Raw genomic sequence first — 72,089 nt, 5'->3', positions numbered from 1 at the left:
CCTAGGAGAATGGGAAATAGACCAACAGAGACAAGTCAACATCCAAGTTGTCTACATACCCTCAGCAGACAATGTGATGGCAGGTACTCTAAGCAGCACATGACTCTATCTTACGAATGAATGCTAAACAGGGATGTGTTCCTGGACCTGGTCCATTGATGGGGTATTCTGGATGTGGATTTTTTTGCCTCCCTCATGAACAGACGTTAAATGCTTCTTCAACAGATTGGCTTTCATTGACATGTTGTTATTGACACATTTGACTATTGATTGGTAATTTGGTTCTGGTTTCTCTCGACAGAAGTCTCTGAACAGGTGAACCATATCATGAGGAACATATCTGAGATTCAAGAGATTCAGGAAAACGTCACTATTATTTCATTTTGACTTCTCATCTAACTTTTTTTCACTTTGAAATGCACGTTCTGCCAAACCATTTGATTGTGGGTACTCAGGGTTACTTGTGACATGAGTAAAGTCCCATTCTTCAGCAAATCTTTTGAACTGTTGGCTTGTAAACTGCATGCCATTGTCAGAAATAACTTTGTGTGGGCTACCATGCACTGCAAAATGACACTTCTTCTTAATAATGACTGTACCAGATGCTAGGTTAGGAAGTTAGTCAATCTGGAACCAGTTGAAGTAAGAGTCTACTAACACCAAATGATGTTGACCATTCCAATCAAAGATATCAGTAGCTACTGTCAACCAAGGTAGTTCCAGAAGCTGGTTAAGCTGAACTGGTTCCTTCTGTTGATATGGCTTAGTACAATTGCACACTGAACAAGATAAAAGTGCTCTCTCAATGTCTTATGAAATAGAAGGCCAAAATACTAGTCCTCATGTCCTTCTTTTGGTAGAATCAATTCATGGGTGACCACGATGCATGCAAGATAGTAATGTACTCTTGTTGCAAGGACTTTGGAACAATTACTTTTGTACCTTTCATAATTATACCTTTGTCAGACAAAATCTCATCTCTGTATGGAAAATAAGGTTGTACTTCTTGAAGTAAACTAGATTGCTTTAACAGCCATCCATGATTGATAAAGTGGTTAAGCCTCTTTAAAACTGGATTTGTGGCTGTGTGATCTCGTGTGGAAGAAAAATTTCTCACTTCCATGACTTCAAAATCAAGGTTCTCATTCTCATGCTGTTCTGTGGTGTTTCTGGGCAATCTGGATAAGGTATTAACAAGATAAAAAAGTTTGCCTTTCTTGTAGACAAGATTGAAATTATACTCTTGCAATCTCAGCATCATATGTTGCAGTCTGGCTGGAGCTGAATGCATAGGCTTTCTTAAGATAGTGACTAAAGGTTGGTGGTCTTTTCTGATCTGGATAGGTCTACTATAAACATAATCATGGAACTTTGAACATGCAAATACAATTGCCAAAAGCTCTTTCTCTATCTGGGCATGCTGCAGCTCAGTTTGGGTAAACTTTCTTAGTGCATAGGTAGCAGGTTGACCCTCTTGTAGAATGACTGCACCAAGACCAAATTTCGAAGCATCACAGGAAACTGGCTTGTGAACATTATAGTATCTGAGAACTGGTGAACTAACAATTCTGTTTCAAGACTTCAAAGGCTCTTTGATGTTGCTCTAACCAAGACCAGGATGCATCTTTACTTGGTCTCTGAGTGATGCTGATAATTGGCTCAAGTCTGGAATAAACTTGCCTAGGTAGTTGACCATGCCAAGAAAATATTGCAGGGCTTGAACATTGTCTGGTGCTGGCATCTCAAGAATGGCTATTTGTTTTGAAGGGTCTGGTCATATGCCTGTACTAGTAAATAAATGACCAACATAAGTAGCTTCTTGTACCTTGAACTTGCATTTCTGTGGACTGAGCTTAAAGATTCACTTGATGTGCCCTTTCTAGAACTTTTCTGAGGTTTCTGTCATGTTCTGCATCATCACGACCTCTAACCAGTATGTTGTCTAGTATAATAGCACAAGGGTAACCAAAAAACAATTGCTCCATTGCTCGTTGAATGACTTCACTTGCAGAATTTATCCCAAATGGCATTCTCAAAAATCTGTACCTGCCAAACTGAGTACTGAACGTAGTGAGCAATGATGATTTTTTTGTCAAGTTGAATTTGCCAAAACGAGCTCTTTGCATCTAGGACAGAATAAAAATAGTGACATTTTGCATTAAGGCTGTGACTTTTTTGACTGTGTGCATTGGTTGATGAGGTATTTTAGCACTTTGTTCAAATCTCGTGGATCAATACATATTCTGATGTCATCTGAGCTATTCTTGTGAGCTACCAGCATGGAAGCTACCTGTTCAGTTGGAGTTTCAGCTGGACAAATCATACTCTGTTGCACCATTTTATCTAGCTTGGCTTTGACTCTGTCCTGCATGGCTATTGGATCTTTATGTGCTGGCCTGATAAGTGGACTGACCTTTGTGTCTAACTTCATGGAGTACACAGTGGGAAGTTTGCCTAGTTTGTATTCAAACAAATCAGCATAGGTGGAAAAAATCTACTGGGCAAAATTAGGGTAGTGATCTTTTAAGCTAACATGATGGACTTCCTTATTAAACAAAAGCAGTCCCATTTTCAAGCTGTCTCTGAGCTCTAATAATGACTAGATGTGCCTCTTGACCACTTAGAATAACAAGCTGTAGCTTCTTCCAGTAGGGTAACATGAAAGCACTACTGGGCCTTCAGTTTGAATTTCTTCACCATCTTAAGCAACAAGCTTTGCACACCTTACCAAATCAAGCCTTTCACCTTTACACACTCTAATAAATGTTTCTGCTGACATAACAATGCACTTGGAACCTGTGTCAGCTTTGAGCTCTATGGGTTTGCCATTTATCCAAACAGTACAAAATACGATGTAATGTGATCCTATCTCGCCTACATTCTCTACAGATGGGTTCGGAGCCGATCCTCGGCTGCGACTCGGCATGCTATACAATAGCACAAAGTCTCTTATTGGCTGAGTTACCTCATATCCCAGGATGCACCACTACTGCTTCCCCAGATCTCGTTTGCCACTTCTACAGCATAGACATGGTCTCGGACTTGGCTGAGCTAAGTGCCTCTTAGTGATTATTTTTCTGTCAAAATTTTCGCTAAACTTACCCAAAAGCTGTTTTAACAGCTACTTATTGTTGTGTGACTGAGTATTTTGAATTTTTGTGGTGAGATTGTATTTTCTTCGAGGATCCCGTTTAAGTTAGAGGGGCCTTGCCTAGCCCACACACCTTAGTTAGAGCTGTTTAACAGCTACTCATTGTGGAATTGTGCAGTTTAAAATTTTTTTTCTGTGGTAAATTGTATTTTTTTCTTGTTGGCAAGTGATCCCGTTTAACTTAGAGGGACCTTGCCCTAGTCTACGTGTTATTTTTCTGCTATTTTTCTGTCAGTAGTCAGTGTTGAAGTAGATAGCCATGTCAAAAGAACATAGGCCATCAGGATTTAAAAAAATGTTCGAAATGCAACTATAAAATGTCCATTATGGACGATCATTCCTTATGTGTATACTGTTTGGGGCCGAAGCACCTTCAGGAATCCTGTAGCGTTTGCCACGCTTTTTCCTCTCGCGTGCTCCAAGAGAGGAAAAATAAGTTGATTTTGAAAGGGCTTATTACCCCTTCCTTTGAGGAAGCCCTATCTTCTTCTTCTTCCCCTTCGAGGAAGAAAAAATCTTCGGCTCCGACCAGCCCATCGGATCCGGCAACAAAAAGGTCAAGGCAGGCTTCTCCGTTGGCTCCACGGACTTCGGAGCCGAGGGCGGAACGGTCTGCCTCGATGTCTCCAGCCTCGACTCCTCTGGCTTCAGAGCCAAGAGCTCGGGCATCGAGAGGCGAGTCATCTCCATCGGCTCCACTGCCTTCGGAGCCGATGAAGGTTGCCCGCTCAGACTCTTCCCCTTCGGTGCCGAAGACCACATCGGCTCCGAGGGAAATTGCGGTGGTGCTGGAATCTCCCTCGGCGCCAATACTTCTCGAAACCATTCGGAGCCGGTCCCCCAGTCTTTCAGAACCGGCGTAGAAGTCGACTCTGACCCGGTCGGTCTCTTCTCGGTCCTCGAGGATGTCTGATTCGGATGTAGACAGGGTGCTTCAAAGGCTTTTTCAGTCTCCGGTCTTTCAAAAGTTGGTCTCGGCTCCAGCCCAGTTGGCTCCGGAGCCGGTTTCCCACCCTGCCTTCTCGGTTCCTCCTCCAACAGCTTTGGCGCCGTTGGAGTCGGTGTTGGTGGAGCCGGTGGAAGTTGTCGGGTCGGTTCCGACCCTAACTCCAACCCCGCCCTTTGGGTCGGTGTTCGGTACGTGGACCTCCTCTGTCGGCCCCGGGGGGGACGCTTTGGGACCGATCCTTTCGGTTCCGAGCCTCCCTCTCGGCGCGTCGGAGGTGGGAGTTCCGACTGCTGTTGTGGCCTTGGGGGTTGAACCTTCCCAGGACTCTGGGGGTCCCGCCTTCAAGGCCATGAGGAGTGCCTTGGCCAAGTCCTCTCTGGCCACTTCCACCATTTCACCACCACCTTCCCTTGGCACAGAGACTGGTTCCTTTGCAATCCCCCTGTCTCATGACGGCAGAGCCCTGGGGCCTGATGTTACCTCCATTGGGGGTTCCCCTTCTTCCTGGAGGTCCCTCCGAAATGTCTTCGGAGGAACCCCCGAGGAAGAGACAGTGCAAGAGGAAGCACGTCGACTCCTCTGATGAGTCTCTCACCTCGGATACCAACCTCGGTGATGCGGAAGGGTCCCCCAAGTCGTCCTCGGATGATGTATCCTTTGCGGGCATCTTGGAAATCCTTAAGCAACGAGGAGACTGGCAGTCCAAACCCCCTTCTGCTGAGGAGTCGGTGTTCCTCAAGGCCTTAGGGGCTCAGCCCTCTGCCTCCTGGGTGTCTCCACCCTTCAATGAGCTCCTGGATTTGATCTCTTGAAGGGTATGGGAACACCCGGACTCTGTTGAACCGGTGCCAGCTCACCCCAATAAATTCCTGTCGGCACCCCCGGATAAGGATTGTCTTTCCAAAGGTGTGGCTGTAGATGCCTTGGTGGTGGCATCTGCCACCCAACAAGATGTGGCAGAGGCTTCAACGTCTGTCCATCCTCCTAAAAAGGAGTCTAGGAGCATGGATCGATATGGGAAGTGCACCGTTGCTTCAGCAACCTTTACATTAAGGTCTCTGAACTACTTGACGCATTTTACGAGACTGCAGAGGGATCTGGTCAAGGAGCTTTCGGATACCCTCTCCGGTAACTTACCTGAGCAGTTAGCCTAGACGGTTTACTCCCAGTTGGCTACCCTGTCCTCCCTATCCAACTCGTCCATGAGGCTCATTTCATATGCAGCCGAAGGAGCGAGCAGAGCGGCGGGCACAGGTGTTGCTCAACGGAGACAAGCCTGGCTATGCCTGTGTCACTTTGTGGAGGCCTTTAAGTCTTCCTTTGCTGACGCCCCCTTCGATGGGTTCTCCCTTTTTGGACCCAAGGTAAAGGACACTTTGACTCGCTGCGAGCAGGAGGGTAAGACTTTAACTGCCGTAGGAGCCCGGATTTCCACTCCCTTCAGACCTTATCCCAAGGCTCGAAGAGGAGGGAAAATGTGGTTCCGTAAGTCCCAAAAGCCTTACTCATCGCAGCAGAGTGATTCCCCTTCTAGAGGCAGAGGAAGGGGAAATTTTTCAGGGAAACACCATCCCAGAGGCGGCGGAGGACCCGCAACACTGGAGACTGCAAGTCCTTTCATGGCTCCTCCTCCTTCCAGCATCCCTGAAGGAGTGCCCGACTGTGCAGCTCCGGAGCCAGTCGGGGGTCGTTTTTCGAGGCACCTAAAGGCCTGGGAAAGTATCACTCAGGACCAATGGGTGCTCCGAATCATCGCCGGAGGTTACACCATTCTGTTCTCTCAACCCCCCCACCATCCCAAAGAATCCCGGACCCACCACCCAGTCAACGGGATCTGGCAGCCATCGAAATTTCAAAGCTGCTTCAAAAAGGAGTCATCCAATCTATCCCCGCAGATCAGGCTGGATCAGGGACTTACTCAAGATTCTTTTTGGTACCAAAAAAGACCGGGGACTTGAGGCCCATTTTGGATCTCAGCAGGTTAAACCAATCAGTAAAAAAGTCCAAATTCCGGATGGTCACCTTACAAACTATTCTCCCGCTTCTGGAGAAGGGTGTTTGGATGTGCTCCATAGATCTCAAAGACGCCTATTATCACATTCTGATAGATCAGGCATCGAGGAGACACTTGCGCTTCAGCCATTTCCAGTTCCGTGCACTGCCCTTTGGTCTCAACACAGCCCACAGGGTGTTCACCAAATGTTTGGCAGTGGTGACTGCTCACCTGAGAAGTGTAGGATTCCAGGTGTTTCCATACCTAGACGACTGGCTCCTAACTGCCACCTCAAGGCATCTACTCTTAAAAACTCTAGCAGCCACTATCTCCCTAGGCAACTCCTTAGGAATCACCTTCAATTGGACAAAATCCGTATTGCTGCCATCACAGCGTATTCTGTTTATTGGTGCAGAAATAGACTCAAGGCAGATGCGAGTCTATCTTCCTGCGGAAAGGATAGCAACATTGCAATCTCAGGTTCGGGCGTTACTCCTTAGACGTCGCGCTCCAGCGAGAATGGTCCTGCAGCTGTTAGGCTCCATGTCAGCCACCATTCTTCTCATCCCCTTGGCAAGGTTGCATATGAGGATACTCCAGTGGCTCCTCTCAGTCCAGTGGTCTTATCAAGACCTCCCCCTCAGTCACCACATATTGATCACAGAGACATGCAAACAGGATCTTCGTTGGTGGCTTCTTTCCTCCAACCTGAATCAGGGGCAACCCTTCGTTCCCCCATCCCCCTCAGCCACGTTGACTACGGACGCCTCCCAGACAGGGTGGGGGGGACATTATCTGGACAGGTCGGTCCAAGGCACGTGGCACTCCGACAAGAATCTTCTCCACATCAATATCCTGGAAATGATGGCGGTGCTTTTAACGTTGCAAGCACTGCACGATCACCTCCCCTGGGGGATGATTGCCATTCAGTCTGACAACATGCCGGTAGTCTGGTACTTGAACAAGCAAGGAGGGACCAGGTCTTACCCCCTTTGCAGAGAGGCCATGAAGGTATGAGATTGGGCAATTGCTACCAAACACTTTCTAGTGGCAACACACATTCCAGGGACATCCAACTTGATAGCTGACAGACTGAGCAGGACTATTCTCTCCCCTCACGAATGGTCCTTGAATCACAAAGTGGTAACACAGATTTTCACCAGATGGGGAGTTCCATGTTGCAATCTTTTCGCAACTCCCCTCAACGCAAAATGCCAGCAGTTCTTCTCTCTCATTCCAGTTCCGGGGGAGATGCCCAAGGATGCTCTGGTCCTACCTTGGCCCCCCGGTCTGCTATACGCTTTTCCACTGGTTCCCCTTCTCCCCAAGGTGATTCAGAAGGTGATTCGCTTGGGAAGCAAAATTATTCTAATTGCCCCATACTGGCCTCGTCAAGTTTGGTTCCCTGTTCTTCGCAAGTATGCATTGGATGGTCCCTGGTTCCTGGACCAAGTTCCGGACCTCATGACGCATCAATCAGGACAGCTCCATCAGTCCCTACAATCATTGAAGCTAGCAGCTTGGCTACTCCTCTTCCAACCATAGTTAGGAGCCATTCTTTCGACCCTGAAGTCTTGCATATTTTGTCCTCGTCCCACAAGACTTCTACAAAAAAGATGTATAGCAGTAAATGGAAGAGGTTTGCTATTTGGGCCCAACTCAGAGGATTAGACCCTATGACAGCTTCGGTGTCAGAGGTTCTGAAGTTTTTAACTTCCCTGTTCAACCAGGGTTGTTCGGTGTCTACCATCAAAGTTCAATTGGCAGCTATTTCCAATTTTCACGAGAACGTAGAACCACCTTTAATGAGCAATAAGTTGTGCAAAGCCTTTATTAAAGGAGCTTGGCTTCTACGGCTCCCTATATCTCATCCCGCACCACCGTGGGACCTTAACGTAGTGTTAGCTGCATTAACTGCACCTCCCTTTGAGCCAGCAGCAACCTGTGACTTGAAATTTCTTTCTTGGAAGACTGCCCTTCTAGTTGCTATCACATCAGCCAGGCGAGTTTCAGAACTTCAAGCCTTATGTGTCAAGCCACCATACCTGGTATTTCACAAGGATAGAGTATCTTTTAGACCAAACCCATCCTTTATACCAAAGGTTTGTTCTGACTTTTGTTTGCAACAATCACTGGAATTACCGTTTTTTTTTCCCTAAGTATACAAACAGAGCTGAGTATACCTTTCACAGCTTAGATGTGCACAGACAATTACGTTTCTATTTGGATAGGACACACCAAGCACGAAAATCAGATCGACTGTTTGTGTCTTTTTCGGACAACAAATTGGGTAAAGCAATCACGAAAGTCACTATTGCCAAGTGGATCAGAGACTGTATCAGTCATATTTATCGCATTTCAAATAAAGAGCTTACAGTTCCAGTGAAAGCTCATTCTACCAGGGCTATGGCCACTTCGACAGCCTTTCATTCCAAGCTCTCTATTAATGACATCTGTGCGGCTGCTACGTGGTCCTCTCTACACACCTTTATTTCTCACTACAAATTGGATGTGGCATCTAGGGGTCGAGCTTCCTTCGGTTCCACGGTTCTCCGGACCGTTTTCCAATGAGCCACCCAGGAATTAGGTGCTAGGGACGCTGTCCCATCTGTAGAGAATGTAGGTGAGATAGGATCACATTACATCTTTTAGTTATGTACTTACCATAACTTTAGATGTATGGGATCCATCTCGCCTACATTCCTAATAACCCACCCTCCTTCCCCCTGCCTTGGAGGCCAGAAGAGACCGGATGGTCCGAATACAACTGTTTCCTCTCTTGAAACACCTGGCAATCTTATAACAACAGTCTATGTGTGTGTGCATGTGTGCGGACAAACAAGATCTGGGGAAGCAGTAGTGGTGCATCCTGGGATATGAGGTAACTCAGCCAATAAGAGACTTCGTGCTATTGTATAGCATGCCGAGTCGGAGCCGAGGATCGGCTCCGAACCCATCTGTAGAGAATGTAGGTGAGATGGATCCCATACATCTAAAGTTATGGTAAGTACATAACTAAAAGTTCTTTGCCCTTAAATCTACTGCATTGACTGTTTCATGAAGCACTGACACACCATCAACATAAAGAGTAGGCTGCAACCCTATGTCATGGCTTTCTAATTGATCAAATTGTTTCTTAAAATGTTCCCTCTTAATAAAAGAATGTGGGCCTTTTGATTTACAAAATTTTTTGAAATGATTCCATTTATTACATTTGTGGCACTGCTGACCTACAGCAGTTGGCAATGAAACTAAGTTGGGGCCCATGCTTTGAGTTTGGTGACTCACTTTTTTGCTTCACTGAGTCTGTGTGAACTCTGGAATTTGCTAGAAAGTTCTGGGGTTTACCAGTGAGTGCTGCAAGAGCTACAGTTGCTGCCATGTGGTTGGGCCTGTTTCTTTTAACCATGTGCTGCATACTATCAACATGAGCTTCATCACTGTGCCTTCTAGACCTACAATCATTTGTAAGTATATTTGTGTGCTTTTCTCTAAGCTCATATATCTGACAAATCTCAATGGCCATCTTCAAAGTTAAATCACTGTCATGAAGCAAAATCTTTCTCACAGCATAATCTTTTATACCACACACACAAGTCTGTCCTTTATCAGCTCAGCCGTTAAATCACCATATCTGCACGTTTTAACCTTATTTCTCAGGTCAGTTATATATGCTGAAAAAGTTTCACCAGGCTTTTGATCCCTTGGGTTAAATAATTGCTTTTCCATTATAACATTTGTCTGGGGGTTACACATTTCTCTTAATGTACGTTTTAAGCACTTAGGGTCCTCCCTTGACTCAACCTGTACAACAATATGATGGTTTCCTGTATAGATAGCAGGTGCATATACAAACGAGTGTTCCCTTTCTATAGCTTCTGACCTAGCTAAATTAAGCAGAATAAATGACTTTGCATTGTCATCTTTATGAGAAAATGCAGCTTGTATGAAAATGTCATAAACTTGCGCAAACACTCTTCAGTTCTCAGCAATATTACTGTCAAACACAAGTGCACTGGGTTTTTGAAATCCATCTGCCATGCCCACAAAGTATACACAAGCACACTGAAAATATGGCTGTTGTAGATATGTACGAACGAACAGTTCTGTGAGCTTGTAACAACATTCAAATGCACAGTAAACACTTTGAAATACTGAACTTTGTGAAATATGCTCTGTAGTGGCTGTATTCTGCGAAATATGCCCTGTAATGGTTGTACTTTTGCGAAATAGCTTCACTGTAACACTGCACAAACATGCAAACACTTTATACATTTCTGATAATTCAGATATTTTTGCTTAATATGAAAAATACAAGCTTTGCAAAAATGCGGCTGTTTCCCTTTATTTTCTTCATTTTATGCAATTCGGACTTTATGTCAAGCATTTTCCATAATAATTTGAATATTTTTATCAATGCTGTACATAATGGTTTATGCAAATATCATTTAGAATATTATGTTACCCCATTTCATATTATGCAAAAACAAATAGTGTTGAGCAAGTTTTAATCCCTGAAATTCATTTCTGACCTATTTTGCGAAATATGCACATTTTAGGGATGATTCACTCCTGTATATTCCACCAGTTCCAAGCAGGTGCCTTAAGTTGTTTTAGCCGCACCTCCTCTAACTTCATGCCCTTTGGTTATGCCGTAAGTGATTCTATGTCCTTTAGACATGCCACTTCTGGCACCATGTTGCTCATCCTTTTCTAACACATAAGACAAGTGGAGGAGGGGGGTTCATTTAGATAATGCTTAAATCTCAACAGCTTAGTACAAAATGGCAGCCAGGCTCGCATGTGCTCAGTATTTATGCACTTGTGCAAGCCCTTGGATAACTTCTTAAAGGTACATATACACATTGATCTACACTTCATATCCTGTTCGTGTACAGGATAGAAGTTGAAGGGTGACCTAAACTAACATGGGGGTAAGGCACTGATGATGGTGTGGAGCAAATGTCAGATAATCTGTACTGAAACAAAATACATTTCTGATAGGATTATAGTATTGCTTGGGTGGGGCTCAGACATTCGGTATGCAGCCTATGACTTAGCTTTTAATCAGAAGCTAAGAATTCCAATGCAAGATGAAGGAGAATTGCATGAGTATCTCATAAAAGGATTTCTTATTAATGTCAGGAAAGACAGTTGCTCAGTCACTCAAAAGTAGCCATTGACAATGGTATGTAGCATTGATTGTTGAGTTGTTTTAAGCATGAATTTAAAAGTCACTCACTGATAACCTTAATAGAGGTTGCTTAAAGGAAAGTGCATTCTGAATTATTGCATAAAATGGGCTTAGTAGGACAGTTCAACATTCTACATTATTGGAAGATGTGAATGGTAGTCGTCATATATTTTCACACTAGCATCAAGTGGTCACGCGGGTTTCCTCCGGGTGCTCCGGTTTCCTCCCACATTCCAAAGACATGCATTAGGTAGATTGGATACTCTAAATTGGCTGTAGGTGCAACTGTGTGTATGAGTGAGTGATGTGGATGAATTACCATGGAAGAGTTAGTCACCTGGCATCTCAAACCTTGGCCTGAGGTGATTGTCACTGTTGAAGTGATACCCCGACCCCATCTGCCTAATGGGAAAAAGATGTTGAGGATGGATGGATGGATCAAATCTATAAGAAAAGTTAAACACAGATTCCTTCTTTAGTCTGTTATATGTAAAATGTATTAAAGCATCCTAAATAAAATATTTTAAACATGATGAAGTATTTGAGCACTGTGCCTCTAAAACAGAATTCTATGAGTGATAAAGTTTGAAGTACTATATTTAAAAAAAAATACTTCTAAATACACAAAAAAAGCAGAGAAAGAAAAATGCTCCAACTTTGCCAAAGTAAAAACATTTCTGTTTGCTCCACTGTGCTGCACCCTCGGAATTATTGTACACTTGGGAGATGTATGAGCTGGCATGGAAGTGGCCACTAAAACTTTTCAAATACATAAAACATTAGCTTCAATTCATGACACATATCTGTCTTGTGATTTTAACTGTGTACATTCAGCATAAAATAAATTTACCCATGGCTGATCAAATTGTCAACAGTATATTCCTTTTCTCAGTGCCACTGGAAACTGTAAGATTTGATGCTGAATGTGTATTGACCAGTTTTCTACTGCATTCTAATTAGCAATATGTATCTGCAGAAAAAATGTGAATATGTATCTGTGTAGATGGACAAAGAAATATGGTTTGTCAAGTGTGGCCAGCTATCCTTATTACATGCCTATTGTCAATGCAGTTTGTTCTTCAATACACATTGTACAACTCAAATTTCCAGCAGGATATGTTATTACCTGATACCTCAATGCACTAGTAGAATATCTTCTGAATTTCCAGAGTTTATGTTCATGGAGCACTGAAAATACTGTGATAGCAGTCAAAATAGCAAACAAAATTCTTATTGAATCCTAATCAAAAAATTTCACACATACGGCAGCACATGCATAAATGAGTGCATGCATGAATTCACACAAACGCACACGCGCGCACACACACACACACACATGTAAATATCTGTACTTGACATTTGGGGCACTTTTGATATTGACCTGTAAGTAATGAAATGAAGTAACACTGACTTAATAAATTTAGACATATACTTTCAGTCAGCAGATTAAAGATCTGCAGTTGATTACACTTCATTATTAGAATGCTGGCACTATGCATGCAATATATTTATGAATATTAATCAGGAAATTATTGTAATTCTGAGCATGTATGCAGTAATAAAAAACAAAACAGTTTGTAGCTGAATTAGTAATATTGTAGTTAACTATGACTTCAAAGTTGAATAATCACTGTATACTCATAGCTCTGGAAACAATTACTTGGCATAGGATTGTTTCTAGTTTTTGAAAAAAAAAATGCTAATATTTCATTTAATACATATATAAAATATCTGAATGCAGATCCCCTACTTTATTTCAGCATAAGTGTTTATGTACGATTGAATGTTGTTAATATTGAAGACAAAATACCAGCATTAGGATGTTTGAAATTACATAATGTCAAATGTACAAAAGATGGTGAAAGGAGCCGAGGAGCTAGAGTTTGTCATGCTTATAAGTGTTATGTTTTTCTATTTTTATGTCCATTTTACTACCTTTTCTCTCTGCTGTGTATTTTAGTGGAGCTTAAACACATGAGTCACATGATGTCTGCTCTCTGTCAGGGCTCTGATTAACACCTTCCGTCATGTTGGGCAGCCTAACACTGACTACCCACTCCTGCCTTCCAGTACTTGGGCCTGCTAGTTGAATTTGGCTTCCTAGGACTTATTTCCCATGCACTATTTCAAATCTGAGCCAAATAGAGGTAAAACTAGTAAGAATAGCTAATTGTAATGAAATTATATAATACAACACCCTAAAACAGCCTCAAAATAAACTATGAAGGCAGTTGATTAAAGATTAAGATAATGTTAATAAAACATATCAGATAAGCATTCAGTTTTAATGTTTTAAATTTAGTAAAATATGCCAGCCATTTGTTCAGTTTGTATTACAAGATCAATAGCCCCTAGAACCTTTTTAAGTCTAGACATTAATGCCCCAATTTTCCCAGTTATTAATGTCCAAGGACTTGACACAGGCTGACAGCAACCTCTCCTTCGACCACCACCTTGCCACTGTGGTCAGAAAGTCCTTTTATGTGGCACATCTCATTACCAAGGATTTTGCATCCAGGAAGAAAGAGGTCATCACCATTTCTCTCTACTCTTCCCTCATTAGACCAATCATAGAGTATAATGCTCCATTTAGCATGTACCTCACTAGACACCTGCAACAGCTGGAGAAGCAACAAAAGTACCTCACGAAAACAATCCTAGGCCTTAAACACATGTCCTGCATGGATAGACTCAAAAAACTCCAGCTATTCTCTGTCTCATATTGTCGACTAAGAAGCATTCTCTGCTTGACTTAGAAAGCCATGTCTGACCCAGCTCTGTTAGAAATGCTACATCTAAAGAAATCCCGATCCCTCCACACCACATGCTCCAGAGACCTCAACCTCATTACCACAATCAACAGAACATGCTGGAGGGACAGGTTCATAACCCCGAGACTGCTCATGCTCTGGAATAGACTTCCATATATGTCAAGCAGAGCACCTCACTGGCCCTCTTCAAGATAACTCTTGATGAGTGGATGGGAAATAGAAAGTTCACCCCAGGGATCACTCCAATGGCTCTACTTGATAGAGGCACTGGTAACTAAGGATGAGCGGCACAATGCTAGGGCACTTCTATGGGCTAGGCTTGTAAAGGCCCCAGGGCCATTAGCCTAGTACACACCTATGAACCTATGAACCTGTCCTGATCTTCACACTAAAACCCCTCATGACAATATCCTCATATTCATCTGAATAGAACAATTAGGGTTAGGATTAGTGCCCATTTCTTAAGTGGGGGAGGTTTGCTCCCCTGCACCACCTTAATAATGAATGCCTAACTTAACTCTATGCAGTATTTCAGATGGTGGCTGCTGGGGACAGCCTGTAGTATGTATTAGCAATGTCATTAAGTACAGAAGGCAAAAATCGAAGACAGGAAGAGAACATTGCTCTTGGTGAGTCCAAACTACAAAATAACTAGAGTAAGTTTAGAAGTGAATGTCACAGGAAATCTCAATACAAGAAAATTGATGAATAACTTGGAGTTCTCACTACTGAGCTGATCAGTATTACAGATTTTGTGAATTCTAAAATTAAATTATTGGTTAAAGCTTTATTTTATTTACTTATGTGTGTTTTTATGCATCATCTATCTATCTGTCCATCTATGTATCTCTGTATCTCTGTATCTATCTATCTATCTATCTATCTATCTATCTATCTATCTATCTATCTATCTATCTATCTGTTTATATATTTGTTATTTAATTTTTTGTTAACTGCGGTACAATGGTGATCCACATGCACAATTTTTAGGTCCATTGTCAAGAAATTAAAAGAAAAATCAAGAAAATAATGGGTTCCATTTAAAAGTCTGTAATAAAGGAAATATTTTTAAAAAATGTACTGGTTTGGTACTAGGATCATAAAATCAGAAAATTACTAGGCTAATGGCCGTGGGGCCTTTACAAGCCCATCCAAGAGTTTATCCTCCCAAAAAAGAAACTTCAGTCAGCACACATTGCCCCTGTCAGTGAGGGACACAGGTGGAACCCCTAGGACAAATGTGTGGTTTCCCATCCACTTATCAGGGTTGTGCTTGAAGATTATCAGAGATGTACTTTGTTTGACATGTATGGGAGACTATTTCAGAGATGGGGCATCCTCTGGGAAATAAACCTGTCTCTCCAGCAAGTTTTGTTAATGTCTCATATTAGATTTAAGCCTTTTGATTGGGTAATGCGTGAGGTGTTAGACTTACAGATATGGAGCATCTCTAGTAGAGCAGGGTCTGAGATTGCCTTGTATGCGAGACACAGATCACCTCTGAGCAATCTGTATGATACCAAGTAGAGTGACAGTGATTTGAGCCTGTCAACATAGGACAGGTGTTGGAGGCCATGGATTCTCTTTGTGAGGTATTCCTGTGGCCTTTCCAGTTGGTGCAGGTGTTAGGAGAGGTACATACCAAACAGGGAGTTGTACTCAATTATTGGCCTAATGAAGGAGGAGTACAGAGAGTTAATAACCTCCTTTTTTCTGGATGCAATCCCTTTACTTATGAGATGAACCAAGTAAAAGGCTTTTCTGACCACTGCTGCTACATAATGGTCAAATGTGAGATTATTGTCAACCTGTGTAGCCAGGTCTCTCAGCACAAGTTGTTAGGGGGTTACCGTTTATGTGGTAATCAGTAGGGGCTGTGTTTTTGCTGAATGGTATGATAAAACTTTTTTTTGCATTTAACTTAAGGCCATGACTTTGGCAACAATCATTTGTTCAGACAAACTGGTAAAAGGAAACTAAATAAGCAAAAATGCTTTGGTAGTACTGAGATATGGAAAAAAAAGCCGATGAATCTAATAAATACAAAACAAATTTATTGAGCCACAGAGCAAAAAAATCAAACACTTTCGTCTCCTCAGTTAGGAAACTTTATCAAAATAAGATATCTTTATTAGATTCATCGGCTTTTTTTTTCCATATCTCAGTACTACCAAAGCATTTTTACCAATCATTTGTTGCTGTGAGACCCACTTGAAGTATGTTAACATCATTTGGAGAGTCAATGACAGCACCCACCTGATAAGATAAGGATTTACACCAAATTGTGTTAGCTTTTCAATGATGCCTGAGTGGGGGACTGTGTCAAAGGCTTTGGCCATGTTAAGGTAAGCTTTATGCACTGACTTTCCCTCATCCAGTGCCTCGGTGACAGTCTCAAAAAAGTCAACCAGGTTCAACAGGCAAGATGTGCCCTTAACGAATCCAAACTGGGAGGGGTCAAGTGCTTGGAGATTGTGGATGTCCTTGTTTTTGAGGTGAATAATAATATGCTCCATGACCTTACAGATCAGGCTTGTCAGCTAATGGGTGATAGTTTCCAGGGTCAGTAGTGCCACCATCTTTGTGCAAAGGGATGACAATGGCAGTTCTCCACTCTGCTGGAATGAAGTCTGTATATAGGCTGTGGTTGAACAGGATGCTCAATGGCAAAGCTAGTTCTCACTGGAGCTATTTCAAAATACAGCCTGGAATACTATCAGGTCTCATGGAAGCTGCATTCTTTGCCTTGGATAGGGCCTTTAACACTTGATCTATAGAGATGTGAGGTGTGAGGCAAGTATTGGGGATTTTAAATTGGCCTTTGGGGGGACAGGGGGTGAAGTTTGCACTGAACCTATCTGTTAGCAGGTTGGCTAAGTCAACAGGATCAGTGTAAGTGATACCATTAAGAACTAATTCAGAACAACCCTGGGCTTTGTCATGGAGGTTTCTGACATAACTGAAAAAGGCTTTGGGGTTAGCCTTTGTTTTGGGGGCTAATTTTGATTCATAATCGGCTTTGGAGGTTTTCACTAGTGACGTAATTTCCTTGTTGAGGCCAAGGAGGGAGTTTTTCCAGTTGGGAATTTCCGCCTTTTTACCCTTCGACAACTGTTTCTTCCTTTTGTTGTAAAGCCTGTTGATAGAGGATATCTACCAGATAGGTTTGGGTTTCCTTGCGGAGGAGGTTTTATTTCTGTTGGGTATGGCTGAGTCCATGCAGTTGTACAGGTGCTTGTACACTGTACTGGCATACTGTTCAGCATATTTGCCTGCATCTTCTGAGAGGAGGGTGGTGATGTGAAGCTATTGATACACTCTCTTAGAAGGTTGTAGTCAGTTTTTTGAGAAGTTTTTTAGCATGGTTATGGCTGGGAAGGGGGGGGGGGGGTTAGATGGTCTAGACACTTCAAATGAGACAGAGCAATGGTCTGATCTCACCAGGGAAGAACTTACTATGGGGGTGGTGCAGCGGTCACGCATGTTGGTGAGAACCAAGTCTGGAATGCTATTTCCCCTTGTGTGGGATAAGAAAAGCTGGTCTAGTGCATTAGAATTAATGAAGTCAAGGCATGGAAATATTGAAGAATATGTTTTAAATACTTCTTCTTGTTAAACATTGAAAACATGTAGCCATCTGGACACATTGAAAGTTGTTAGACTGCTTTTGAAATTGTGTTAACTTAGCCTGGGGGTTTCTGTTTGCATTATAATCTGTGCTGGTCACATTTTTTAATCATTCTGCTCATCTTCCGAGTGGTTGGCTGCTGAGATTCACCTGCATAAATCAACTGACAAAAGCTGATTTAAGTATAGTTTTCTCTGCACTTATTTAAGATTAGAAATTTGTAGATAATTGTTATATATAATGTAATACAGGGAGATAATACTCCCTGTCTCTAGCTGCAGTTAGTCTCTCACCCACCCTCCCTGTTCTTGTTGTGTTATTAATCTTAGTGGCTTTGGAATTGCCTGCCCCTGCTGTAAATCTGTTTTTGGACTCTCCTACTGGGCCCATCTCATTTGCTCACTCATCTGAGTACAGTGAGATCTTATTTTGATTTCGGACACTCCTACCAGTCCCATCTCCTCTGCTGTGTACAGAGAGAGCATTTGGGAAGGACATCCCCTATAGCATTTTAATCTGCTCTGTTCCCTCCCTCTCCACAAAAAAAAAAAAAAAAAAAAAAAAAATTACTTCTAGTTTCTTGAGCTGCTCTTACATAACTGTCTTCTACCTTAATACCTTAATTTGCTGTTCTGTGTGCTTTTAAGTGTTCAAGTGCTCTTATTTGTTTTTTCATAAACTTATTTTTTGTCATTTTTTAGCTTATCTGCATTTATTTAAACTGTACTTGCGTTAATATTGCTACACACTCAAGTGTGCTAGCTTGTACTGCATTTAAAGTTGTTTTGCTACTGTCATTAGCTCATTCTTTCTAATACAAAAAGAACTTTTAAGAAAGCCAACCCACTTAACTAAAATAAAAAAAAAAAAAAAAAATATATATATATATATATATATATATATATATATATATATATATATATATATATATATACATGTGTGTATATAAAAATTCCAAGCTTGTTTTCTGCCTTTCCTGAAAGTAGTCTAATCCAGATAGAGATTTGCTGTATCCAGGACTGTTTGTAAGCTTCTGTGCCACGAGCCTTTCTGTGCTGGAGGGAAGCCTTCTAGCTTATCAGTGGGAGTGGTAAGCACTAGGTAGCCTATCTACCACAAGAGTGGTTTCTGGCCTAGAAATTGTAGTTTATTGGCCATTTGGGCAGTTTTTCCATCTCTTTCAACTTTCTGGTTTAAAAGCCTGCATTTGCGGTTGCTTCCCACCTTCCCTGTAACTACTTTAGCCCAGATACAGATTTGCTGTATCCAGGACTGTTTGTAAGCTTCTGTGCCCCAAAGCCTTTCTGTGTTGGAGGGAAGCTTTCTAGCTTATCAGTGGGAGTGGTAAGCACTAGGTAGCCTATCTACAACAAGATCCAGATGCAGATTCTAAGTTTTAGCACTTGAATTTGCTTATCCATGCTTAGCACTTTTTCAGAACTTCTTGTAAGCACTAAATAAACTACAAATTACTACAGCACTCACCCTTCCTCATTACATAGAAGGAAACAGTTTTGGTACTTACTTTCCTCACTTCCTTAGAGAAAAACAGCTCTTGTACTCACTTTCCTCACTTGTCTAGAGGAAAATATTTTTTTTATTCAGGCATGTCCAAGGGTCAGCTCCCAGTCAGTGTTCTTTCTTGTCTATCTGATGAATCTGGGCATCTTGGGGCAATGTAGCAATTGCTTCATGTACACAGACAACCCTCTCCTCCTACCACCCAACACTACAGCCTGTGAGAGATGCATTTATCTAGCCAAACTGGAGGTAAAGCTCTCTCCAAGCAAGACTTAACTTGATAGTCAAGAGGAGAAGGTAAACATTTGCACCACACCACTCTAATCACATAGTCCCACTAAACCTACACCACCAAAATCCACACATAGAAACACAAAAACATTCGCAGAGGCTCTCAATAATAATCTGCTCAAGCAACAGAGAACTCCAAAGCAGAAATGCAAGGAACCTATCATAACCAACACAATCCAAATGACACATAGCCCACAGACTCAGTGTGCCACTCAACCACAGTCCATAAGGCAAAACAACGTACCCAACACACTAGTCATAGGTGACTCTATAGTCAGGCACACTGATGTTCCACTCACCAGGCTAAACAAGGAGAAGGTCACTGTCAGCTGCCTGTTGGGTGACAGGATCCGCCACATAACCCATCCATTCAGGTCACTCCACAACAAGTACAAATATGACTCTGTGATTGTCCATGTTAGTGTGAATGACCTGAGACATACCTCCCTGGACTACATTAAAAGAGACATGGAAGAACTCTCCAATCTTGTAGCCCAGGCAGGTATGACCCTAGCCCTGAGTAGCATCCTGCCATCACCCAGAATGATACTGCAGTACAAGGACAAAATTATTGACTTCAACAATTGGCTAAGCTTCTGATGTCATTCTAATGGGATCCAGTATCTGTCTGCCTGGGACAACATGGTTGACAGACCACGATGCTTTGCCAGAGATGGCCTGCACCTGTCACCCCTGGGATTCTAGATACTGGCAAAGGCTCTTTCCACCCCTTTACTGTCTTTTTTAGACAAGGTTCAAATGACAAATTCACCACCATAACAGGAACAGGCAAGCATAAACTGAGGGTAATGCTACTCAATGCTAGAAGTATAAATCTCAAAATGAACTCAGTCGAGGCACTCCTTAAAATGGAATACACTGATGTCTGTGCAGTGACTAAGACCTAGTTCAAGGCTGCAAAGAGCACCCCTGCATTACCAGGCTATAACTCATACCACACCTTTAGGGGATCTAAACTGGACCGGAACACCAAAGGTGGAGGTGTGTCCATATTCATTAAGAATATCCACACCTCCAGGATAGTTGCTCAGCATAATGCAGCCGAGGTTATCCAAGTGCAACTAATTCTGGGCAAAACTGCAATCCAAATTGTAGCTTGCTACAGATCTCCCACCATGCTCCAGGATTCCCACTTCTCTTTTCTTGATATACTGGAAAATATTAGGGTTCAACCAAACACCCTAATATTGGGTGATTTCAACTACCCCACCATTAGCTGGGAAAACTACTCATGTACCAACACCTTCACTCAGCGCTTTCTGGAATTCATAAATTCGAATGCCCTGGATCAACTTACCCACACCCCCACCAGGGGCAACAATATCCTAGGCCTAGTCATTACCAACATGAGTGACCAGTGTTCCACACTTGAAGTCAACTCCTATTTGGTCAAATCCAACCATAGGCTAATCACCCTAGATATCCATATACCACCCCACCCCCCATTAAGGAAACCATGGTAAAAAATTTTTCCAAAGCCAACTTCATGCTTCTTAAGACAGACGTGGTGAACTTCATGACACCCATGCAGATGGACAATACAGTTATGACTGCTGAAACCTACACAAATGCACTCTATAAGCACTTACACGAGTGCATGGATTGTGCTATTCCAAACAGAACCAAGACTCTATCCTCCAAAAAAGGGAAGCCAATCTGGTGGTCCCCTGCCATAAACAAACTCTACAACAGAAGGAAGAAATTGTTGCAAAAGAGAGTAAAATCCCATGAGTTGAGGAGCTCCCTGGTCAGCCTCAGCAAGAAGCTGAGATCCCTTATAAGAGCCTCCAAAGCTAGCTATGAAAACAAGATTGCCACTGATTCTAAGGACAACAGAAAAGCATTCTATAGCTATGCCAAGAATCTCATTGGTATCACCCAGATCTGCTCTGAGTTACAGCACAATGGCACAAAAATTATAGAACCAACTGATATTGCCAACATCCTGGCAGATAGGTTCAGTGCTAACTTTACCCCCCTCTCACCCCCTAAAGGGCCCATATCTATACAGGAAGAATGCAGAGTCCCTGTAATCACAACTTCACAGGAAAAAGCAGCACTCTTTAAAGCCAAAAACACAGCATCCATGGGACCGGACAACATCCCAGGCTGCGTTTTACACAAACTTCAGAATTAACTGACTCCCCACCTAAGCACCATGTTCAATCATAGCCTCACATTAGGCTTTGTGCCCACAGAATGGTGCACAGCAACAGTTATCCCACTCCACAAAGGGGGTGCCACCACTGATCCTGGGAACTATCACCCTATTAGCCTGATGAGCCTGGTCTGCAAGGCCATGGAATGTATCATTATGGAATTCATAAACAAAGACATTGGTAACCTCCAACTTCTGGACCCCACCCAGTTCGGTTTTGTGAAAGGCAGATCTTGCCTCCTGAACCTGATTGACTTCTTTGAGGCAGTCATCAAAGTCATAGACGAGGGTAAAGTGGTTCACACAGCCTATCTTGACCTCGCCAAGGCTTTTGATACCATCCCTCATTCTGGAATTATAGCTAAACTCACTAAACTATGTATAAATCCCTATGTCACAAGATGGGTTGCCAACTGGCTCACTGACAGAACCCAAACTGTAAAAGTTGCAGACTCCAAATCTGACTTCAAACCAGTGACAAGTGGAGTGCCACAGGGTTCAGTCCTGGGACCTCTCGTGATTGGTATCTACTTCTATGAAGTACAGGCTGACACAGAAGGCCTCTGGCTAATGAAGTTCACAGATGACTGCAAACTAGGAGCTATAGTCGAGTCTCCAAATGATGTGGACATCCTACAGAAGGGCCTCACTTAGACAGATGCCTGGTGTCAGAGCCATGGCCTCAAGCTCAGTTCCAAAAAATGCATTGTTATCCCCTTTGGTAAAAACTGTACCCATGAACTACCACATAGGTGGCAGTCTTCTTAATACGGAATGTGTGATGAGACCTTGGGACCCAGGTGGACAGTAGTCTCTCCTTTGATAATCACATTGCAACAGTAGTCAGGAAATCCTTCTACATGGCACACCTCATCACAAAAGGGTTCTCATGCAGGAAAAAAGAGGTCATTGTTCCCCTCTACTCAACACTCATTAGACCCATTAGAGAGTACAATGCCCTTTTTGGAATGTATCTCACAAGACATCTGCAGGAGCTGGAAAGGCCACAGAAGTACCTCACAAAGAGAATTACTGGCCTCAAACAGAGGTCCTACACTGATCGTCTCAAAAAACTCCAGCTTTACTCTGTAGCATATTACCTACTTCAAGGTGATCTCTGGCTAGCATATAAAGCTATGTCAAACCCAGAGCAGTTGGACATGCTACACCTAAAGAAATATCAATCTCTCCGAGCTACACACACTGGAGACCTAAACCTTGTCACCACAATAAACAGGACTTGCTGGAGGGATAGATTCCTGTCCCAGAGACTTCCCATACTCTGGAATAAGCTACCCATCTATGTCAAGCAAAGTTCCTCATTGACACTTTTCAAGAAAAATCTTGATGAATGGATGGGAAATAGGAAATACACCCCAGGGATCACTTTATTGTCACTTCAGTGGCTCTGCTTAACAGGGGCACAGGAAATTAACTTTCCTGGGCTGGCATAAGCCAGGGAACATTGTTGGCTAGGCTTACTTAGGCCCTTGGGCTGATAGCCTAGCACCTACCTATGAACTAATGCCTCCAAATTACCACACAATTTATGATGGCTTATTTAGAAAATTATTTTCATTTTTAAAACTAATGACACATGGCAAGATAAAGAGACCTGGTTCAAAATGTATATTCTGATGCAAAATGTAGTTATGATCCAAAGAAATGGTTAGGTTATAATATGGTCTCACAATAACAATCTATGAATTGCACACTAAAAAACAAAATTGTTCTTGTGTATTAATGTTGTGCCTCAGCACCACAACTTTGAGTATACTGACAACTAGTGCTTAAAAAAATGCACCTCTGAACTCATACATCCAGAGTCAAGGAAAAAGCAAAAATAATTATGGAAAATGTCCCATAAACAGACACTTTTTAAATGCAAGTACTCTTACTTTAGAGCTTCTCAAACTAATTTTAAATTTTTTGGAGGGACTGAGCAAAGGTTTCAGAGCAAATTAAGGGTGTTACTCTAAAATCATAACTGCTGACAGATATCCCCCAAACAGCATCAAAGTGCTACCGATGCATGTGCCCAAGATAACAGTACACTCACCAATATCGCAAAAACTCAAAATGTGAATATTATTGACATATTCAGGTGTCTCAGCCTCTCATACACGGGTCTATATTAGAAGCATGAAAGTGCTTCTGTGCGAATGCGAAAAGAGCGACACAAATACATCGAAATGCATTTGAGCGTTTTGATGTATTTGTCATAGGGCAAGGAGGCAGTTGGCCAACTACTTAGAGCTGCCCTTTCTGTCATTATAGTGCGATCTCGGAGTTGGTATATTTAGTTAGGGGGGGATGTATGGGGCGAACGGCCATGTGAATTTTTTCTCTAGGAAAAAATTTTATTTCGCTGCCATTCATGATTTCTAGCTTTTCTGCATTATGTGTCGACTTTTATGTAGTCGCACATATGCACTTTCGCTAGAATAATATAGACTCCTCATACACATGTATATGAGGATATGTGCACATATGTGATCATGACTTTTTATGAATTTGTCATGTAACTTCAAATGCAAATCCTATACATGGGTGATAGCATCACAGCTGTAAAGCATCACTGGCAGGTCCCTCTTCAGCAATCAACAGATAATGCTGCATGACAAAGATTAACACCTAATGCAGTAAAGGTTAGTGACAAAGTATCAAGTAAATCAGCAATGATCAGACTGATCAATAAGTTGTTGTAGCCATTTATTTGCTCAGTAATATCTGCCACATCTTTACCTCAAGGACTTTAACACACCAGGTCTGTCTGTCCAAAACCATTTAAATTATTGCAAATTCATATTGGTTTACCTTTAAAATGTCAACTGTACACTGTCGAATAGCTACACCACCAAAACATTTCCATGAAATGTGTACCACCAAAATATCACAAACCAGAAAACATCAACATTTCCGACTGTGCCACACCTACAAACAAGTGCTAACATGGGTCGAAAAGGGGGTGAGATTTTGTGGTTTGGAACATTAGCATTCAAACTTTTGAGAAGGTGCAGTTCAGAGTTTGCAGAAGTGGGTTCGACGTTCTGACCATCAACATTTTGAAGGTAAACCATTCATACTAAGTAGTTTGGTGATAATCCAACTACCTTGGTCTCTGTTTAATTTCAATCTTTGTATTATATGGCCAAAATGTTTGAAATTTCTTCTTACTGCTAGGCCTTTTAGTGAACAGTCTGGAATTATTTACATAAATATCAAATTATTCTTTCTCCTTGCATCTACAGAATTCTCAAAAGCTTTCACCAGCACCATGGTTCAAAATCATTAATTTTCTGGGACATAACCTTACTTATAGTCCATCCATCACAAGCATATGCTACTACAGGGAAAACCATGGCTTTGACTATAATGGATCTTTGTTGACAAAGCCATGTAACTGATCTTTAAAATCTTTCCCGATTTGCCATACCTTTCCTTCCAAAAAGAGCAAGCATGTTTAATTTTGTGGCAGCAGTCACCATCTGTAGAGGTCTTTGATCCCAGGAAAATAAAATTTCACTGCCTCTATTCATTTCCCATTTATTTTCAATAAATTGGTAGGGCTAGATTACATAAATTATTATATGTTATATTTTGTTTGATGCTGACCAACAAGCCAACTTTGGTTCTTTCTACATTCACCTTCATCAGAATATTCTTCTACTCTTCCACACTTTTAGCCACCAGAGAGGTAGGTACATCTCTGCATATCTGAGATTTTTGAGTCATTTAACCTTACAAAGTACATGATGTATTCAGCATATAAATCAAACACTAAGGGTGACAATACACAACACTGTCATGCTCCTTTCACAGTCTTGAATCTGACAATTACTCCATATTTGATTATTGCTGCCGCTTCTTGTTCTATATCCATAATCCTATGGAGGTAAATAAAATGACCATGTATTCACACTTCTATATAAACTTGCCACAGTTTCTTATGGCCCATACAGACTTTAGAGTAGTCTGTTAAGCAGAAGCAAATATTTTTTCTTGACTGCCTAGTTTACGTTATCATCGAGTGGATGTTTGCAGTTAGATCTCCAGTGCTGCTATCTCTCCTAAATCTGTCTTGTAAATCTAGTCATTCTCAGTTTGTATATAGCTGGAACCTAGCTTGCAGAATGTGGAGCATTAACTTGTTAGCGACTGAAATAAGTTTGACTGGTCAATGATTTGTGCACTTTTTAGCTCTTCCCTTTTTTTGTACTTGAATATAAACTGGCCTTTCAAATTTAATGGCCACTACCATATTTTCCAAATTTGCCAACAAATTCTAAACAGCACTATTACAGCCTCATTTTGCAGGACTGTAAGTAATTCAGATGGAATTATATTGTGTCCTGTGGCCTTGTTATTAGCAAGGCTTTCTAGCGTCCATTAAATTTCAGTCACCAGGATGTTTGCCTCTAGATTAAAGATCTAAATCAAAAACATGCCATCTTATGTGCCAGTGGTGGTAGGGTCGATCTTCTATAGTTTTTCTGTATATTTCTGCCACAACTTCTTAATATCTTCTGCTTCTGTTTGGTCCCTCTCATCCTTGTTTTTTATAATGTTCATTTTTACCTGGAAGTTTCCTTAAAAAGACTGATCTTGAAAATATATCTTGTCTTTCCTATTTTGTTGTCTTCCCCAGATCTTTGAAATATTCATTTAAATATGTCAGTTAATCTCCCTTTGCTATTCTCTGAAAAGCTGATTTCTGTTTAACATATTCTTCATATCTCCATTGCCTTTTGCTTTACTTCATTCCTTGACCACTTCTAAAGCCTCCACAAATAGCTAAATTGCCTTCTTAATCTTCACTCTGTTCAGGGTATTTTAGATGCCACCTCCTTGAAAATGTATTTATTTATTTATTTATTTATTAACATTGGATTACCTGGAATGTCTGACTGCATAGTAGTCCATTTCCAGTGGCAGCCTGGGGAGAAAAGCTCCAAAGAATTACAAAACATTTTAAGAACAGCAATTTTATAGTCTTTAAATAATACAAAAAACATATACAGTTTAAATATTTATGCTACATTACACAAAATATGAACACATTGGTTAAGAATAGATATTAGTTATCTGACAATGATTTCATGGTTAGAGAAATTTTAGCCATTTATATAGAAATTAAAGGTAATTTAGCATAATACAAACAGGAATTGCAACACGAAAGTGAAAGAAAAGCAGGCTTATATATTTAGAGAAAATAAGGGCAAAACAATTGTTAGAAGTAAGAAAGTGAGTGAAGAAGGGAGAGTAAGGAGATGTAAGGCATGAATATGTATTTGTTCACATTTAGGGGTATACTTTATCCCTGTGTTGAGCAAGCACAGAGCCAACTTTTGGCTAGAGAGTCTTTCAGAATGGTTTTGAACAATGGAAGGGTGGGTGTTGACTTATGGATAGAGATAAGTAGTTCCAGGCCTTAGCAACACAGTACGAGTACAGACAATGCCCAGCAGATTTGATATGTTTGTGGACAGACAGAAGATTTTGGTCACTGGATCGTAATGACTGGCAAAGAACACAGATGCATAGAATGCTATTTAGAGCTGGACAAGCAGATGGATTTCGGATAATTTTATAGGTGATAAGAAGCTGTGTATGTGTTAGTTGATGGGGTAGTTATAACTAATTTAGGCTTTTGGTTCTAATTGCAAATTTAGTGGTTTTGTTATAGCATTGTCCAACTTTTGTTTTTTGTGATGCCTGGAGGTTAGTAAGGATGGGAGCACCATGAAGAAGTGTGGGGAGTAGTTAAGTGGTAGCAAGTATAGTTTTAGTTGTCTTGTGGAGAAAGTTTTTTTTCTCTATAAAGCATCTCTAGTTTTTAACGAGTTTTGTATATGTATGTCAAATTTAAGATTATCATTCACTTTCATTCCTGGTAACTTTCTATGAGAAGTGACTTTAGTAATTATATTATCATGAGAGAGGAATTTATTTTTTTCATAGGAGAGGGATTTTGGGGGGAAAGCAATAGCTTTTTTTTTTTTTTTTGTAGGATTGTGCATGAGTTGTGAGTTATGTTTCAGTTGCTGCTAAAGCTTGCTGAGTAATTTTTTTATAGGTCTGCCACATAATCAGATGTGCAAATGAGTATGAAGTCATCTGCATGCTGTATTGGGGGGGGGGGTTGCTGTGTGGATGTTTGGAGAGTGTTGCTGAGAATGTTACAAAGGAGGACACCAAGGACAGAGCCTTGTGGTACACCAGTGGGGACTGTGAGGTATGTAGAGAGGGTGGAGTGCCATTTTACTGACTGATACCTATTGGATAGGTAGCCTTTGAACTATAGAAGGGCGGGCTGAGAGAGAGAGATCTAATGAGGATACTTGAAGTAGAAGTTTGTGTGACAAACTGTGTTGAAGGCTTTAAATAAGTCCAGAAATAAGAAAAAGACTAGTTTGCCATTATTTCTAGCTTTGATATATATATATATATATATATATATATATATATATATATATATAGATATATATATATATATATATATATATATATATATATATATATATATATATACACATATATATATATATATATATATATATATATATATATATATATATGGAGATATATAAAATGTATGTATGTATATATAGGTTAGAACTGCAGTGTTAGTAATGTTGGAAGGATGGAAGCCATGTTGTTCATAGGTTCATAGGTTCATACTAGGCTATCTGCCCTAGGGCATTTATAAGCCTAGCCAGAGTGTGTTTGGCTTTCGCCACCCATTTTAAATTAATTTTGCTATGCCCTTTTTTGAGGTTAGTATACTGTGCCTCTGTCTAACAGTGACACAGAAGTGATACCCAGGGTAAACCTACGATTTCCCATCCACTCATCAAGATTCCTCTTGAAGAGAGTCAATGAGGGACTCTGCCTAACCTGGACTTGGATTTTATTCCAGAGTGAAGGGAGCCTCTGGGTTATGAATCTGTCCCTCCAGCATGTCCTATTTATTTCAGTGCTGAGGTTCAAGTCTCTCGAGCATGTAGCTCGATGGGATTTAGATTTTCTGAGGTGCAGCATGTCCATTAATTCTGGGTTGGACATGGCTTTATACGTCAGGCACAGATTGCGTCTGAGCAGGTGGTATGCCACTGAGTAGAGGTGGAGTTTCTTTAACCGGGCAGCATATGGCATCTGTTTGAGCCCTTTGATCCTCTTGGTGAGGTACTTTTGGGGTCTTTCCAATTGCTGCAGGTGTCTGGTAAGGTACATCCCAAAAGGGGCATTGTACTCAATTATGGGCCTGATGAGGGATGAGTAAAGAGGCACGATGACCTCCCCTGATCTAGATGTGAATCTCTTCATGATTAGGTGGGCTATATAAAATTTTTTCTAATCACTTTGGCCACGTGGTTGTCAAATGAGAGACCGCTATCAACTTGGGTCCCCAGGTCCCTAATTACTTCTTCTGTACTTAATGGATTACCACCTATGTGGTAATTTGTGGGCACTTTGTTTTTACCAAAGGGGATGACTATACACTTTTTGGCGTTTAGCTTGAGGCCATGGCTCTGGCACCAGTTGTCTGTTTCTATGAGGCCCTTTTGGAGGATGCTTGTGTTGGCTGGAGAGTCAATTAAGGCGCCCAGTTTGCAGACATCTGCGAACTTGGTCAGCCACAGTGCTTCCCTGTTAGCCTGTACCTCCGAGAAATATATACCGAACAAGAGAGGTTCCAGGACTGAGCCTTGTGGGATGCCTCTTGTAACTGGTTTGGAGTCTGACATGGCTCCAGCAGTTCTAACCATGTGGGTTCTGTCCTTGAGCCAGTTTGCAACCCATCTAGTGACATAGAGGTTTATATTTAAGCTGGTGAGCTTATCTATAATGCCAGAGTAGGGTATTGTATCAAAGGTTTTTGTGAGGTCCAGGTAGGCTGTGTGGACCACCTTCCCCTCGTCAATGGCCTTGGTGACTGTGTCAAAGAAATTGACCAGGTTTAAGATGCAGGATCTGCCCTTAACAAAGCCAAACTGGGTAGGATCCAGTGTCTGTAGGTCCCCAATATCTTTATTTATATGGTCCATAATGATCCTTTCCATAGCTTTGCAGACCAAGCTAGTCAGGCTTATGGGGCGATAGTTTCCAGGATCCGTTGAGGCACCACCTTTGTGGAGAGGGGACCACTGTTGCTGTATGCCACTCTTTGGGTACATATCCTGTAGTAAGGCTGAGGTTGAACAGTAGTTTTATGTTTGGGTTTAGCTCTTCTTGGAGTTCATGTAGGACACAGCTCGGGACACCATCTGGTCCCATTGATGCTGTGTTTTTTGCTTTGGAGAGGGTGGCTCTTACCTGAGCATCTGAGATGTTAGGGGGCAGCACTCTGCTGGGATAGATATTTACTCTTTTGGTGGGGAGGGGGGGGACATTTGCGCTGAACCTGTCAGTTAGGATGCTGGCAATGTCTGTGGGTTCGATGTATTTTTTGTCATTTTGGACTAATTCTGAGTATATCTGGGAATTCCCACCCAGGTTCCTAACATAACTAAAGAAAGCCTTGTGATTATCCTTAGTGTCCTGTGCAATTTTTCTCTCGAAGCTGGCCTTAGACAATTTTATGAGTGCCCATAGTTTTTTGCTAATACTGATCAGAGATGCCTTCCCTTTTTGGGATTTTGCTCTATCATGTAGTAGCTTCCTCCTTCTATTGCACAGTTTGTTTATGGCTGGGGTCCACCAGACAGGACGTCTGCCTTTGGAGGATTGGGTCTTGGTTTTATTTGGGATTGCATGATCCATGCATTCCTGAAGGTGTTCATAGAATGCGTTTATAAAGGATTCTGTGGTCTGGGCTGTATTTTCCACAGGTCCGGGGGCTTTGAAGGATTCCACCTCGGTTTTTAGGAGTGTGAAATTTGCTTTAGAGAAGTTTTTCACTGTGGTTTTCTGGGCAGGGGGTGGGGTCAGGATGTGAATATCCAGTGAGATTAGTTTATGGTCTGATCTTACCAGTGAGGGATACACTTCTGGTCTGGAGCATAGAGACCCCATGTTGGTGATGATCAGGTCCAGTATGTTTTCCCCTCTTGTGGGAGTGGTAACAAGTTGTTCCATAGCATTTGAGTTTATAAATTCTAGGAACCTTTGGGCTAGGGTGTTGGAGCTAGAGTAATGCTCCCAGTCTATGTTTGGGTAGTTGAAGTCACCCAGTATAATGGTGTTTGGAGAGACCTTCATATTTTCCACTGTTCTCAGGAAGGCCGAGTGGGGTTTCTGGGTTTGGGAAGGTGGTCTGTAGCAGGCTATAAACTGGAAGGCAGTTTTACCCACTGTTAGTTGCACATGGATAGTCTCTGATGCTTCGTGCTGTGCCACCAACCTGGAGGTGTGGGTATCTTTGACAAATATTGATACTCCTCCTCCTTTTGTGGTTCAGTCCAAGTTTTGGGGCCGAAAAGCATGGTATGAGGTATAACCTGGTAGTGCTGGGTTGCTCCTGGGAGCCTTGAACCAGGTTTCTGTTACTGCACAGATATCGATGTTCTCCATGCTAAGGAGAGTTTTGAGTGCGTGCATCTTGAGGTTTAGACATCTGGCGTTGAGTAGCATCACTCTTAGTTTCTTATCCCTTGTGATATCTATGGAGGTGGGTTTGTCTTTTGAGCCTTGCTTAAAAAAGGCACTATGGGGGAAGCAAGAGCCTTTGCCAATATCCGAAAGCCCAGGGGTGACAGGTGCAAGCCGTCCATAGAGAAGCATTGTGGCTTGCCGAGCATGTCATCCCAGGCTGACAGGCATTGGATCCCCTTTGAATGACACCAATACTTAAGCCAATTGTTGAAATTGATCATCTAGTCTTCATATTGTGGCATCATTCTTGGTGAGGGTAAGATGCTACGCAAAGTTAGGGTCATACCGGCCTAGGCTACATGCTCAGAGAGCTTCCCTATGTCTCTTTTCATGTAGTCCATGGAGGTACGTCTCAGGTCATTCACACCAGCATGGACAATGACCGAGTCATATTTGTACTTGCCTTGGAGTGACCTGAGTGCTTGTATTATGTGGCGGATCCTAGCACCCGACAGGCAGCTCACCGTGACCTTCTCCTTGTTCAGCCTGGTGAGCGGGATGTCAGTGTGTCTGATGATAGAGTCACCTATTACAAGTGTATCAGGTGTGTTGTTTAGCCTTAAGGGCTGTGACTGTTTGGCACACTGGCTTTGTGAGCTATGTGTTGCACGTGTTTTGTTTTAGGGTAGCGGTTGCTTGGGTGTCTGCTTTGGAGGTCTCTGCTGCTTAGGCAGATTTTTATTTAGAGCCTCTGAGTATGTTTTTGTGCGTTCATGTGTTTGGTTTGCTGTCATGGTAGGTCTGTGTGAGACTGGAATCGTAGTGAGTGTGGTTTCCTTCTCCTCCTGACTGGTTACGCCAGTACTGAGTTGAGAGAACTTAGCCTCCAGTTTGGCTATATGGTTGCATCTCTCACATGTGTTGGAATTTGTTGGGAGGAGGAGAGGGTTGTCTGTGTACATGAGGCAGTTGTAACATTGCCTCAAGATTCCCAGATTCACCAGCTGGCCGGAGAGGAGATTGACAACTGACATTTGGACATGCTAGAATAGTATTGGGAATTCCTTTATAATTGAAAAAAAGGGCCAATGGGGAACAAGGTACTCAAGGGGAGTTTGTGAGGGTGTAGTGCTTTTAATTTTTTAGTGCTGACTTATATAATTGCTTTAGTGAGCAAGTGCCATGTAACTTAAATGCAATGTGTTACAGGTAACTTAAATACAAAAATGACAAACAGCAACTTTCTTTCAAGTGAAACAAGGATATAAGTACAGTAAGCAATGCAGATATCACTAGGGATCCACAGAAGTGCTGAAAAGCCGCGTTTTAGATGGAATTAGCGTTTCAGGGAAATAACAAGCAAACAAACAGCAAGCATACAAACAAAGTTAGATTCAGCAGGCCTGGATCTAGTCTATGCTACAGCAAACATGGTGTACCAATTTCAGTAAGAAACAGTTAAAATATGCAGGCACTATAAGCCTTTAACCAGAAATTCCCAGCTCAGAAGGGCAGAGTCCAGCCCCTCCTCCCACAAGAGTGCAGACCACGAACCTTCTTAATGTAAAATAACTGGCCTGAAGCCCAAGTGCTTAAACCAGCACTAATACACTTTTAGAATAACAGACACTGAGCCCTCAATCAGCAGTTCCCAACTTAGAGGGATGTAAGCTACCTGTCCTGCCACCACAGTGCAGGCCACAAATCTTCCTAATGTAAAACAACTGGTCTGAAGCCCAAGTGCTTAATCCAAAAGACTTAGAATGATAGCTACACTTTAATCAAGTTACTACCAAGCAGTAATAAACACAATTGAATACTTTATAGAATGCCTGGATTAGTGCTCAAGTTCTACAAACAAAGCTTGATTCAGCAGGCCTGGATCTAGTCTATGCTACAGCAAACAAGGTGTACCAATTTCAGTAAGAAGCAGTTCAAATATGCAGGCACTATAAGCCTTTAACCAGAAATTTCTAGCTCAGAAGGGCAGAGTCCAGCCTCTCCTCCCACAAGAGTGCAGACCACGAACCCTCTTAATGTAAAATAACTGGCTTGAAGCCCAAGTGCTTAAACCAGAATTAATACACTTTTAGAATAACAGACACTGAGCCCTCAATCAGCAGTTCCCAACTTAGAAGGATGTAAGCTACCTGTTCTGCCACTACAGTGCAGACCACAAACCTTCTTAATGTAAAACAACTGGTTTGAAGCCCAAGTGCTTAAACTAAAAGGCTTAGAATGAGTTACACCAAGCAGTAATAAATACAATTGAGTACTATTAAGATGACGCAAAAGCAAAATAAAGTAGGAAGAAACAGAAATACAGTAAAAGCAGATATCATTTATTTATTTATTTATTTATTTTTGAGTGAGCAAATGAGATGGGCCCAGGAGTTACAGGACAGAAACAAGTGCAAATGCAGGCCTTCAAATCAGAAAGTTGAGAGAGATGGAAGACCGCCCAAACGACCAATAACTACAAATTCTGGGCCAGAACCACTCCTTATGTGGTAGACAGGTTACATAATGCTTACCACTCCCACTGATAAGCTAGAAGGCTTCCCTCCAACACAGAAAGGCTTGGGGGGCTCAGAAGCTTACAAACAGTCCTGGATACAGCAAATCTGTATCTGGAACACTAACTACAGGAAAGGTAGGAAACAGGCTTACATTTTTTTTTCTCAGAAAAGTAGCAAAAACAGTAGTAAAAACAATTCACATGCAGTGCAAGCTGGCACACTTGAGTATGTAGCAATATTAGTCCACAGACAGTTTGAAAAAATGTAATTAAATTAAAAAGTACTAAAAGCAAGTGCAGAAAGGGTTTATTAGGTAGAATACGGTAAAGAGATGGGACTGGGGGAGTGTCCCAGATCAAATCTACAGTGGGGCGGGCACTGCAAAAGCCACCAAATTTAAACTACAACCAAGAACAGAGAGGGGGGGTGGTGAAGACAGTTTCAACAGAGATGTGAGGAATCACAGCGCAAATTATAGAACCAGAAAAATATATACTGATCTCTGTATATTTGCAGAACAGTAAGACAACAGATATCTAAGCAACAATTTAACTCTATAATACAGAATAATACAGAAAAATATACACAGCTCTATATATTTGCAGATAGTCTTGTAAGGCTCTCTCAGTGCACAGATTCCAATTTAAATGCCAGGGATAGAAGTTCTTTCTGCAGGAGATAATCTAGCAATTATTTTCAAATATATTTTTCAGGTATTTTGGGGGGGGGGTTAAGATTGTTTTAGATCTAAAGTTATTAATGTCTGTTGAATTTCCTTCTTTGTGCAGAAGGGTAGTGTGTGACTTTATTCCAGAAAGAGAACAGAATATGGGATTCCTGGATTGACCTATTTATAAGGATTGAGACAGGGTTGGCAGTGCTATTGGCTGCTATTTTAAGGTATTCACTGGGAAGGTCATCAGCTGAAGTAGAGCATAGTTTGAGTTTGCTTTAAGAGTACTTTTTTAGAAGATGTCAGCACAGGTTTGAAGGCGAAAGTGGAGGTCATGATATGTGGCTGCTGGACAGGGTTAGGATTAGATGTTGGGGAAGTCTTGGTGAGAGATGTTATACTATCAATGAAATAAAAGCTGAATTGTATTGCAGTTTCAAGTGATTAGCTTTTGGGAGAGGAGTTAGGGTTGAATTTATGGCCAAAATGCAAGATTGCTTTTGGCCACCATAAATTGGTAAAAAAATCTGTCCAGAAATTTTTAGGGTTGTGTTTCTAAAAGTTACTATAGTATATATTTTTTCTTCATTAATTTGCTTTTTAGTACAATTGGAAATCATTCTGAATTTTTCAAGATATCGGAGTGTTTTATATTGCTGCCATTTTTCCATGTTTTTTATGTATCCTACATTAGAATTCTCTGATGTTTGGATAGCCAGATTCCATTATTTGCTATTAGTCTCTTCCTTCTAAGAGGTGCAAGGCTTTTTAGGATATTCAGGAAAGTTGTATTGAATTAATTTACAGCTTCATCTAAGGGGATGCTTTCAGATGATAGATGATAGGTTAGTAATAAACATTACTGGGTTAAACTTGGAAAGGTTTCATGCTGTTTTAGAAACATGCTGTTTAAGCGAGTGTGTGGGATGTCTGGGTTTAATTTCTCCAAGTCTTTTGGGTTTTCAATATCATGATGGGAATGCACCCTATACCTAAGTCAAAGTATGATTAAAGTTCATGAAATTAGTATTGTTTCAGTCTTTGATGTTAGCCAGGCGTGCTCTTTGCAGCACCTGCAATGTGCTCATAATTGACTTTTTCTGCAATTTATACATATATTGGGAACATAATTAAGTTGTTTGTCTTTCGGCTTTTCCCAGTTAGGGGTCGCCACAACGGAACTCCGGTCCGCTAATGATTGGCAGGAGATTTTCATGAACGCCAAGGTGCCAGCTCAACGTTCAACCTTCAACAAAGGCACTCCCATTTACGCATGTCTTTCGAACACCCACCCAACCGCGGGGAGAGCATGCAGACTCCACACAGAAGGCACTTCCTGCACTTCAGCCGAGAATCAAACTGGAGAACCTCTTGCTGTGAGGCAACAACACTACTGCTGCACCACCGTGGAAGTGGGAACATAACTAAGTATGAGTGCAAATTATTTTTTTTATAAGACCCATTGTTCCTACTACTATTGGAACTGCCCACATTGCTCTTGTTTCTTCCTGTAAATCCTAGTATTTTTTGAGTTTATGTCTCTGTCTTCATAAGACACTGTAGTCACTGGGTACAGCAATTTCAATGATATATGCTAATTTTGTCTTCTTTTCATGGACTACTATTTGTGGTTTTCTCAGTTCTATTTTTTGAACTGTTGGTAAAGGGCAAGTTGACAATTTTGTTACAGGACCTAATCCAGGACACTCAAAAGGCATCCCAGAAAACCAGGTCTGTGATCCCATCCTCCCAGCCCTGAGGGGAGTATAGATAGTGCCTCCATGGCATCGCTCACCTAGGGCTGGCTGGGGCATTGGATCGGCATCCCATCCTTCACCCAGCATCATGGAATGTCAGTCTGTGAACAGCACCACCCAGGAGGCAAGGGAACACATGCCAGGAGGCTCAAAGTGACCCACATTCGTTGGCACCTGCCACCATGAAGGAGAAAAACAGAGGCACGTCCCCAAATACATGGAGATGCAGGGACTCAGGGCCAACTCCCCTGCAAGTCTGAAAGGTCTAGGTGTAGGGCAAAAGTGGAGAACTGGTGTTATGGAAGTCTGGATGAGGTACTCTTTGAGGCCTCACAGCCCAGCAGAGTTCCACAAGGCTGGGAAGGATTGGAGGGAAGTTCACCTGAAAGGTTCTGAGAGCACACATGATCCGACATGGTTTGACAGCCTTCAGGAGATTTGAAACCTGGGAAAAGGGCTCTCACACCTAAGTAGAAGTGGAAGGCCAGTGGGGTTCTATCCTGATGGAAGTCTGAAAGGGAGGGAGAGAGAGAGGTGGAAAGTGGCTGGGTTGGGAGAGCTTCCACCTTAGTGAGAGTGTCCAGATCATGCCCCCTAGGATGAAAGTCCTAAAAGGAGTGACTGGCAGATGACTGTGGGGCCTGTAGAGCTCCTGCCTGGGTGAATAGGGTCAGGCAGGCCCCCCCCCACAATGAGGGTCCATAAGGGAGCACTGGGTGGATGGTGACGGGGCCTGGAGAGCTTCTGCCCGGTTGAGTGTGGTTAAGCAGAGCCTCCCATGATGGAAGTCCATAAGGAAGCATAAAAATAGATGGCTGTGGTGCCTATAAGGCTCCTGCCAGGATAAAGACATCCAACCTTGCTGCTTACCTGATGGTATCACCAAAAAATTGCAAATTCCCCAGGACTGCTCTGGATGAGAGAGCAAGGGCACTCCGAAACACTCATGAGAGTGGAGATACCTTTTGGCAGTCAAGGGAAATTCTGTGAGGCTAGCCAGGATCAGAGGCAGGTTTCCATGAGGGGCTCTGAGTGCATATGCAATCCTGCAAGATTTGGCAGGTTGCAGGAGAAATGGAGATGGCAGAGTCCACTGAGCCAAGGCAGCGGTCACATCCAGTTCAAGGGGAGGCCTGTATGAGTTGGCCCTGATGGAACTCCATAAGGGAATATCGGATGGATAGCAGTAGGGAATGGAGAGCTCCTGCCTGGGTGAACAGGGTCATGTAGAATCCATCATGATGGAGGTCTTTAAGAGAGCAACTGGCGGTCAGCTGGGATGCCTGGAGAGAGTGTCCAGCAGATGGTGATGGGGCCTGGAGACCTTCTGCCTGGGCAAAGGCACCTGAGTTTGCCCAGTACCTAAAGGCATTCCCAAAAAATTGCAAAGTCCCCAGAGCTGATCTAGATGGGAAAGCAGGGGGGACTCAGAAGCCATCATGAGAGTGGATCTGTCCCTTGTCAGCTGAGGGGAATTCTGTGGGACTGTTTGTACCCTGCTAGCTTGTTCCCTTATCAGCTGGAGGGCAAGTGCTATCTGCCATGATTTGGTGCCCTTCAGGAGTTATGGATAAATGGGGCAGCCCATAAGAGTGTGAGTGCTAGTCTGGGTCTCAGCACCAGAGATGTCATGCCAGGTGTCTTAGTGGGGTCAAGCTGCCATCTCAGACCTTCTCCACCCAACCGTATGAGAGCAGATCTGCACCTCTGTGGCTAAGTGGTGCTCCACAGGTCCAGTCACACCCTGCAAGTTTGCTCTGTGGATCAGCCAGTGGGTACACATGATCTGGCATGATTTAGCAGCCATCAGGAGTTAAAGATAGATGGGGTGGCCCATCAGAGTGCAAATGCGATTCTGGGTCCCAGCTTCGAGGGACATCCAGCAAGGTGTCTGCATGGGGTCAAGGCCTCTTCCACCTGACTGGATGTCCATATGATAGCAGATCTGCCCCTCTATGGCTGAGTGGAGTCCCAAGGGTCTGGTCGCACCTTGCAGGTTCACTACCCGGAAGGGTCAGCAGGTACACATAATTCGTCATGATTTGTCAGCCTTCAGGAGTTAATAGTAGACAGGTCAGCCTATCAGAGTGTGAGTGTAAGGCCAGGTCCCAGCCAAGGGAACATCCTGCAAAGTTTGTGCTTGGGGTAGGAGCACCTCCTTGGGCCTCTTCCACCCAACAGGAAGTCTTTATGAGAGATGATCTGCCCCTCTGCGGCCGAGATGAGTTATGCATTGCCAGTTGCAACCTGCAGGTTCGCCCTCCCAGAAGGGACAGCAGGCACACATGATCTGGCACAATTTAGCAGCCTTCAGAAGTTAATGGCAAACAGGGAGGCCCATCAGAGTATGAGTGCAGGTTCAGGTCCCAGCCACGGAGACATGCTGCCAGGTGTCTGCACAGGGTTGAGACACCACCTCAAGACTCTTCCACCTGACCAGAAGTCCGTATGAGAGCGGAGCTGCCACTCTGCAGTCTAGGGGAGTTCTGCATGGCCAGTTGAACCCTTCAGGTTCACCCTTCCGAAGAACTGGTGGACATGCATAATCCAGCATGATTTGGCAACCTTCAGGACTTAAGGGATGAAGGGCTGTTCTGTCAGTGTGCGAGTCTGAGTCATGGAACCAAGTATGGGAGATGTCCAAAAGACCACAAGTTCCATTGATGCCGACTCCTGGCCAATGAGGAGCATCGCCATGTCTCTCTGTGTGGCATCCTCATCCCAACCATCAATTGAGGCTGACCGGCTACCACTGGCAGAAACCCCTGTGGCACTGGGTTAAAGTTGAGGCATGACCGATGAGCCCAGGTTAAGGAGGAGGGGTCCTGTCATGCACTGGGCTGTTCCACTCTGCAACTGCCATTCATTGGCAGCCGCGCACCCTGAGTGTGGGAACAAGTGCAGGAGGTCTTTTCTCTCTCTGTCTCTCTGGCTCTGAGCACTACCAAGCTCTGTGCTGGCCCATGGCCCTCTCTGGTGACAGACACTGGTCCATGACCAGCACCCAGGGTGCCCCCTGCATGGGAAGACGGACCCCTCCCATCAGCAGAGGTGCGGGCTCCAGCCTCACCTGTCCTCCCACCTGCCGAACTACTCCTATCTGGTTGATCTTGCCAGTAGCATATGCTTGTCTCAAAGATTAAGCCATGCAACTCTCAGTGCACATGGATGCTATAGTGAAACCGTGAATGGCTCAATAAATCAGTTATATTTCCTTTGATCACTCTACCATTACTTGGATAACTGTGGTAATTCTAGAGGTATTACATGCTGAATAACACTGACCTCCAGGGATGCATGCATTTATCAGACCAAAACCAATCCAGGTCTCGGCCTGGCAGATTTGGTGACTCTAGAAAAACTCAGGCCAATTCCATGCCCTTATGGTGGCAACTTTTGATGGTATTATCTGTGCCTACCATGGTGACCATGGGTAACAGGGAATCAGAGCTCAATTCTGGAGAGGGAGCCTAAGAAATTGCTACCTCATCCAAGGAAGGCAGCAGGAGAGCAAATTACCCACTTCTGACTCGGGCGGTCGTGACAAAAAATAACAATACAATACTCTTTTGAGGCCCTGTAATTGGAATAAGTACACTTTAAATCCTTTAAGAAGGCCCTATTTGAGGGCAAGTCTGGTGCCAGCAGCCATGATAATTCCAGCTGCAATTGCATATATTAAAGTTGCTGCAGTTAAAAGTTCATAGTTGGAACTTGGGATCTGGCTGGTGGTCCACCATGAGGTGTGCTACCACCTGTTCCAGCCACTGCCTCTCAGCGCTCCCTCACTGCTCTTAACTGAGTGTCAAGGGGGTCCAAAGTGTTTACACTGAAAAAATTAAAGTGCTCAAAGCAGGCTCTCACCTGAATACTTCAGTTAGGAATAATGGAATAGGACTTGGGTTCTATTTCGTTGGTTTTTGGAACTGGGGCCATGATTAAATAGGAGACCCAGGATCATTCATATTGTGCCACTAGAGGTGAAATTCTTGGACCAGTGCAAGATGAACGAAAGTGAAAGTATTTTCCAAGAATGTTTCATTAATCAAGAAAAGAAGTCAGAGGTTCGAATCCAATAAGATACCGTCATATATCCCACCGTAAATTATGCCGACTAGCGATCCGGTGGTGTTATTCACATGACTGGCTAGGAACTTCCGGGAAACCAAAATCATTGGGTTCCACAAAGAGTATGGTTGCAAAGCTGAAACTTAAAGGAACTGACAGAAGGACACCACAAGGAGTGGAGCTTGCAGCTTTAATCTGACTTAACACAAAAGTTCTGGCAAACTTTAAACCACCTCTCTAGTGTAACCCCCCCACCCCTTCCACATCCAACACCACTGAATCCTTAGCATCTCAATTCAACTCCCACTTTATTAACTCTATCACCTACCTCCTGGAAAACCACCAAAATCTTCCACTGTCATTCCCCACCCCCTCCACTATAACTACTAACCATTTCTCATTTAAACCTGTTCAAATGTCTTGCATAAAAAGCTCCTATACAAATAAAACCCTGCTGCCTTTCAGATGACCATCTGCTCAACAAATTCTTAAAACTAGCAGCCTCATCCATCACCTATCCGATTTCTATCCTTATCAATTATTCTATCTCTGAACAGTATGTACCTCACCTCTGGAAAATCTCTCACATCATTCCCCTCCAGAATGGCGGCCCATCTACCAATATCTCCAACTACTGCCCCATCGCCATCCTTCCACACATAGCTAAAAATCATAGAAAAATGTATTCACCAACAGCTCCTAGATCACCTAACCACTAACAACCTTCTATCCCACACCCAGCATGGATTCAGACCTAAACATAGTACTAACACAGCCTTAATAGCTTTTACTGACTCTATTCATCACCTCAAAAATAAGAGACTGCTAGTCTCAGCTATTGTTCTGGATATGTTGAAAGCATTCAAAACTGTTTCTCACCAACTCCTAGTTAACAAACTTTCCACTTACAATCTCAGTTCATTATCTCTTGCCTGGTTTCATAGCTACCTACTAAGCTATACACAGGCTACCAAATGAGATGACAATCTTTCTCCTCTACTGCCAGCATCCACTGGAGTACCCCAAGAGTCCATACTTAGACACCCTCCTCTTTATTACATTTACCAACAGCCTAAATTCAGCAACCCAACTTGCTACAATCATACAACATGCAGACGACACATCACTTATCTGTGCTGCCCCTACTCACCAAGAACTCCAAGAAAAGATACAAAAATCACTACAAGAAATTGAAACGTACTTATCTAACCACCAATATTCTAAACCCAAATAAGACTAAGTTAATGTTTTTTACAAATAAAACGTCCAAGCCTCACTCTCCAGCTCTCTCTATTCAGTCAGCCAATGGAACCAAGAGAGAGCCTACAAATCACATCAAACTCCTAGGTGTAACAATAGATGATAGGCTAAAATGTGACATTCAAATGTCCCTATCATATATCCCTAACAATCAAAAAAGTCCATGCCAAACTTGGATCTCTCTACCAGGCCAAACCTTTCCTTACACACCAAGCCAGGCTTCCACAGCAAGATCTCAACTTCTATCTATCCTTTGCTACTGTTCACACATCTTCACAAACTTACACAAGGCTGACCTTAATAACTTCCTGCTATAATAAAATAGCAAAGTTTGCCAGCAACCATCCACACAAAGCTTATCATTGTTCTGTTCTTCAGCAACTTAACTGTCATGAACCTCCCAATCTGTTAACATTAAACCAACTTACCTTAACCCACAAAATCATTCACAACCCCAGTTACTGCCCTTCTGTCTCCATTTTGGTCCAACCTCATATCAATACCCATTCCCTCAGGCCTTCAGACAGATTATTACTAAAAATAACAGTCTCACAACTACCATGGTGACTCCATCTATTCTAATAAAATTGTCAGGACCTTGAATGCTCTCCCTCAACACATTCAAAATATTCCCAATTATATTTCCTTTAAAACAAAAACAAAGGAATATCTCAAATACACCTGGCTTTGCCCCTGTAGCTCTCCAGGATAGACTTCTTCCTCCTAATTTTTCTCAGCTACTCTCAGCACCCTTAAGTAACACCATTGCTCCATCCTAAGTCTTTTAAACTTTTGGTACAAGCACTGTTAGCTTAATCCATATAATTGTGTCAATCATTCACTGTATTATGCCATTGTATAGTCCCTAAACATTTCCTTTCATTATTAGTCAATTTTTGCTGACATATTTTCTTAGATTTGTATATTTTATATTTAGTCTCTGGAAGTGTTAATTACTCAGTTATACATAAATCAGTACTTTTTATTCTCTATGTTATGTGCTATCAATATAAAGTCTTAGTTATTTTTATTTACTAATGTATATTTTCTTGATATTACTAATTGAAATTTGCATTATGATTTTTATTTTTGTCTTTAAAGGAGCTTTCCTCCCCAGGGCTCCACTGAAAACAGGCTTCTGGCCCAGTTAGACACTACCCTCTTATGAAATGTAAATAAAATAAATAAATAAATAAATAAACACTGGATACCTGACTTGGTGCGGACAGGGGAAGGATTGACAGATTGATAGCTCTAATTTTGATTATGTGGGTGGTGGTGCATGGCCATTCTTAGTTTGTGGAGTGATTTGTCTGCTTAATTCTGATAATCAATAAAACTCCTCTATGCTAACTATTTATGCAGCCCTTTGCAGTCGTCTCCAACTTCTTATAGGGACAAGAGACTTTTAGCCACAGAAGTGATGCACTCAGCAGTCCGGGGCTGCACACGTGCTACACTGAATGGATAAGTGTGTGTCTACCCTTGGCTATCAGGTCCAGGTAATCCTCTGAACCCCATTTGTGATAGGGACCAGAGATTGCAATTATTCCCAATGAACAAGAAATTTCCAGTAAGTGCAGATCATAACCTTACATTGATTAAGTCTCTGCCCTTTGTACACGCCACCTGTTGCTACTACTGATTGAATGGTTTAGAGAGGTCCTCAGATCTGCTCCGCTAGAGTCAGTCATGGCCAGGTGATGCACAGAGAAGATGCTCAAATTGACTATCTAGAGGAAGTAAAAGTCATAACAAGGCTTCTGTAGGTCAACCTGTGGAATGATCATAAATGCGGAAGGTCATAGGACGGTGTCTCCTTGCTGTGCCACCCTGACCCTCTCTGTCTCTCTCCCTTTCCACCCATTCTAGCAGAGGACAGGAGGACCAGGCTTGCAACTCCCATGGAGAGAGGAGGAGCAAGATGCAGGGTGGCATCTATTCCCCTCACCTCCCAGCAGCGGACAGGGGGATCATGTCTGCATGATGGGAGGCATGGGTGCTCCTCCACTGCCCTGCTGGGATCACCATGGATGGGGTGCCTAGCCAGTGATGCTATCCACCACGTGATCCGGAGGTGATGGACTCCCCACATGGGAGGTGGAGAGGATGCTGTCCTGGCAGGGGATGCTACACCCTCCCCTCTGCACATGCAGGGCCACCCTTGGGTGTACACTGGTTTCCTCTCCCCTCAATCTCAGTTTCATTTACCTGAGAATGACTCCCTGCTCCCATAGAGCATTAGTTCAAAGACTAGGAAGGTCAGCAGTTCGGCCAGATGCCAGCTGCCATGGGACTCCCTGCAGTCCCATGGCATGGGGCCAGTAACCACTGTTGGGTGCCCTACATGACGCCCATGAAACCTCACCTGCTCATCTTTCAGTGAGATGCCATCCACTCAGCAGTGCCCATGGCATGTGAGCGAGAAATGTCCAACTCTGAATGGTGGGTCTTTCGGCTTGTGCTTCTATGAAAAATGCAGCTAGCTGTGAGAACTAATGTGAATTGCAGGACAAATTGATCATCGACAATTCAAAAGCACTTTGCGGCCTCAGGTTACTCCCAAGGCTACACCTGTCTGATGGTCATTGTGACTTCCATCACCACTGGGAGTGTTCCCCTGGTGAGGGCGCAGCCATTGAGATGAGGGGGCCCATCATGGGCCAACTCATTAACCCAGGGTGAGATGCAGATGGAGCAGAGGAGCCTCTGCCACTCCAAGCTGGAAAGTCCATCCATGCTGCAGACAGGAGGGCATAGGTGCTTGTCTTTTCTGCCCTTGGAGGCTATCAGTAGTACCAACACTCATCTGCCCTCCTGGGGGTGTGGCCTGACATTTGCCCACCTGGTTCACGCTCAATGGGGCCACATTGTTCCTCATCTGCTGCCAGAGCCCACTGGTGGGGGAGTGGGTGCATGGGCTACAGGAGGGGTGACAACACATCCATCCACCCCTGTGACTCCTGCTGCTTGCCCCTGACCATACTCAGAATGTGACTTCAGATCAGATGTGGCAACCCGCCAAATTTAAACATATTACTAAGTGGAGGGAAAGAAACTAACCAGGATTCCCTCATTATGGCGTGTGAAGAGTGAAGAGCCCAGCAATGAGTCCCCACCAGGATGATGGGCACTTGGAAATGTGGCATATGGAAGTCTGTCTCTCAGGTGCCTCTCAGGGGGGTCCAACTCCTTGTGATCAAGGCTAAGCCCACAGATGGTGTGAGGCCTGTGATGGCCCCTGGTGTATTGGGATCAGGTATTCCCAGAGTTGGGCTGTTTGTGAATGCAGGCCATAGTGGTTGGTAAACTCCAATTAAGGGTAAACACTGGCATGAGACCAATAGTGGACAAGTACCATAAGGGAAAGTTGAAAACAACTTTGAGGAGACAATTCAAGAGGGCATGAAACCATTCAGAGGTAAACAGGTGCAGTCCATGCAGTCTGCCCAGAGGATTCAACTTAGTGGCCACTTTGGCCACCAGGCAAGGTGAATCCCCCTTCCCCTAGGAGGGGTGTGGTCCATCCCTGGGTGTGCTGGCTGCATCAGGTAGACTTCCTCAGCAGCAGTGAGTAGTGACCAGCTCGGTGTCAGCCAGGAAGACCAGATAGAAGGTGGTTCCCCTCCCTGGAGGGGAGTGTTACAGCCCGTGGCATCAGCTCTCGCTGGGGCCAGAGGTTGTGGTAGACAACTGCCGCCACACCTACCCCTGCTCCTGGTGGGACTGTCAACTGGGCCGGACTGTCCTAAGTGCAGCCCAACCACATCCTGCTGCTGAGGTGGTGAGCTCATCTTGGGTGCCCAAAGTTGGTGGCAACATCTGTGACCCACCCATCCCATCTTGAAACATGGACCAAGGAGTCTATCAAGTGCGCTAGTCTAAGTATGAGCAGGAGACACCATGGTACAACAAAAGTGACAGCCAATGCATGCTGGCCATGGCAGTATCCCCCCAGCCCATGCAGAGGGCACACTGCAGGTCCATCTCTCCCATCCTGTCAGGGAGGTGGAGCATGACTGCACCTGGTTGGAACCAAAAGATGGTAAACTATGCCTGGGCAGGGCAAAGCCCAAGGAAACTCTGGTGAAGGTCTGTAGCAGTTCTGATGTGAAAATCGGTCATCCAACCTGGGTATAGGGGTGAAAGTCTAATTGAACCATCTAGTAGCTGGTTCCCTCCACCAAAATTTCCATCAGGGTAGCTGGTGCTTAGTGGATGCAGTTTTATCTGGTAAAGCAAATGATTAGACATCTTGGGGCCAAAACAATCTCAACCTATTCTCAAACTTTAAATGAGAAAGAAGCCTGACTCACTGGCTTGGAGCCAGGCATGGAATGCGAACATCCAGTGAGACACTTTTTAGTAAGCAAAACTGGTGCTGCAAGATGAAACAATCGCTGGGTTAAGGCATCCAATGCCAATGCCCATCAGATCCCAGAAAAGGTATTGGCTGATATAGGCAGCAGGACGATGTCCCTGGAAGTTGGGATCCACTAATGAGCGTGTAACAACTCACCTGCTAAATCAACTAGCCCTAATCATGGATGGCACTGGAGTGTCAAGCCCATACCCAGCCTTCGCCAGTGCTGGGAGCCAAGGATAGTATGCCATAATGAGTAGAAGGGCCACTGTGGTGGCACTGAAGCCCAGGGCGAGGGCCCAGGTGGAACCGCCATGGGTGCTGATCTTGATGGTAGTAGCAAATATTCAAATAAGAGCTTTGAAGACTGAAGTGGAGAAGGGTTCCATGTGAACAGCAGTTGAACGTGGTTCAGTCAGTCTTGAGGGATAGGCAAGCACTGCTCTGAAGGGATGGGCAATGGCCTCCGTTGACCTTGGCTGATCAAAAGGGAGATGGGTTCAGATTCCAGAATCCAGCACAGCTGTCCTATGTGGTGACTCAAATGATTCCTGGGAAGCGGGCAGGGACCCTTGGGAGTGTTCTCATTTCTTTGTAAAGGGCAGGGCACCCTGGAATTGGTTCACACCAAGAGAGGAGCCTGCACTCTGGAAAGTGTCACGGTTCCGGCAGCATCAGGTGAGCTCTCGCTGGCCCTTGAAAATCTAGGGGAGATGGTGTAAGTCTCATGCTGGGCCATACCCATATCCACAGTAGGTCTTCAAGATGAACAGCCTCTGGCATGTTAGAACAATGTAGGTTAAGGAACTTGGCAAGCCAGATATGTAACTTTGGGATAAGGTTTGAGTCTATGGGCAGGATTGGTTGGCTTGGGCATTCGGTGCACGCCGTGGCTGGATGAGCTGTCACCCCATCTCTGTGCTCCCCTCCCAGGGGAGGGGTGGATGGCAGCAGCAACTCTGGATGTCCACTGGGCCCTTCTTATGGATCACCCCAGCTGTAGCAGGTGCCCATCCCGACCGGCATCTTGCATCATCTGGCAGCTAGCAGCTGATTTAGAACTGGTGCAGACTGGGGGAATGTGACTGATTAATTAACACAAAGCATTGTGAAGGCCCGAGATTGGCGTCAACATGATATGATTTCTGCCCAGTGCTCTGAATGTCAAAGTGAAGGAATTCAATGAACTGCAGGTAATTATGACACTCTTAAGGTAGCCATATGCCTAGTCATCTAATTAGTGACATTCTTGAATGGATGAACCAGATTCCCACTGTCCCCACTTAGTATTTAGAAAAACCACAGCCAAGGGAATGAGCTGGGCAGACTCAGGGGGGAACGAAAACTCTCTTGAACTTGACTCTAGTCTGGCACTGTGAAGAGACATGAGAGGTGCAGAATAAGTGAGAGGCCTCAGCCACTGGTGAAATACCACTACTCTTATCATTTTTTCAGTTACCCTGTGAGGCAGGGGGGGGGGCAGTCCCACTGGGGCTCTCACTTATGGCTCCAAGTACCTGGGCATCTGGGAACAAACTGCTCTGAGGACAGTGTCAGGTGGGGAGTTTGACCGGGGCAGTACACATGTCACAGAGTAATGCAGGTGTCCTAAGGTGAGCCCAGGGAGGAGAAAAACATCCTGTGGAACAGAAGAGCAAAAGCTCGCTTGATCTTGATTTTCAGTATGAATACAGATTTTGAAAGTGGGGCCTCATAAACCTTCTGGCTTTTTGAGTTTTAAGTAGGAGTTGTCAGAAACGTTACCACAGGGATAACTGTCTTTTGGTGGCCAAGCATTCATAGTGATGTCATTTTTTGATCCTTTGATGTTGGTTTTTCCTATCATTGTGAAGCAGAATTTCACCAAGCATTGGATTGTTGTCCCACTAATAGAGAACATGAACTGGATTTAGACCATCATGAGGTTAGTTTTACCCTACTGATATTGTGTTGTTGTGACAGTAATCCTGCTCAGTATAAGAGGAACTGCAGGTTCAGACATTTGGTGTATGTGCTTGGCTGAGGAACCAATGGTGTGAAGATACCATATGTGGGATTATGATTGAATGCCTCTAAGTCAGAATCCCACATAAATGTAATGATACTGCAGCACTGCAGATCTCTGGTTAGCCAGGGATAGCCAGCCACAAGGTTGGCAAGGAGCACTGCTTGTTATTAGGTCAGAGCATGGACGGAAATGCCCACCTCTCTCCAGCAGTGCACCGCATGTTCATGAGGAGCCAGGTGCTAAATCATTTGTAGATGACCTGATTCTGGATCAGGGTTTTATACATATCAGAGCAGCAAAAAGCTGCAATCTATTGAAAGTCAACCTTCGAGCCAAGCTTTTGTCTCAGTCAGTGGGATGGGCTCCACACCCTCATGAGGAGGGTAGACCCATCCTCATCCATCCCACCCAATGCCTGTCCTCCCCATTCATCTACATCATCAGGGTCTGGCAGGGTGAGGGAGAGAGCGAGGTCTGAGCACTCCTAGGCAGCGAGGCCTCCAGCATGGGAGGAGGTCTCTGGTCACCGCTTCATGTCACCACTCTGGCGCCTCCTTCCAGATAGCCTAAACTCACACAGGTGTGGAGGCTGGCTGAAAATCATGATCCTGAGCTTAAGGTTTATCTTTTGTCCCTGACTTCAAATATGACATCAGTAAAGTACTTATTAATCTAAAGTTATATACAAGAAAATTGAATCTAAAAATATTTTAGTCAGTTTTTTCCACAGCTTTCTACAATTTTTCTACATTTATGTTTACATTTTGTATCTGGACAATAAAGGGTTTGTGATTTTACCTGTTATTTTACCTTAGTGCCTTTCTGGTTATCAGTATTTTGCATTTTTTGGAGTTGGTTGGCACTTGGTAACAATACAGGGGTTGTCACTTGAAACCTTTTATTGCGGCTTGGCAATTTATAGTGAAGGATTTTTGCTAAGAGATTTACTTTTTCATGGTTGTGACAATCATTATTTGGTGCTACAATCAGTGCTTTGTGCTGCATTTGGTCCTGTCCTTGGTGTGAGCTGAACAGCTACCAAGGTTAACCAACAATTTTTTTACCTGGCCATCGAGTTTGGCGACCTATTGGATACACCACCAGTTTGACCAGATCTTTTTAGTCCTTGGTTTGAGCTGAACAGCTACCAAGGTTAACCAATGGTTTCATTGGATCATTGAATACTCAGTATTTTTTACATTAGAATTATTGACAGGCTCAACAGTTTCTAGCACTGTTTTTTTTTTAAAAGACCAGCCTCTCTTGTCAGCTTTTGACTTGTTTTTTTGACTTAGTTTGGCTTTTTTGGAGGAGCCTAATAAATTTTATCAGTTTTTTATTTTGTGGCATACTGCTTTTATTTTGAGCACACAATTCCACTTTAAACTGTTGTTCTTCCTGGTTAGGTTATTCACGTAGAGAACGTGCTATCGGCTTGGAATGTGTTGTTGCTCAGGTACGTACTGTTTATTTCACTTTCATTCATTTTATCCTCAACGTAAAGGAAGCGAAGGTTTTATACCACAAACTTTTGACTCTAAATTCATTGTTTTTGTGGTGGTTATGTGATAATAGCAAAACTTTTCTTTTTTGGATTATCTTGTGGCGTGCTCAACGGCTCCATTTATAGCACGGGCTTCTATTTTGCATAACGAGGAAGTAACCAGAGGTTCCTTTGAAGCGACCTGTTTAGCAACACAGTAAGGTACTATTTCGAACAATAACCATCATTTAAAACAAGGTTGAAGAACTATTTTTGTGTTTTACATTTGCTGTTTAAAGAGGACTTTTTCATAGGACTGATTTTGTGCTTATTGATGTTTCAGTAGTTTCAGCTTTGAAGCAACATAGCTTTTATGATTAGGAGTTGTATTTTAGGCTGCTATCATAGTTATCAAGCAACCTACATGTTTTTGAATATTGGTTTATTGTAAGTGCAATTTTGTGAGCTGGTTTATTTCACAACTGCTTTGTTTTATTTTACAAACGTTGGAATAGAGTTGATGGAAAATTGATGTCCACACAAACACTATTCTGAGTGTTTTAAGCCAGCTTCACTCATTTGCAAATTACATTATGAATGTTCTTTGGTTTTAACATTATCAACAGATAATTTAAGTGTTTTGGTTGCACTTAAAGGTTATATATCTATATCACCTTTACGTTCTTTTCTATTTTGCTTTAATTAGGCATATATTTTCTATATATAATGGAACAACTAATGGTCCAATATTTGGAAATTTCCAGACAAATTATTACATTGTTGCAGGCTAACAAGACTATTGAAAACAATGCTAAAGATGTGAGTTTAACAGACACACAAGTGGAGCTTTTTACTATGCATACACCACCAGGGACTTCTGGGGAAAGGCAAGTGAACACGGACATACTAAGAGTGGAAAGGAACAACAACCCCAGGTTGGATAACAACAACAGCAGAGGAGGGGTGGGTATGAGCAGTGTTCCAGCAGGACCGTTGTTTGACATGGAAAGTTATTTTGATCCCGACAGTTTTAGGTGACACTTTTAGACCAGATAAGCCTGGGACATTCAACACTCAGGTATTTAGATTTGAGAAGTTAGTCAGGAAATACAAATTGCTTCTGATGGATAATGTTTTTTTAGAACGTTCATTAGAACTTAACCAAGTGCCTAAAGGTTTGAGAGTGTATAGAATACCCATGGGGATTGAAGCAAACACTGAGGCATACAAAAACATGTTGGAACTTTTTGACAGAACTGGGATGGACTTAATGAAAATCATTATCAGAGACAACAACAACAGGCTTAGTGTTCTAAAAAATGAACTACTTACCCTCAAGCAGAGCATTTCCAATGATTTACTTTTTGAAAGCAACAAAAGTAGATTGGACAAAATCACAATTGAACTTGAAAGATTTGTTAAAACAAGTATGGAAAGAAAACAGAAAAAGATTTTAAGGGACACTGCTGAGTACAAAGAAAAAAGAGCTTATCCCTTACCTAACACTAGGGGGGATGATCATCACGAAGGGGACATAAGGAGAAATACAATTTTAACTGAGGAGGGGGTAATTGAAGAGGCACACTTTGTAGTAGAGGAGGATGAAGAAGTTTTTTTTAGAAAATCAACCTCAACTAAGACGGTCAGACAGGCTGAGGAATCGAGGCAACTCACAAGACCAGATGTATCAGAGACCACCCTAGGGATTAGGGCGGTACACAGGGAACAATTGGAGGGGTGGGGGACAGAGGAGGAACAACTTGAATCTGAACTCAAACTCCAACAACAACAAAAATTGGCACCACAGATGAATGACTATTACAACAACATTCCATCCAATTTTTTTACAGATATCCCAGCCTTTTGTTTTGAGTCATTGGTTGTTTTACCCCAACATCCTCCTGAAATTATACTGAACCCATCCTTGGTGAACTACACCAAGGAGGGTCCTACCATTTTAGGGGATGACTCCTTTTATGTCTACAATTTCTCTAGTTTGAAGATCACGGACAGTCATCTTAGTTTATTGAAAAAAGGTTTATCTTTTGTCCCTGACTTCAAATATGACATCAGTAAAGTACTTATTAATCTAAAGTTATATACAAGAAAATTGAATCTAAAAATATTTTAGTCAGTTTTTTCCACAGCTTTCTACAGTTTTTCTACATTTATGTTTACATTTTGTATCTGGACAATAAAGGGTTTGTGATTTTACCTGTTATGTTACCTTAGTGCCTTTCTGGTTATCAGCTTAAGGGTCCTACCTGGAAGGAGCAAACCAGTGGTGGGTGCACTGTTCCTGGAAAAGGACAGAAGGCCATCGAGGAAAGCCAGATCTTGGTGTCCGACGTGGGTGTATGAGATGTATGTTTTTTTTTAATTTCTCCAAGTCTTTTAGTTTCTATTACCATGACAGGAATGAGCCCCATTCCCAAGTCAAAGTATGATTAAAATTCATGAAATTTGTATTGTTTCAATCTTTGATGTCAGCCAAAAGTGCTCTTCACAGAACCCCTTATGTGACCAGTAATGACTCCTTCTGCAATTCGTATGGAGATACATGTATTGGTAACATATTTAAATAGAATTGTAGATTCCTTTTTATAAGACCTATTGCTCCTACTACTATAGGAACTGTCTGGGCATGTTTCTTTTGGGTCTCTATTATATGCTCAAAGAGACTTTCCTTCAAACATATAATCATCGACACCTAAAGAACAAATACTCTAAAGTGCGAATGGCCACATCCACAAATTTTTTCCTCACGAAGAAAATTCACAGGGCCATACACAATCATCACAAACTTCAAAACCTTAATCAAGTAGGGGGCTTTGCCCCCACACCCCCCCCCTAACAAAATATACTAATTTTGAGATTGCTCTATGTTAGGGAAAAGGGCAATTCCTGATAACGGCCAACTGAATTTTTTCTCAAGGAAAGAATGTGAGGATGTGGCCGTTCATGCTTTAGACAATTCGCTCTTTAGGTGTTGATGATGATATGTTCAAAGAAAGGTCTCTTTGAGCATATAATATAGATCACTTCTTCCACATTGCTCTCATTTCTGCCTGCAAATCCTGATATTTTATGACTTTCTCTCTCTCTGTACGAAAGACACAGTAGTTACTGGGTGTAGTGATTTCAGTGATCAATGCTACTTCAGTCTTCTTTTCTTGGGCCACTATATCTGGTTTTCTCACATCTATCTTTTGAACAATTAGTAATGAGTGATCGCGTGTGATATAGACCGCGTCATTTTCTATGATGCTTTGTGGTTCATTTTTCCAGTGTTTTTCAGCTACTTCAGTACTATAATGTTTACACAATCTCAAGTGCAACAGTATTGCCACATTATTATGCCTTTCAGTATACAGTCCTTCTGCCATTAGTATGTCACAACCAGCAATGAGGTCTTGGACTGTTTCCAGTTCTGTTTTACAAAACCTACATTTATCTGTTTCTCCCACATGTCCAATGGTCTTTATAAACCAACATGAGCATAGCCCAGTATCTTGGGCTAGCATCTGGTTGTATAGACTGAGACATGATCACTAAGACAGTCAGACATTGTACCTGAGGTGACGTATTTGTTAGGGTTTGATACAAAGATCCGGTCTAATATAGAATTCTTGCTGTAATGAGTGGGGGCTATTAATTAGTTGACTGAAACCAAATATGTTCACACTAGATGCAGCGGAGTTAGAGTTTATATCCAACGAACTAACATTCACATCACCTAGTGGTATTTTGGAATTGTTATGGATATCCATTGTAGGATATCTTCCAGTATAGCTGTCATCAGGAGAAATATAAAGCAAAATACTACATATCTGTTTATAATTGTTTAATTTCAGAAAAGTAATAAGAAGCTTTGCTGAATGGAATTTTGGTATTGATTGTTGTAAGGAGAAGTGTGGTAGTTGTTTGGAAATATTAAAGCAATACCACCACCTTTCCCCTTTATATGGCCATTATGGCTGATACTATAGCCTGAAGGTATAATTGTGGAGTTATTTATGCTGGGTTTAAGACAAGTTCAGTTACAGTGGGAATGTCAGGCTTATGTTAAATAATCCAGGCATGTAGTTCAGCAGTTTTATTTCTTATGCTTTTAAAATTTATGGCAGCAAGAGTTAGATTATTGGGGCTGGAGGTTGGCCATTGTATTGCAGAGTAGTGTGTGGTAAAGAACTGTCTAGATGTTCATTGTGATAGGTGGAGTCAAGTATAGGATGAATGTCTCCTCACATGAGGATTTTAGTATATTGGGGAATTACTGCTACTTGTTTTCTGGACAGTATTTTTCCACTTACTTTTGTTTTGATTTGAGATGAAATTGAGATGATGAGTCTATATTTGGAGTAAAGGTGAGGGGCGTTCCTAAATGTATGAATAGGTGGTTGGAGATATGTTGAGAGCTTTATAGAGTTGTGGTAGGAAGAAAGGTGGCCCAGTAGAAGTAGAAGACTAGAGAATAGAGAAAATATCACACATTCTGTCCATAGTTCTTTCGGTGATTGATCTACTTCATCTAATCCCTTTAACCTATTCTGAATTTCCACAACTAATTCACATGCAATATTGTTGAGATTGTATTTGACTAGTTCACATGCTTTTCATGTTTTGTTTAATTTAGTTCTAAATCTTTCAAGAAGAAACTGATTGTCTAGACTACAATCAGTTACAGACATTTTTGCTAAGTGCATACAATTCTTCTATCTCTGTTACAGATTATAATTTACATGTCACATACTGATAGCATCACAAAGACACATTGCTTTGACCTGATGATATCACTGAGCAGGATTCCTATGAGGGTACACTTAGAATGTGACTCTTGTGTTTGTATAAGGAAGAAAAAGGCATAGCATAATGGCAATAATTTATTAAAAAAACAAATGTGTATAAGAATAAACAGTGATAATATACTAGGAATTCAATCAGTGTACTCAGTCCCATGGTGCAAAGGGGGAAATTCCTATCTTCAACCAAGATAAGCACTTTTTGACTTGTAGCACAGGTGCTGTAGAGACCAGGTGTGGTGATAATGGGAATCAGTGGCCAGCACTTGCTCATCCATCATGGGAAACAGAGGCAGCTTGGCTCACTAATCAAATGCCAAAAAGTGCATAGTCATCCCCTTTGGAAAAAACAAAGTGCCCACAAATTACCACATAGGTAGTAATCCATTAAGTACGGAAGAAGTAATTAGGGACTTGGGGACCCAAGTATACAGCAATCTCTCCTTTGACAATCATGTTGCCAAAGTGGTTAGAAAGACCTTCTATATAGCCCATCTTATCATGAAAGGGTTCACATCTAGATCAAGAGAGGTCATTGTGCCCCTCTACTCATCACTTATCAGGCCCATAGTTGAGTACAATGCCCCGTTCAAACAAACAGATGCCCTATGCAGTTCAGCTAAAGAAACTCCAGTTCTACTCAGTTGTGTACCGCCTACTCAGAGGCAATCTGTGTCTGACGTATAAAGCCATGTCCAACCCAGAATTAATGGACATGCTTCACCTCAGGAAATCTAAATCCCTTACAGCTACACACTCTAGGGACTTGAACCTCAGCACAGAAATAAATAGGACATGCTGGAGGGACAGATTCATATCCCAGAGGCTCCCCTCACTCTGGAACAAAATCCCAATCCATGTCAGGCAGAACCCCTCACTGACCCTCTTCAAGAGAAATCTTGACGAATGGATGGGAGATTGTAAGTTTACCCCTGGGATCTCTTCTGTGTTGCTGCTTGACAGAGGTACAGTAAACAAACCTTAAAAGGGCTACCTTCTCTGACCTACTATACAGAGGCACAGTCAACTAATCTAAAAGGGTGGCGAAAGCCAAACACGCTCTGGCTAGGCTTATAAATGCCCTAGGACAGATAGCCTAGTATCAACCTATGAACCTATGAACCTATTGGCAGTGCCAACTGCTGTAGCAGTAAGAGCAAGTTGAGCCCTATGCAGGAGGTGTGCTGCTTAAATGTGTAGTTGTACATACACCTCCTAAGGCAACTCTAGTGGAATTCACAAGACTGTTGCAGGGTGTTAGATGTAGGACAGCTCACAGTACCTGTACATTGGCCCACTCCCTACTACACAACTTTCACCTCCAATGGAGAATGAATAGTCTTGAGTTCTCGCGTCCTGATGGTGGAATGAATGGGTCAAATGAGTATAAGAACAGAATCCTTTGGGTCAATCCTGTTGACAGTAAAAAAAAAATAAACAAACAAACAAATAAATATATGCAATAAAAACTTCAGCCAGCATTGCACATTCCAGTGAAATAACTGAAGAATGTTAACATCAACAACAGCACACAATGTTCTGGTTTTAGTGTTGTGATCTAGCATACTGTATATTCATTTATTTATGTACTTGTTTACTTATTTATTTTCCCTTTATTTACCATTCCATGAGCCCAATAGCCACTTTTCAAGGGAAACCTGAATTGGTACATTCTGACTAAGAGAAATTTGGCCAAATTCTTGGGAAATTCCCTCAATCTTTTCAATAAGTATCACAAGATCTTTTGCATTCCCTGAGCTGCAGATAACAAAGGCAGGTAGGATCACTCTTTAACATCTTATCCAAAGGTCAGCATACTCAGGAGAGCAATACCCCAATACTGCACAGTGGTTTTCATAAGGGAAAATTAATCCAGTTTCCTATGGTGAGAGTAAGACCTACTTTATTTTTGGTTTCCAACACCAAAGGTGAATATGCTACTTGCTGAGCCACTGACACTGCCCAGGAGGTATGCCTATATCCACAGTAGTTTGTGAAGTCATGTCAGTGGCCATGTACAGGAGCCTAAGACTTTCATTAAAACAAGTCTGGTATAATGCCTGGAGTGCTTGAGTTCAGAGACAATGTCTAACTGTGGTATGCCTCAGTCATTTCAATATTTTGAATAGGAAATGCAGATGTCTGTTTGTTCATGACTGTAGCACTTTTATAGCCAAAGGACCTTGAGCTAGGAGCAGTCTGATGAAGTCCCTGGTTGACCAGATAGCAGGTATACTATTTTAACAAGGAAGGATTCAGGCTATGCATCTCCCTTGTCAAACCATTACATCAGACACTTCTAGCACTACAGATCCTTGCTTGTCTGTCTTGGTGCACAGTATATCTGTCACACTTGAAAACATCTACACCCCATGTACCTGAGCTGGCCAAACTGGTTTATCTCTTACTTTTTTTAATTAATGCAAGTATTTTGGTTTTCTAATACCATGACAGGAATGGACCTCATTCTTAAGTCAAAGTACAATTAAAGTTCATGAAATTAGCTTTGTTTCAATCTTTGATGTTACACAGAAGTGGTCTTCTCAGCAACCACAGTGTGGCCAGCAATGACTCCTTCTGCAACTTGTATGGAGTTACATGTATCTGTAACATATCTAAATGCGATTGTAAATTCTTTTTACCACTACTGGAACTGTCTGGGTATCCTTCTTCCACATTGCCCTCGTTTCTTCCTGGAAATCCTGGTATTTTATGACTTTGTATCTCTCTGTATGTAAGACACTGTAGTCAGTGGGTGTAGCAATTTCAATGATCAATGCTACTTTTGTCTTCTTTTCATGGACGACTATATCTGTTTTTCTCGCATCTCATTTTTGAACTGTTGGTAATGGATGATCTCGTGATATAAACTTCATCATTTTCTATGATGCTTTGTGGCTTATGTTTCCAGTGATTTTCATCTATCTCAATAATATAATGTTTGCACATTCCCCAGTGCAACAGTCTTGCCACAATACAATGCCTTTCAATATACAGTTGTGTGATTGTTTCCAATTCTGTTTTACAAAACCTACTTTTCTCTGTTTCTCCCACATGTTCAATGGAAGCCAATGTGTATGTTGTCCACTGTTTTGGGCCACCATTATTAACCTTTCTTCTTATGGTTTTAATTCACCTCTCCTTAACCATTCCTGGGTCTAATCCTAATCAGCATGAGGTTGTTCCAAGAGTTTCTATACTTGCAACTATATTTATGCATTTTCTACATTTCTCACCATCTCATCTGATCTTTCCCCTTATAGTCTTTCTTTTATTGTTTTGGCACACTCAGTTGCTGCCAGATTTTTATCTGCTTTGGGGTATGACTTCCATTCCCGCTTTATGCCGATATGCTTCTGCTAAACTAAGCAGGGAAGCATTTTTAGATTTATTCTCCTCATGTTTCAAAACTTTCACTACATTTGGGACTTGTGAGGTCAACAGATATGAATGTTGTCCCATGACTGCAGATCTATACATGTAAGCAATTTCAAGGGGCCCATATCTCCTTCAGAACATGGAATTATATATGGTATGGTATGCACTGATTTTTATAAATCATTTGATGAGCATGAAGCATCCTTCTTAATTTTCTGTCTAACCTATCCACCATGTTTAAGTCAGTCAATCACTCCAAAACTGTAAGCTAGGACAGGAAAAGCAAATCGGTTTATAGAGTGGACTTTGTTCCTTGATGTCAACACTGTTTTCAGTATTAATTTTAGTCTTCTAAAATATTCCTTATTGAGTTTTATTTACATTTGTTCATATGTTATTATTGATCCTTCATCAATTCCCAAATGTTTATAGACACCCTCTTGCTCAAGTTCTTTTACATCACATTCCTGTCCCAAACTGATGTTTTCTTGGTTCTTCAGCTTTCCTGTTTTAAAGGTTGCTTTTGCACATTTATCAAGACCAAATGACATTCTTATACCATCTGAAAAAAAATTGACCATTTGCAGTTGTGCTTTCAGTTTCTTCATCTGATGAACTATACAGTTTTAAATCATCTACAAAAAGAAGATGAGAAGTCTTTATACTTTGTTGTTTTCTGGGAGCCAAATTGTAGCCAAGACCTAATCTATTATGTAGACAACTTCATGGGTTAAGGACAAGACAAAAGAATAGCAGTGACAGAGTCACCCTGGAATTTCCCCCTTTGAATTTTTATCCCTGGAATAATAATTTGTCCTTTATCATGGCTTAACTGCAATGTGGTTTGCCACTGTCTCAGGGTCGCTGTAATGTAATCGATCAGTGAGTGTATCTTATACATTTTTAAGTACTCTTTTATCCATGAATGTGGGATACTGTCAACTGCTTTTTTGTAGTCTATCCATGCCATACTTAGATTCTTCCACTTTTTTCAGTTCTCCATTATGAAACAACAAATGATCCTTTATCTCATAAGATTTTTTTTTATTACCCTTTTGCTCTATTGCTATGATCAAGCTTTCTTCTACATGACTACTCTGTCAGCATCAATTCAAGTGCATAGTTTAAACATCAACAGGAAGGCTGTGTAACTCCAACTGAATATTTGATCTGGTTTCTTATGGAAGGCTCCAAAGTATCTTTATATGACAACTGATCAGATGTTTCTCACTGCACTGGTTTCTCCATAATTTGGGAATCCTTGGTTCTATCCTGCTGTGGTGTTTTCTGAGTAAGATTTTCTACACTAAATCCTTCAGTTCAGAGGTACTCCATAAGTTTAGTTTCTATTTCTTTAACTTTTCCATTACTAGTCCTATTTTCTACTTTTCCTGTTTGTTTTCTTATTTTTATTGTGAAATTTTCCATGCCCAAATACCTTTGCCTGTATTTCTCTTCAAATATCTTTGGTGCTACTATTTTTTGCATTGCTTAGTTTTGTTTTCTCCTTTGCATAAATACTGCACCATATTAAATCTGTTTTTCTTTTCCATGTCCATATTCCTTCTTCAGACATCTCCTGAACCCCCTGTTCCTCCTTACTTTGGAGACACATTCCATCATGCTGTGATGTAACCTGGGTTAGACTTTCTACACTAAATCCTTCACTTCACAAGTATTCCATAACTTCAACTTCTATTTTATTAACTTCTACTTTACTAATCTTTTTATTGTAAAACATTACTTCTACTTTACTAATTTTTTATTGTGAAATGTTTCATGTCTGGATGCATTTGCCTGTATTTCTCTTTGAATATCATTGAATCTGCATGTTTTGTGTTGATTAATTTGACTTTCTCCTTTGCATAAATATTGCACCATATCAGATCTCTCTTTCTTTCTAATGTCTATATTTCTTTTTTCATACCTTTCAGAAGTCTCTAGATTTCCTTCTTCATATTTTTGCACTTTTTCAGATGCTTCTTTTTCAAATGGATCAAGGTTTCTTGGTCTGTATAATGTTTTTCATAAATGTGTTTTATTAATGCACAGACATCTTTATTTGATGCTTCTGACAGTTTCTCTTATGGAAATATTTTTCTTTCCTCTAATTTCTCTGTTAGTCTTTTTATACATCTTCTGTCTGGAATTTCTGGGCTTCTTACATAACAATACATAATTTTTTCCCTGTCCTCAATAGTCCACCCTATCATATTTATGGTTCTTTTTTGGCCTATCAGTTTTTGTGATTTTTATGGAATTTTACTTCTTTTTACTACAGGGAAGTATCCACCCCCTGGGCCAGGCCTAGCTCCATTGTAAGAATGTTTCCATGTCTTGAGGATTCTACACTCTCATTTTTTCCAGTCCTGGCACCAGTGCACCTACCAGAATTGGGCACTTTTTTTTATCCTGGGTCTTATGCACCCAGATATATTTTTCTTAACTTGCTTCTATCCATGATATGCTTTATAAAATACAGTCTATATATCAGTGTTGTCTGGGTGAGATTTTGTGAAAAATAGGGTCTGTCTTGTAAAGGTACTCACCAAGAATTGAGGATGAATTCAGTTCCAACAATACAGCTCTCCTTTGCCTGCCGACTTATCATTCCTGCATTTGGACCTTCTGTTGGATCTGGACCATGCTGTGCCAAGTTTCTTTTGTCACATTATCAACATTCTCTTGTTCCTCTGATGTAAGAGTCATTGCAACACAAGAGATGTCAACTCAGTCACCAGTGCACCCATGATCTCCTACTGAGCCTACAGTCTAATGCATGTCAGTCTTCCTTATGGCAGTCACCACCTAAATTCCTAACACAGACAGTACAAAATGTGTTAATATATATATATATATATATATATATATATATATATATATATATATATATATACATATATAGGGTCTACCTTATAACACCGACACTCCAAAACACCGACAACTAAATAACCGACATGACAAAATCGAAAGTTGAAAAACACGAAACTTCACATGCCCAACAAACCACAATCCCGACAATCAACAAAACAAATACCTTTCCGGAAAACCACACACACAACACAAGCACACCAAAAACTTTACAAACCTACACTAAAATTTACATACACAAGTATCTATGCACTAACCTTAACCCAAACCCTAACCCTAAGGTCCATCACTATCGTGCACTTACCTTACCCACACCCTAACCCTAACTCACTTAATCCACCCCTAACCCTTAAGTCTGTCACTATCACACACACTTACCTTACCTGTACCCTAACCCTACTCACTTAATCCGCCCCTAACCCACACACTTACCTTACCCCCACCCTAATCCTAACTCACTTAACCCGCCCCTAAACCTAAAGTCTGTCACTATCGCAAACTTACCTGACCCGCACCCTACCCTAACGTCCGTCACTATCACACACTTACCTTACCCACACCCTGACCCTAACGACCATCCCTATCGCACACTTACCTTAACATGTTAACATGCACCCTAACTCACTTAATCCACCCCTAACCCTTAAGTCTGTCACTATCACACACTTACCTTACCTGCACCCTAACCCTAACTCACTTAATCCACCCCTAACCCTTAAGTCCGTCACTATCGCACACTTACCTTACCCGCACCCTAACCCTAACTCACTTAACCCGCCCCTAAACCTAAAGTCCATCACTATCGCACACTTACCTGACCCGCACCCTACCCTAACGTCCGTCACCATCACACACTTACCTTACCCACACCCTGACCCTAACGACCATCCCTATCGCACACTTACCTTAACATGTTGGTGTCCTCAGTGTTGGGATTCTCAACTTTCAGTCTTCTCCGTTGTCGATCTTCCAGTGTTCGTTATCTCGTTGTCATTCTTCTCAGCTTTCGGCGTTATCAGGTAGACCTATATATATATATATATATATATATATATATATATATATATATATATACATATATAAAATACATATATATATAAAACACCATAGTTTATTCAACAATATGAAATCAACAGTTCTAAATTCTGCATTAAAATGTGTATCAAATAATTTTTTTGGCAAGACTGAACATGAGATGCATTTGTTAATATACAATGTGTTATAATATATTTTCTGTTTATCAAACCAAAACATTACCAGTGACATTTGATTTTCACAAACAACTACTAGCTGTGAATATGCTAGACACATGATGAGAAGCTAAGGGGTAGTGTCACTTGTGGAAGTAGTGACAAGCTCTCATATCACCCCTCTACATGACCAACAATTGGGACCCCCTGTAGACATCCACAAGCAATTATTATAGCTAAAAGGTAAAAGAAAAGCTTTTAATGATTGTCTAGCAAGACAAAGGCCATACCCTGGCCACATTTTCATTATAAATGGGGATAGATGGATGAGAGCAGGCACGGTGCTGGCTTTCCTTTTCATATGTATTACTTTTTTAGTAACTCAACTTTATGTCTTATTTTTTTCCCTTTTTGTTTACACATGAACTTATTTCATTAGTTAATGTTTTGTCCGTGCAGTAATAAATAAACTTGCACTGCAGACATCTCCAAAAGGTAGGTCTGTTTCTCTTAAACCACTCCCACTCTGTTATTCTTATACCACAGAATTCTGTTACTCATTAGAGAAGCATGCAGCTTATCAAGTTTGCTGTCATTGACTTTCTTCGTATACAGCAATATTTCCATTGAACTTGTATGTTTGTAAATAACAAATGTCTAAGAAACTGAAAGTTCTTTCTTGGCTAACAATAAGTATGGAATTTGTTTTAAGTGTTGCTACAATATCTTGTCTCCTCAACAAGAAAAGTACATGTTAAAATATCTTATGAGATTCCTCTCTGGCATCATGTGGGAATACAGCACACGGTATCACTTAAAACTCTTCAATCCATTGTCAGTGAGGAGCAAATTGAATTAATTGATTCAAACCTTCCACTTCTCTTCTGCTTTTTAATTTCTTTCTTTTTTTTTTTGTAATGAAAAGTATCCATTTTGCTGCAAGTGAGCCATCATTCCAATGAGATTTATATGAGTCTTGAAAGCAATTGCATTTCCCTTTACCTGCAAAAATATTCCTACATTTCTGCTAGATGTTTATTCATTGTCTAAGATCATGTTATAAAACATCAAAAAACCTAATAAAGTAAAACAGGGAGACAGGAAATGCGAGCTCTTTATTCCAATAGATTTCTGCAGAGATAAGGGTGTAGCACATGACATGATAATTAGTGTATTGACTGTTAGCTTAAAAGCTATGTGCCAATTATATGGCACCCCACATAAAGGCTGGACCTCATCTCTAACTTGAAAGGTTTTGTTAAATGAATGATTTTGCAAAGAGAATTTGGTAAATATTTTTTTTAAATCTGGACAAGTGAAACAGTACAGTGGATGTCAGCTTCAGCACACATACGTAATGAATGTAAACAGCTTGTTACTGTCAGATGTGTCCAGGTGTCAGTAGTGCCAGTGCACACATGGCCACTGTAATTTGGGACACCTCATCCCAGTAGTCTGAAGAGTACCTGAAAATATTGTAGCCACCCATTAATAGTGCAATTGTAAGAGCAGAAGCCAAGGCACATATAATTCATGTATTGCCTGCCTCTTCATTAGGGCAAGTATGTACCTTAACAATTCTAAATGCAAAAAAGTTGTACAATGAAGCAAACTGAATTTGCATATGGCCTGAAGTATTTATTCCTCTCATCCTTCACCATGGTAATGGCTCTGAGTATGAATTTCTTCACTAGCAGTCTGTAATGATTATGTAAAGGGGTTGTAGATTGGTGCAATGGTTAAGATGTTTACCTCACAGACACAAAGAGCCGGGCTTTATTTTCACCTTGCAGTAGACCGCAAGGAATGCCTAGTGCTTCCCTATGAATCTAAAGCACAGCTAGTGGAGTTACAGTCGTCTTGGTGGGGTGTGTAATAACATAAGCAGTGTGCCATGTTTTTTGTGTGCAGCTGATGGAACCAAGGTATGGTATATTGAATGCTCATTCTTTTGTAAGGTCACGCAAGCGGTTGCTCCTTGAAGAGGGCCATGTATACATACCTAATCATGCTCATTGTCATTGAATTAGCTACTGCTCATATCTTTCACAGATATTGTATTATAGCAAAACATGAGAATACAATCATGTTGTTAGATCTAGCCCAAAACTGCATGCATATGAATATGATGCAAGCAAGTTATTTTGTTGTTGTGTCTTTCGGCTTTTCCCGGTTAGGGGTCGCCACAGCCGAACTCTGGTCCACTAATAATTGGTAGTTGATTTTTACGTGCCGAGTTACCAGCCCTGACGCACAACCTTCAACGAAGGCACGCTCATTCACGCATGTCTCCACACAGAAGACAAGCAAGTTTAATCCCATATATTAAGTAATAGCTTCAACAAATCCTACCTTTTTTAAAATGAACTGAAAGGTGATTATCAGCCATGCTGTTTACCACTGGTGCCTTAATGGAGCTCTCTATTGATGCCTGTATTAGTGTTTATGTGCCTGTATTCTTCTGTTATCATAGGTGCATCATGTTCATATGTGTATTGTTTTCCCAAAGCAAAATATCAATCATATCAATGAGGATACTAGTGGTGTTGGACTACATAATGACAATTACTTGGTTTTCACATGTGCACCTTGTCTGTCAGTGTCTCTGAGGCAACTTCTCTGCATATTTAGACTACTCATCAGCTGATTGTCTTATGATGATGATCACAATGTAATGAGATACTGAGACTCGGATCAACAGCAACCTCCAAGACCACACTGTACAAGCTATTAGTCTAAGCATATCCCTCAACTTGAGAGACCTCAGAGGTTCCTAATTAAAAATATCAACAGAGTCAAAAATCTGGACAGACTGGTAGCCCTCCCTGTGTACTCAGTTTCTAATAAGCTGCTCAAAGGAATCTGTATCTAACCTTTCGTTCTATACAAGATTTGACTTTCACTGATATTCTAATTCTTCGCAGAACAAATGGTTCCTCATACACTTGATTAAAGGAACTAAATCTGATAAATGAGACATGTTGGTGTGATGATTCATACCCCCCAAACATTCTACACATCTGAAGCAAATCCCTGATACATATCAAAGTATCAGCCTTGCTACCATCAAGGTAAACCCAGATAATTGGAAGGTTATGGCTTCAAACTGCCCCATACTCTTTCTTGCATTGCCCTTCTTGAAACTGAGAAGATTTTTTTCTAAATATGGGTTATTGTCTATGCTTGCAATGGTCAGCAGACTGATTGCCAGTACTTACATGTAGACCTGTGGACCTATGATCGTAATATTTAGGGTTGATATTGGCTTATGTGAAAAGTGTTATACTGTGGCACACAATTTTGGGACACTGGAATTCTGTATACAAATATTGCATTCATAGAAAGGAACATTTCTTTACATCAGACTAGGCTTACATTTAAGTTCAATGTTAACTGCGTTATTTAACCCATGTGTACAAGTTTCCTGTGTACACAGATTATGAAGCTTTTTTTCATGTTTTCCTGCCAGTTGTATATTACTCCCACTCAAATGTCCAATAATAGAAATAACAGCGAGTGGATTTTTGGCACAAGTATCACAAAGATTGTGATTGAATGTTGTTACAGCACAGTTAAATTACGTGACTTATATCCATACTTAATGGATAGGATTGGACTATGATGGGTGAAATGAGTATGAACCACTTTTTCATTATGAGTTTACCTCCTTTTGGTGTAATTCTTATGTCCAGTCTAGCTATTGATTAAACTTTCCTTACAGTATGCTGTAGCATCAGTTTTTTTGTGTTCACTGAGACCTCATTTCATAATGTGGGTTTGTTCTATATATGTTTTATTAACATGGAGTTTAGTCCAGTTATATATAATGTGTAATGTGATTTCACTGGGGCATGTGTCTAGCAGCACTTTAACAGTTGCTAGCCATAAACAGACTTCAAACACTTGACTTTGTACTCATATTGTAGATTTTGCTGTATGATACAACAAACATATCAGTGATCTTTGTGACAATTCAACATCTCACCACAGATTTATGAGTACTGTACCACTCACAGAGAGAGGCAGTTACTGTTGTTCAATATATCAGGTAATAGCAATGTTCATTCCACTCCAGAGCACCTTTAAAAAATCCCATTACTTAAGTTTCAAAAGTGGTTCCAGAAGAGTACATCTAGCTTTACTTTATATGATGCTACCGTAGGGACAGTTTTAACAGGCCCAGAGGTTTACTGAGATTAAGTTCTAAAACTGCTGCAAATGTATTATCTCCCAAGCCACTGCTTATACTTGGCAAAGGTACCAGAACTTGTCAGAGATTTGGGAAACAAGGCTAGGCTTAAAAATGCCCAAGTGGTTGTTAGCTTAGTAAACGTCTATGAACTTGTGACCTACAGCATACATAAGCAATGGCAATTAAACCTGATAATTGTACAAACTCCAGCACTACACATATCAAGTATTTGCAATATGATACATTAAAAAAATGCACATTCATTAAAATAAATACAAACAATTGACTTTTTTGCATACGTCTCAATGACTGAATCATATTCTACAACCTTTGTTAGACAAATGCTGGCAGTACACTGAAACCGTATGCAATGCATCATTTGTGCGATCCAAACTTCATACATATGTGTGTTTGTGTATATATGTATGTGTGTTTAATTCAAGATAAACAAGTAACATTTTAAGCTATTACTTGGATGGCCTAATGGTTAAGGTGTTTGCCTTACAAACACAAGGCGCAGAGTTCAAGTCTCTCAAGAAATAATTTGCTCAGCTTAAAATGTCTCATAAGGGCAGTCAGCTTAGTACTAACCTATGAACTATAAAGACTAATGAGAACTTCTCAGCACTGCAGCTAGTACATTTAGGGAAAATTCAGAGCACTTTATATTCTTTTAAAATGTAAGTTTGATGTTGTGGATATTGTCCTGGACTGCAGCTACTAATGACATATTTGCATTGATTACAGTTTTTTTAATAAATGTTCTGCAAACAATTTGATTATCAGCTTGACCAAGCACCATAAATAAACGGTTTAAATTGTTTTTGATATAAAATTAAAGTGGTTAAATAGTTTACTGGAAAGAAATGCCATCTTTTACTTGAAAATAAATAGAGTATTTCTTTGTGTCCTGCACACATCTTTTGGTTTTTTTTTTTTGGGTTTTTTTCTGCCAACTAGTGTTGTATCCCTCTATTTATTTTGACCATAATCAAAAATTCTGACCTTTTAATAAAATGTTGTAATACAAGTACTTCAGAAAGATATGCATCCGTCAGAGGAAAATTTTTCTGCTGTCATCATTTGCTGGTTCATTACTGTTCCCCAGAAACCATCATTATTCAGTTCATCAGTTTTGTTGCAAGTTCAATATATTCAATTTCATGATCCATAAGTTTCCCATGCTTCCCATCAAAGTTGGGGTCTACTGCACAACTGTGATAAAACATTGAATATCCTTAGAGATATATCCCATTAACTTGCACTTCATTTCCCTCATACTATTTAAATAAGTCAAAGTAAAAATCATGTAAAAAGAAAACTAAATATCACATTAAAAACTAGTATTATGCTAATCTGTTGCTTTTCTATTTTTATACATGCAAGCATGTATGTTTGCCTGACTGTCTCCCTGCTGGTCTACATGTGTTTGGGTGTGTGGGTGTCTCTGTCTACCTGCCTGTGTGCCTCTTGTAAGCATATATGTGTGCACAACTATATATATATATATGTATATGCCATATGTGAGTGTGTGTGTGTGTGTGTGTGTGTGTGTGTGTGTGTGTGTGTTAGAGAGAGAGAGAGAGAGAGAGAGAGACAACAGAGAGTGAGCAAGCATTTGTGGCAAATGAAAGCAGGCCTGTTATGGAAATGGCAAGTTAATAAACTTATTTAATTCTTGTACAGCAACATGGAGATAAGAATTCTTTTTATACCACTTATCTGATTCGAATGTGGCTTTCTACTAACAGATAATTGCAATAAAGATCTTGGTAAAACAGTATAATTTATAAGATCCCTGCATAATAACATAATAATGGATTGTGCCATCATCAGGCATTCTTTTGAGTCATCAGAATATTTGACTGGTTGCTGCCTGAGACAAGCACATTGCATCCAGCAGATTGTTTATTCATTGAAACAAGATTACATGCACAACCCATACATAGCTAAAACTCACATTTAAAATGTTTCATTATGCAATCACATTATTTCCTGAATATTCTTGTGTGTATAACCTCCTACTGAATCCCACTAAAGTTCTTGGTAGTTTTTGTATGTTTCTTTACTTGTTATTTCCATGGAGTAAGCAGTCCTTATCTGTAGTCAGGACTTCAGAGAAGTCTGCCAATCATGCCCTTGCTCCTGGAGCGCACACCTTATTTGCTGTGTGTAGCAGTTAAAGGTGTTTAGTCCTGTTTGGGTAGATGAGATTATTCATATCATCAAACTGAGGTGGATTTTGCAGTTTCAGGCTTTTTCCAGGTTTTGCGTCTAACAAAAGTCCTAGCAACAGAGACTGTCTCATTAGCCTTTCCTTCTTTTCATTTGCTTGTGTTATTCTGACATCATGCTGCAGTTTCTCTGACAAAATGTATACTATTTAAACTGCTGCACTCCATTATTTCTATATAGTTCCTCACAGTTTATATTCTTAGCATCTTGTCATGCTACTGGTTCCTACTTTCCAATCAGTTCCTTACTTATTCCCCTGTTGACTACTCAACTGACCTTATTTTTAGGTACTGTATCCCTGGCATACCTCCATTTCTTGTGGGGCTTCTTGCAATATTAAATGAGCTAACATGTCAGTCACTACTTCTAATGCATCTTCATATCTGCAGATGTGGTAAGTGAATGGCTGATATCCTGTTCAAATCATTGCCTGTCTGAAGTTTGACCTCAAGATAAGTATGTGCATTATAAATTATTATACAATGAGTGCCCATTAGTATTCAAAAAGTAGCACGCTGATTGGTCAGCCCAAGCAGCATGTCCATTGTAAACCCAAGCATATACCAATAGAAAAAGGTCAGGTCACCCAGATTTTTTTCCATTAATATATGCAATAAAAATATATACTTTTATTTCATTTTTTCATAAAACTGAAGACCAAAATGAATGCCAGAGATGGCACAGAAAAAAACAAAAGGATAATCAGGTATGTTTTACAAAATTAAATAAAAGTACCTGGTTATCTTTTTATTTTCTGTGTTCCATCTCTCCTCTGCATTAAATACCTCCTGGTTTCTTTCTTTTTTATTTTTTTGTTTTCATTTGGTTAAAAAGAAAGGCAATGGAGATATTCCTTTCTCTGTTGCTTCTTCACAGATCACTGGTGCAAGTCCCATTCTCATGCACAGTACATCAGCAATGCTCCAGGATATCAAGGAAAAGCAGAAGGCTACCACAGCACTGTTATGCAAACCCCAAGATTCATCAAGCCATTTTCTCTGTGCAGGAAAAGTGTAGCCATTCCTGCATGGAAAATGGCCGTTGCTCAAAACCAGTGAGGAGAGGACCAACAATATGCATCACTTCCACTGTGTAGCAGAATACCCAGGGGTACTGGGTGCCATAGACTGCATGTACATCCACATCAAATCACCACCTGGTGAACAGGGTAGAGTCTACATAAACTGCAGGGGATTCTCCTGCATCAACTGCCAGGTCATGTGCAATGCCCAGAACATTATCATGAATGTGTATGCTAGCATCCCTGGAAGCTATTACAACTCCCACATCTGGCATTCGTCACAGCTGTACCAGGCATTTGCCAGTGGGGGCATCTCATATGGCCATCTGGTGGGGGATGCTGGTTGTGCACTGGAGCCGTGGATGATGACCCCCATCAGAAATGCACACACACCCACACAAGAACGCCATAATGAGGCACATGTACAAAACAGGGTCATTATAGAGAGTGTGTTTAGGATGCTCAAGTCACAGTTCCATTGCCTTGACATATCTGGTGGAGACGTGCAGTACTCTCCATCCATATGTGCACACATGTTTATAGTATGTGCCATGCTACACAATATGATCCTGTGGAAACAGCTGCAGCAGGTACAGCATGGGGAAGGGACACACATCCCACCACCACTGCAAGGTCCCCACATGCACAGAGGGACTCACAAGAGGAGGCCCCTGAGCCTGGTCCTGTAGGCAGACAGAGGCATGCCCAGTATGCTCAGGCCTTGGCAAAGAGGCAATGCATAGCCCACACACTGACACTGTAGGGACCCCATGGACTGACACCTCTCTCTGACTCACACACACAGTAAAATGGATGATACACACATCACATTACCTGTAACTTACCATGTATAGGCAGTGTACCCTGTGCATCCAACATAGGCACCATCCTCAGAACTGCTGCAAGCACAAGGTAAGTAAGTCTTCTTAACAATAAATGAATTGAATAGTATGTTCTGCTAGCATATCTATGGTAATGCTGCACGCATGCAAGGGAATGGGGTGACCTACTGGGATAGCAGCACACAACTGAGAACTATGAGGGACACCAGGAAATGTCTGGCCAAAACTGTCCTCCACTCATTATGCAGTAGAACCCAAGTTGGCATATCCCACTGCAGTATATGTGTGGGGACTACTAACTGGGGGGGGGGGTTCATAGGTTATAGGCATGGATGTCAGGGTGGGGGTCCCATAGCCACCCCTCACACCCAAACAGCAAGTCAGCTTGTAAAAATCCACAGAGAAATGTCTGGTAAAGGCACACAGATGGTGGCAATATTGAATTAACCCCCTACAGACTCACATAGTGATAGCACAGCAGGACCCACAGTTGCAGTAAGGGTATGAAGGTTAAGAAGTCTGAAACTCAAATGTATGTCATTACAGTCTGACCTGTGCTCTTTACTGATATGCCTCTAGTCCCAAAGACAGAGCATAATAGTATGGTAAATGGAACCAAAATGTAAAGCAAATATCAGCACAGTCTGTGCAAATGTGTACAGCTGACAGGTTTGCCCCCCCCCATATAGGTTCATAGGTAGGTACTAGGCTGTTGGTCCTAGGGCCTATACAAGCCTAGCCAAAAAGGTACCCTGGCTTTCGCCACCCAAGAAAATTATTTTCCTGTGCCCCTGTCGAGCAGAGCCACAGATGTGATTCCCAGGGTGAATTTCCTATTTCCCATCCAATCATCAAGATTTTTCATGAAGAGTGCTAATAAGGAGCTTTGTTTGATATAGACAGGTAATTTGTTCCAGAGTATGGGAAGTCTCTGGGACAGGAATCTATCCCTCCAGCATGTTCTGTTTATTGTGGTGACAAGGTTTAGGTCCCTAGAGCATGTAATTTGGAGGGATTGGGATTCACCTCTGAGTAGGTGATATGCGATGGAGTAAAGCTGTGTTTTTTTGAGACGGTCTGCTCAGGGCATCTGTTTGAGGCTGGTAATCTTCTTTGTGAGGTATTGTTGCAGCTTTTCCAGTTGTTGTAGATATCTTGTGAGGTACATACCAAAAGGGGCATTGTACTCTATAATGGTTCTAATGCTTGACGAGTAGAGGGGAACAATGACCTCTTTTTTCCTGGATGAGAAACCTTTTGTGATGAGGTGTGTCACGTAGAAGGATTTCCTGACTACTGTGGTGATGTGATTAACAAAGGAGAGAGACTACTGTCCACTTGTGTCCCAATGTCTCTTATCACACTTTCAGTGTTAAAAAGACTACTACTTATGTGTTAGCTCATGGGTACAGAGTTTTTACCAAAGGGGATGACAAGGCACTTTTTGGCATTGAGCTTGAGGCCATGGCTTTGACACCAGGCATCTGTCTCAGTGAGGCCGTATTTGTAGGATGTCTACATCATTAGGAGTTTCAATTATGGCTCCTAGTTTGCAATCATCTGTGAACTTCATTAGCCAAAGACCTTCTGTGTTAGTCTGTACTTCAGTAAAGTAGATACCAAATAGGAGAGGACCCAAGACTGAACCCTGTGGTACTCTACTTTTCAGTGGTCTGAAGTTGGATTTGTAGTCTGCTACTTTCACAGTGTGGGTTCTGTCAGTGAGCCAGTTGGCAGCCCATCTTGTGACATAGAGATTTATACCTAGTTTAGTGAGTTTATCTATAATTCCAGAGTGGGGGATGGTGTCAAAAGTCTTGGCAAAATCTAGATAGGCTGCGAGAACCACCTTACCCTTGTCTATGGCTTTGGTGATTGCTTCAAAGTCTATCATGTTTAGGAAACATGATCTGCCTTTTACAATCCCCGAACTGGGTGGGGTCCAGAATTTGGATATTACCAATATCTTTGTTTATAAGTTCCATGATGATATGTTCCATGGCCTTGCAGACCAAGCTCATTAGGCTAATGGGGTAGTAGTTCCTGGGGTCTGTGGTGGTTTCCCCTTTGTGGAGTGGGATAACCATTGCTGTGCACCATTCAGTGGGCACAAAGCCTGAGGTGAGACTATGATTGAACATGGTGCTTAGGTGGGGTGCCAGTTCATTTTGTAGTTCATGTAGAATGCAGCCTGGGATGTTGTCAGGTCCCATGGA

General features: G+C 41.6%; 1 pseudogene; it reads left to right on the top strand.

Annotated features, from left to right (window-relative positions):
• Positions 1–44,482: 44,482 nt before the first annotated feature.
• Positions 44,483–48,203, top strand: LOC122817624 (annotated as a pseudogene).
• The last annotated feature ends 23,886 nt before the right edge of the window (positions 48,204–72,089 follow it).

Source organism: Protopterus annectens, chromosome 1.part1 (genome assembly GCF_019279795.1).
Source record: "Protopterus annectens isolate FY-2018-M chromosome 1.part1, PAN1.0, whole genome shotgun sequence".
NCBI lineage: Eukaryota > Metazoa > Chordata > Ceratodontiformes > Protopteridae > Protopterus > Protopterus annectens.
This window is presented reverse-complemented; position numbering and strand designations above follow the sequence as displayed.